The 72,089-nt window shown below is 36.8% G+C and overlaps 1 protein-coding gene, 1 long non-coding RNA gene and 1 other non-coding gene across 3 annotated transcripts in view; all 3 read right to left on the reverse strand.

Annotated features, from left to right (window-relative positions):
• Nucleotides 1-623, reverse strand: part of LOC121100696 — a 15,360-nt gene extending 14,737 nt beyond the window's left edge. The window contains exon 1 of the long non-coding RNA XR_005832449.1: nucleotides 1-623. This exon is cut by the window's left edge and continues 1,225 nt beyond it. This is a non-coding gene — a long non-coding RNA (uncharacterized LOC121100696).
• Nucleotides 624-29,448: 28,825 nt separating this feature from the next.
• LOC103672146 (cytochrome c oxidase subunit 7C, mitochondrial) lies at nucleotides 29,449-31,648 on the reverse strand. The gene is made up of 3 exons (XM_008700813.2): nucleotides 31,451-31,648; nucleotides 30,349-30,492; nucleotides 29,449-29,546 (listed from the first exon to the last, which is right to left on the reverse strand). Exons 1-2 carry the CDS (start codon nucleotides 31,523-31,525, stop codon nucleotides 30,376-30,378), a joined length of 192 nt encoding a protein of 63 aa, XP_008699035.1. The 5' UTR covers nucleotides 31,526-31,648; the 3' UTR covers nucleotides 29,449-29,546; nucleotides 30,349-30,375.
• On the reverse strand, nucleotides 29,648-29,710 carry LOC121100851. The gene has a single exon (XR_005832638.1). It is a non-coding gene; the product is annotated as a small nucleolar RNA Z39 (small nucleolar RNA).
• Nucleotides 31,649-72,089: the final 40,441 nt, after the last annotated feature.

Genomic DNA, 72,089 nt, shown 5'->3' on the forward strand with positions numbered 1-72,089 from the left:
TCTGAAAATACATGGTTTCAGTTGTACCTTAATTTAAGACTTCACTATTGGTATTTTATGACCACGCAGTATTTTCCAGGCATATCTTCACCTAATATTTTCTTTGTCCAAATGAAAGGGAAGACACAAGTTTTATCATCTAAATTTACTTTGATTGTATCCCTACCATTTAGTTTCTGATCTATCCAAAGCCAATTGATTTCCAATTAAGAACAAAGTTTTCTTTAATTTTAAATCCATTTAATTAATTGTTTTAATTCCAAACTTAACAGAGTTGCAGGAAAAGCCTGGTTTAAAGTTTATTCTTAATGAAGAAAACAGAAGATTGCAGAAACTGGAAACATAAGCTTCTATTGTTAACAATAAGTTCTTTCTCTTTTATAATAGAATCTTGAGTTGCACCCCTAATTCCCCCTTTTTGTTAGGATTCTAAGATAAACATTTAAGTCTGCTTTACATAAATGGTATGAAAGACAAAGGTTTAATTCCTTAATAGACAAAAGTCTTTATAAATCAATAAGTAAGTAAATAATGATGCATATCCCAACAACAATGAAAACTATACAAAGGATAGAATTAGGAAGTTTACATTAAAAAGATGCCTAACCTCGGGGCGCCTGGGTGGCACAGCGGTTAAGCGTCTGCCTTCGGCTCAGGGCGTGATCCCAGCGTTCTGGGATCGAGCCCCACATCAGGCTCCTCCTCTATGAGCCTGCTTCTTCCTCTCCCACTCCCCCTGCTTGTGTTCCCTCTCTCACTGGCTGTCTCTATCTCTGTCAAATAAATAAATAAAATCTTTAAAAAAAAAAAAAAAAAAGATGCCTAACCTCAATTTATGCCCATTGTACTTGGATCTTATTTTAGAATAATAGAGTCTAATTTTGAGAAATCTGCCACATAATTCTGTAACTTTCTGTAACTGATCATACATTTCACTTTCCTTAGCTCCCTCAACTATTAATCTGAGTCTGCGTTGTCCTCCTCATTCATCTCTGGTTTTAATCCTGCTCAGCAGAATCACTTTAGATCTAAGCTAAGGAAAGTGAGGCAGTAGAAGTAGGAAATATTGCTGGTCTTAATTATCAATCACCAATTCCGAGCTCTTTCCTGCATTTTGACTTTTTTTGGATACATTTTCTAAATCTTCATTTTGCTCTTATTTTCCCACTTTCTGATTAATCTACCTTTTGAAATTTGTTTTCAGTATTTATTCTTACAGTCCCTTCTGCATCACTTTATATAACAAAATGTTTAAGGCTTTCTTGAAATTTCCCAAAGGGATGGGGTGCCCGAGTGGCTCAGTTGGTTAAGCATCTGCCTTCAGCTTAGGTCATGATCTCAGGGTCCTGGGAGCGAGCCCTGAGTTGTGTTCCCTGCTCAGCAGGAAGCCTGCTTCTCCCTCCGGCGCCACCCCCCCCCACTTGTGCTCTCTCTCTCTCAAATAAATAAATGAAATCTTAAAAAAAAATTTCCTGAAGGGAAACCCAATTAAAGTTACCACTGAACATTAACTAATATGTAAACATTTCCTTGGAAGGTGGAACAGAAATGTTTTTGAAAATTCATGCCAAGGAAAGGACTCTCAACAATGACATTTTAGCGTTGAAAACTGGCAGTTGCATTTTATAGAGATATTGCTTCTAGCAGGTAACAGGAAAATTGCTCTTAGGATAAAAACATTTCTTTGAAGAATTTCTTAAATTGCCCTTAAATATCCAGAAGCTGGGTGTTAGAAGCTCAGAAGCTAAAAACTTATTTTTTCCTCAAAAGGGAATAAAAGATTGATCAGAGTGAGCCTGGCAGTCACGCCAAGTCTGGTTTGAAGAGGGAAGTGAGGCAGTTTCTCGGTAGAAGGCAAGGAGTTAAATGAAGCAATTCTTTCTCTCTCCTCTTTACAAAGGCACTTCCTTGATTTTTTTTTTTTAATTTTTTTAGTTAAATCCTCCTTTGATGCCATTCTACTCTATCACAGTATCATATCCAGTTTTGGCTATTTCTAACTTTTTACCTATGTGATGACTAACATATTTCTTTATTATCTTACCAACAGGATTTAACACTCTTGAACAGACACAGCAACCAATGGACAGAGACATGTGGCAAGAACAAAAGGTTTTAACAATAGCTGGTACAATATTAGGTCCAAGGATGGTCCTCATGTGAACAATAACATTAAAATGGACCACATACTGTTCTTCTTTTACATTAGAGTAACCAACATCTAAGACGGCTGATCAACCGTTACCGGGGACCCACTTACTGACAGTGGTGCGGCTCTGACTCAGGCCAGGATCCTGAATTGACCCCCTCACATGCAGTACAGGCAGGTGCACACCACAGTCCTCAGGTGAGTGCTCCACCTTGAAGCAGAAGCTACCTTCCCATCAACCCAGCATTTACCCAACTGACAAATCCAGACACTGGAAGCCAGTCTGCATCTCTTGGAGATGTTGTTTTTCTAAAAGGAGACAGAGACAGTTTGGCTTTAAAGGACCTACCCTATGTGTCTTCTGCTGAAACTCAGAGCCCAAACTCAGTGCTGAATTGGGTTCCCTTCTGGGCAGCAAACATTTTTTCCATTAAGCTCTCAATTTTTTGTCCCTTAGTCTTTATGTTTCATGTTTGAATTTCTTCCTTTCAGAGTCATAAATTAGTGACAGAATTAGCTAGGTTGATAATTATTGGTTAAAGAATAGACTTTGCAGGGGTGCCTGGGTGGCACAGCAGTTAAGCGTCTGCCTTCGGCTCAGGGCATGGTCCCGGCGTTATGGGATCGAGCCCCACATCAGGCTCCTCTGCTGGGAGCCTGCTTCTTCCTCTCCCACTCCCTCTGCTTCCCACTCCCCCTGCTTGTGTTCCCTCTCTCGCTGGCTGTCTCTATCTCTGTCAAATAAATTTTAAAAATCTTAAAAAAAAATAGACTTTGCAAACAAGGGGTTGATAAAGCATGTCTTGTTATAACAAACTTAAAAGCAACCAAAGCAGGGCTTTCTTTTAGTTTGAAAAGAAATTATTTTTGGAGTTAAGAAACTGTATTAAATTGAATCTCTACCAACCCACTCTCAGATAATAACCCATCAGAAACAGCATTAGAAAAAAATATAAAAGAATGTTGATGGACTATGTGGGCTGAGAAGACTTGGGTAAAACACAAAATGTATCCATTTGATGCAAAATAGAAATAACTATTAATTTGAACCATTTTTTTTTAAATCAAAAGCCAACTCTTCCATCAAAGTGCATTCTACAGCAGAGATGCAAAAATGAACTTCTTTGAAATACTTGAGAAATTGAAGAGACAACTCTGATTTCAATCAAAGCATGAAACTTTTTCTTATAACTTTTTTAGATATTATGCACTTCTGTACCCCAAAATTCATATTCTTAGAAAGATACTCATTGAGGAATGTGGTCCAAGATAGCAACATCGGAAGACACTGAATTCATCTCCTCCCACAGACACACTGAATCCACACCTACATACAGAACAATTCCTCCTGAAGAAGAATTGAAGGCTGACCAAACAGTTTCTGTACAACAAATGAGAGAGGGACCACACAGAGAAGGGTAGAAGAGATGGAGACACGATATTGATGGAAACCCCATCCCACACATACAACCTGACTTTTGATAAGAAGGGATATCACTAAGGGGCCCGTGCAAGGCTTACCCACTCTGGGGTACAGGGGAAAAAAACAATGGTATAAAGGGCAACTAAACTATAAGTGACGGAAATCCATTTACTAAACACAGATCATCTGCCAAATGGACAGGGAACTGCTGGAACTCACCAGGGTTGGAGGCAGTGGAAAGTGTCATCTTTTTTTACTTTCCCCTCTACCTTGATAAAATATATGGGAACAGGGTCCCAGAGCTCGAGCCAGCCTGCTAAGGCCAAATCAGTGCACCCCAGGCCCCTGGAACACACCAGCTCCAATCATCCCATCCAGGTGGTCCTGGCTTGGTGAGCTCCAGCCCTGCACTGCCCACACCTACTGCAGCTCTACCATCCCACTGAAGCTGCACTGGTATGGCATGCCCCATGACATCCTCAGCTCACACCCACCCCATCTCCAGCCATGCCACCAGAGTGGCCCCAACACAGAGCACCCTGGACTCCCCCACCCCAAACCCACTCAAGTTCCAGCCATCTGCCAGGGAGACCCTGGTGTAGAGGAACCGCAGGAACCCCCAGCCCACACCTACTCCAGCTCCAGCCATCCTGCCAAGGTGACCCTGGCATAGCACACGTTAGGATCCCCAGACTGTGCCTGCACTAACTCCTTGACCAGCCAAGGCAGCCTTAGTGAATGGCACCTGGGACCCTCTAGCCCATGCCCATTTCAGCTCCAGCTGGTCCTTCAGTGCAGTTCTAAAGAGAAAAAAAGTTTTTAGACCATGGCAACGGGACAAAAAAGAAACTTAGCTCATTTCTCCAAGGACACTTATTGGAAAGAACATGTTCAATTGATTATGTGAATTTAAATATAATCTAAGTGTTTAGTGTATAACCTGTAGGGGTTGTGTGTGTGTGTGTGTGTGTGTGTGTGTGTAAGTGTATCCCTTATCCAAGGACATTTTTTTTGAAGATCAAAACAATGCCTAGGACATTGCCAGAAGAGAGTATTTATTACATGAAAAAAATTATAATTATATGACGACTTAAAACCTTGTCTAATTATTAAAAATGTATTTTTAAAAATCTAAGGATATGGGCATTTTAGGTTTTGACATTCTGGAGTATAATCTGTACAAAACAAAGTCTTAAAATCTCAGTGTTCATAGTGTTAAAAAATCATCTAGTCCCCAAACTTCTATCATATTTGATCCATTCCACAAAATGTCTCATCAAGATTATCCAGTTTCTGCTTAAACAAGTCCAATGAAAGTTCAAAACATGGATACCTGTATCCAGCAATGTGGTACTTATTTCATTTTCAGTCTCTGAAAATGGTCAGTTCTCATTATTTGTGGATTCTGTACTTTAAAATGTGCCTATGCACAAAAATTAATCTGTAACCTCAAAATCAATACTTACAGCATTATCACAGCCATTCGTGGACATGCACAAAGCGGCATAAATTTCTTAATTACAGGACATGCTCCCTCCCAGCTGAGGAGAAAAATGACACTCTGCCTTCTTGTTTTACACCTCATTCTGTAAACAAAGGTTCTTTTTGGTAATCTATTTAGAGCTGTGTTTTGGGGGGGTTTGGTTTTGTTCTGCATTTCTGTGGGGTTTTGTTCATGATTTCATTTAAACTAGCCCCCAGTCTTAATGCTGAAGTGCTGTCCAGTATTCCTAGCACAGGCTGTGCTGTACTTTATAGGAGAAAATACAACTGTTAAGTAAGCTCCATTTAGGCAAAAGGTAGAATGCTGTTGGCCATGAGTTCAATGTTAATGACTCAACAATACATATTAAATATGGTAACTTTAAATAGAAACACACATAAGACAAAGTTATTATTGATCAGCTGACAAAAAGTTGTAAACAGTGGCTCACAGGAACCTAACCCTATATTTGTCATAGTAGCAAAGATTCAATATTCACTGTTCAACATTCAGTTTTTGTGGCAACGTTACAGAACATTCACATACTGTGAATCATGAGAATCAACTGCACAAAAAAGCATACCACAAACACCCGGTATAGGAATGAGTACTGAACTTTCCTTTCCTTTGTGTATCTTGGTAGTTTTAAATGACAGTTTGGAACTTTAGATTCTTTCTCACTGTTGAAAGAATGCATTTGATGGTGTCACTTCTAATTTCTAATGAGAAAAAATAATTACAAATCATATTACCTATGATTATTATGCCTACCAACAAGACTTCCGTTGAGCTTTTTTTCCTGTCAAGAATTCTTTTTTGCAAAAAGAGCCATAAAGTAAAGCCCACTGAAGTGAGTTTATAGTTAACCCCCATGGAAGTGACAGAGACACAGCAAAACCATATTAACCCTGGCTAGAAAACGAGTAGTGACATGATAGAGAAATATGATAGGAAGAAGATGTTTAAATCATCGTTGAAATTTGTAATTCCTTATGTTTTTCTAGCATTAGAATTCAATGGAAGTTCTTCAGAAATAACCTGTACAACCCTCTTTATTCATTTTATCCTGAATGCACATGTAAGGTATTCTGGGTCAGAGACAGATTTTTTAGTAAATTCCTCACAGTAAATAATAAGTACAATTGGGCGACATTTGCTCTAGTCCTTACCTTTAGAGTAGTAAAACGAAAGGCATGTCAATTGTCTTATGTGAGTAGCCAAACACCCATGTGAGTAGCCAAACACCAAATCCCCTCCCCTTTTGCAAGTAAAATCTCTCCAGGAGCCATATAGCCTCTGCATGTCTCAACTTGTAAGAACATCTACCTAGAGAAGTCAAGTTTCAAGTTTTGGAGATTCATCCCTTTTTGACATGTTAATCCCTACAGAGATACCCCTCCAGACTTCAGGCACTTTGGGGCTTAAACTAGGGACTTAGCCCAAGCTCTACTCAGTTGATCTTCTTGGAAGATAAAAGAAGTTTTATTATCTTTTCAAATTAGAGAGGTTAAATAGACAAATGACTACAGAACCAATTTTCATGATATGTGAGATGCTTTTTACAATCTAAAGAGAAGAGAAAATAAACACTCTCTGACTTATAGTTTTTAAGCTTCTGTGGCCCAAGAACTAGAGCAGGAGCATTGAGAAATCCACAGAAGTTTTCTTTCCCCACACTTATCATGGTCTAGCCTGATAATTCAGGGCTAACCTGAATAATAAAAGAGTTAAGAGACTAATTTGGCTAAAGAAGAGTTTACTTAAATGGAAATAGAAAAGACAAGTCTGAAAAGGTAGCCTGCATATATATGCTTTTGAGAACTAAGAATGTCAGATCAAGGATTGGGTATTATATTCATCCAAAAGCATCATGATGACTTTGGAGACTTTGTTATCCAAAGGTGTCTATACATCCACCAGAGAGTTCTAACAAGTGTCTGATATATTCAAATGTGAGGGAGGCTCAAAGCAGTAGTAAGTCTGCAGTAAAAAAAAAAAAAAAAAAAAAGAACTTCCCTGGAATAAATTCTGAGAAAGCCATGGTCTTTAGAAAAGGCTGGGGACTCTGACTCCTTGAAGTCTGATACAAATTTACTATAATAACTTAAAGTAACTTAACCACATAGACCTAACCCAGAATGTGCCTAAAGGGGACAAACATCTCCTCAGGCTTGGCTTCGGCTGTCATCTTCACCACACTTTTCTCTTGTGATGACCTCTAGTAGTTTTCATTCAAACTAACTGTAAATCGGACTTGGTATCAAAAGGACCAAGTGAAACTTCAAGTTTTTTTCCTTTAAAGGTTAAAATAAAACTCTCAAACTGAGGTTATGTTATTACTCCATTAAATGAAGTTAAATGGAGATCTAAATATCAGCTATAAAATCTTTCCAAATGTAAACTCTAATCAAATTTCAAGAGGGATGTGAGATTCTCTTGAGGGACCAGGGTTTTATGAATATAAATTTTTGGTATATCATGTGCCAAAGATTCCTCCTTCAGTAAATGGAAAGTCTAGCAGAACACAACATAAAATAACGTGAACTTTATCCGTGGCTTTAATCTTTTCTTCTTGAATTTAGTTCATCAACACAGAGCCACAGGGGTCTGCCTTTATAGCCCTAACATTCTGCTTTGAGATTAGACTTGTTGATGGAAAAAAAAAAAGTCACTCTCTCATAAAATCCATATCCTCAAAATATTGAGGTAAAGAGGGAAGTGGTCCAAGATGGTAGTGTAGGAAGAGCCTGAACTTACCTCCTCCCAGGACCACAGCAAATCTACAGCTACATCTATAGGTAATAATTCCTGGTGAAAAAGAACTGAACACTATCCACAACAAGGGATCCACAAAACAGTCCCGTTGAGAAAAGTAGGAGAGGCAAGGGATTTTCTCACCAAAAACCCCGCCCCCCAGGGCAGCAAACCACAACAGGGAGTGATCTCACAGGTCTAGAGCTTTTTCCTCTGGAGTAAGAGATTTTCACCCCAAATCTGGCAATCCCAACCCTTGGGACCTGCACTGGAGAGATGGGGCTTTAAAAATGTCTGACCTTAGAAACCAATGTGGCTTATATCCAGGGGATCCAGGGGGCTGTGGGAATCTGAAAGATTCCTTTTGAAGGGTCTACAAGAGGCCTCACTCATCCTGGGACCCAGTAGAACGGCAGCAGTTTGAGAAACGACTGGATTATATGTAGAGGAGATTGATTTGCTAATCTTAAGCCACTTGCTGACGGGCTTTCTTTAGGGACAGAGGTGCTGGCAAGTGCCATTTTTATACTCTTCCTTTACCTTACTAGCTCAGACAAGCACACATGGATATCCCCTCACTAAAGCCATGAGTGTGCCTTGTACCCAGTGCCCTTTCCAGGCTTCACTAAAGCCACAGAAGTAACCTGCCTAAGCACTCTTCTTTTGCATCACTAAAACTGGATGTGACCTGTCCCTAGCGCTCTTTCCCTGCCTCTCTAAAGCTGTGGACATGCCCCACTCACAACATTCTCTTGCAGCCTTGCTAATGCTGGTGGATAAATGCAGTCTACAAGGGAACATCCCTTGATCTCCTGGCTCTGGTGGCCAGAGGTGCTTGCATTTCTGAGCCCCCGTGTACTGCAACAATTGAAAAGATAGTTCTGGGCAGGCTACCATACCCAGGGCACTGCACAGATAGCACACAGAAACATACCCTCAGTTGGCCTATAAAAAAGACCCATTTGCTTATCCTGGAGCTTCACCCTGAGGGATAGGCTTCAGATTTGCTATAGAGACACCCTGAAGAGCATAGGCAGGGAGAGACCCCTCTCCTTGGCCTCACCACAGCTCACTAATATCTCCCAGAAAGAAGCTTGTATACTCATTTGAAACCCTGATTTTTCAACTGTCACTCAGAGGACACCTCAAGATTTCCTGGTCTGGAGGTCTGCAGGTTTACAACTCTGATCCTACAAGACTGTACATATTTGCATACTTTAAAAGCTGCTGCGGATCTGGGTTCCAATCAGCCAGATTGGATACTTTGAAGGAATTCAAAGATACTTTGAAAGAATTCACAGTAATGGTCATGAAGATAGTTCACTGAACTTGGGAGAAAAGTGGGTGAACATGGTGAGCATTTCAACAAAGATATAGAAAATGTAAGAAAGTACCAAACAGAATCACAGAGATGAAGGATACAATAATTGAACTGAAAAGTACAATAGAAGGGTTCAACAGCAGACTGGAAAAGTAGAAAGCTAGATCATCAGGCTACAAGGTAAAGTAATGGAACTCACCCACACATAGCAGCAAAAAGAAAAAAATAAATAAATGAAGATAAGGAACCTCTGGTCAACATCAAGCAGAACAACGTTAGTGTTATAGGGGTTCAAGAAGGAGAAGAGAGGAAAAGGGCTAAAAACTTATTCAAAGAAACAATGGCTGAAAATTTCCCTAACCTTCAGTAGGAAAGAGACATCCAGGCCCTGGAAGCCCAGAGAACTGCAAATACGATGAATCCAAAGGAGTCATGCCAGGACACGTTATAATTAAAATGTCAAAGTTAAAGATAAAGAGAGCATCTTAAAAGCAGCAAGAGAGAAAAAATTGCCATGAAGCTATAAGCAGATTTCTCACCAGAAACTTTTCAAGCCAGAAAAAAAATGGCATGACTAATTCAAAGTCCTTAAATGGAAAAACTTCCAACCAAGAATACTCTACCCAGCAAGGTTATCATTCAGATTTGAAGGAGAGATAGTTTTCCAGACAAGCAAAAGCTAAATTAGTTCATCACTATTAAACTGGCCTTATAAGAAATACTCAAAGGACTTCTTTAAGATGAAGAGAAATGGCACCAATTAATAACAAGAAGGTGTAAGAAATAAAAATCTCACTGGAAAAGGTAAATGTATTGCAAAGGTAATGGATTAACCAATTATAAAGTGAATATGAAGGTCAAAAGACCAAAGTAGTAAAAATAACTATAATTACAATAAGTAATAAAAAATGTAAAATCTGTAAAACATAGAGCGTGTGGAGGGGGATAAAAATGTGGAGTTTTTAGGATTTGTTGAAATTTAACTTACTACCAACTTAAAATGGACTGTTATACATATAGGCTCTTATACGTGAACCACAAAACAAAAAACTTACAGTAGATCCACAAAGATAACAAGAAAGGAATCTAAACACAACACTAAAGAAAATCATCAAACCACAAGAGAGCAAAAGAAGAAGAAAGAAACAAAGTGGAACTATTAAAAAAAAAAACCCAGAAAACAATTAACAAGATGGAAATAAAAACATACCATAACAAAAACATCAATAATTATTTTAAGTGTAAATAAACTAAATTCTCCAATAAAAAGACACAGAGTGGCTGAAAGGTTAAAAAAAATAAGGAACCATCTATATGCTGCCTACTATAAGACTGACTTCAGATTGAAAAACACATACAGACTGAAGGGATGGAAAAAGATATATTCCATGCAAATGTAAATGAGACAAAACCTGGAGTAGTTATATCAGACAGAATAGACTTTAAAACAAAGACTTTAATAAAAGACAAAGAAAAGGGATTACATGATGGTAAAGAGGTTAATATGATGATATATATGACAAGATGATACACATGACATGATATAACTTTTGTAGATATTTATGTACCCAACATACAAGCACCTAAATATATAAAGCATATTAAATATCTAAAGGGAGAAATAAATAGCAATACAATAATCGTAAGGGAGTTTAATACTCTGCCTACATCAATGGATAGGTCATACAAATAGAAAATCAGTAAGGAAACATCAGCCTTAAACAACACAAGACTAGATGAACTTAACAGATATATACAGAACATTCCATCCCAAAGCACTGAAACGCAGATTCTTTGCAAGTGCATATGGAACTTTCTCCAGGATAGATCGTGTGGTAGACCACAAAACTAGATTCATTGAATTTAAGAATATTGAAATCATAGCAAGCATCTTTTATGACAGCAATGGTATGAAACTAGAAATCAATTACAAGTAGAAAACGAAAAATCACAAATATGTGGCAATTACACAACACACTACTGGACAACTTATAGTCAATAAAGAAATAACAGGAAATAATGGGAAATAATAAATATCAGAGCTTAAAAAATGAAACGAACTGAAAAGAATAGACAAGATCAATGAATGAAGAGCTGATGTTTTGAAAAGATATAAAAAATTGAAAACCCTTTTGTTAGACTCACCAAGAAAAAGAGAGAAGGCTCACATAAATAAAATCAGAAATGAAAACAAAGAAGTCACAAATGATATCACAAAAATACAAAGGATTACGAGACTAATATGAGCAATTATATAGTAACAAATGAGAAAACATAGAAAAAATGGTAAATTCCTAGAAACATACAATTTTCTAAGACTGAATCTCAAAGAAATATGGGTGGCTCAGTTGGTTAAGCAACTGCCGTTTGGCTCAGATCATGATCCCAGGGTCCTGGGATCAAGTCTCACGTGCGGCTCTCTGCTCAGTGGGGAGCCTGCTTCTCCCTCTCTCTCTGCCTGCTCCGCCTGCTTGTGCTCTCTCTCTTTGTGTCAAATAAATAAATAAAACCTTAAAAAAAAAGAAAGAAAGAAAGAAAAGAAAAGAAAAGAAAAGAAAAGAAAAGAAAATCTAAATAGACTGCCTACTAGTTAGGACATTGAATCAGAATTCAAAAACCTCCCAAGAAACAAAAGTCCAGACCAGACGGCTTCACTGATTAATTCTATCAAATATTCAGATTTAATACTTATCCTTCTCCAATTATCCCAAAAACTGAAGAGGAGGAAATGCTGCTAAACTCTTTTTATAAAGCCAACATTACCCTGATACTAAAACCAGACAAGGACACCACACACACACACACACACACACACACACACAAAACAGGCCTTTATCTATCCAACATATATGCAAAAACTGTCAACAAAATATTAGCAAACTGAATTCAATAATACATTAAAAGGATCATGCGTCACAATCGAGTGGAATTTATTGCAGGGATGCAAAGATGGTTCAACATTTGCAAAACAATGTGACACACTACATTAACAAAATGAAAGATAAAAACCATATGATCATCTTAGTATGTACAGAAAAAGAATTTGACAGGGGCGCCTGGGTGGTACAGTGGTTAAGCATCTGCCTTCGGCTCAGGGCGTGTTCCCGGTGTTCTGGGATCGAGCCCCACATCAGGCTCCTCTGCTGTGAGCCTGCTTCTTCCTCTCCCACTCCCCCTGCTTGTGTTCCCTCTCTCACTGGCTGTCTCTATCTCTGTCAAATAAATAAATAAAATCTTTAAAAAAAAAAAAAAGAATTTGACAAAATTCAGCATCTGTTTATAATAAAACTCTTAACAAAATGGTATAGAGGGAATGTACTTCAACATAATAAGGCCCATATTGACAAACTCACAGCTAACATTGTACTCAGAAAGCTGAAAACATTTCCTCTAAGATCAGGAGCAAAAGAAGGATGCCCACTTTCACTACTTTGATTCTCCTTACTATTAGAAGTCCAGCCAGAGAAATTAGGCAAGAAAAATAAATAAAAGGCATCCAAATTGGAAACGATGATATGATACTACATATAGAAAACCCTAGAGACTTCACAGAAAAACTATTGGAACTAATAAATTAATTCAGTAAAGTTGCAGTATATAAAACCAATATACAGAAATCTGTTATGTATCAATACATTAATAATGAACTATCAGAAATAAATATGAAAACAACCATATTTATAATTGCCACCAAACAAATAAAATACCTAAGAATTAATTTAACCAAGGAGGTGAAAGACCTGAACTGAAAACTATAACATTGATGAAAAAAATTGAGTAAGACACAGATAAATGGAAAGATATTCTATATTTATGGATTGGAAGAATTAATATTGTTAAAATGTCCATACTACCCAAAGCAAGCTATAGATTAAATGCAATCCCTATCAAAATTCCATGGCATTTTTTATAGAACTAGAACAAATAATTTTAAAATTTTATGGAACCACAAAGGACACCAAATAGTCAAAGCAATCTTAAGAAAGAAGAGCAAAGCTGGAGATATCCTATTCCCTGATTTCAAATTATACTACAAAGCTATACTAATCAAAATAGCATGGTGTTAGCATTAAAGTAGATACATAGATCAATGGAATAGAATGGAGAGCCCCTCCCTCCCAAAAAACCCATACACATATGGCCAATTAATTTACAATAAAGGAGCCAAGAATATACAATGGGGAAAGGACAGTCTTTTTAATAAATAGTGCTGAGAAAACTAGACAGCCATATAAAAAAGAATGAAACTAGGCCATGATCTTATACCACACACAAAAATCAACTCAAAATGGATTAAAGACATGAATGTAAAACCTGAAACCATTTAACTCCTAGAAGAAAACTTAGAAGTAAGGTCCTTGACATTGCACTTTGCTTTCAATTTTTGACTCCAAAAGCAGAGGCAACAAAAGCAAAAATAAACAAATGGGAATATGTGAAATTAAAAGCAGTGGAAACAGCGAAGGAAATAATAAACAAAATGAAAAGGTAACCTACTGAATAAGAGAACATATTTGCAAATCATATATCTAATAAAAGGTTAATACCCAAAACACATAAAGAATTCAAACAACTTAATTGCAACAAGGAAACAAGCAATCTGATTTAAAATGGGTAGAGGATCTAAACAGACATTTTTCCAAAGACATCCAAAGATGGTCAACAGGCACATGAAATAATGTTCAGCATCACTTATCATCACAGATGGCAACTCAAAACCAAAATGAGATATCACCTCACATCTGTTAGAATGGTTATTATCAAAAAGGCAAGAAATAACAAGCATTGGAGAGGATGTCGAGCAAAGGGAATCCTTGTACACTGTTGGTGGGAATGTAAATTGCTGTAGCCACCATGGTAAACAGTATGGAGGTTCCTAAAAAAATTAAAAATAAGAGGCTCCTGGGTGGCTCAGTAGGTTGAGTGTCCAACTCTTGGTTTCGACTCAGGTCATGATCTCAGGATCCTGGGATCGAGCCCCACGTTGGGCTCTGTTCTCAGCACAGAATCTGCTTGTCCCTTTCCCTCTCCCTCTGCTCCTCCCGCTTTTCTCTCTCTCTCTCTCAAATAAATGGATAAAAATCTTTAAAAATAAAAAATAAATATAACTACCATATGATTCAGCTATATTACTTTGGATATTTACCAGAACAAAATGAAAACACTAACTTGAAATGATACATGCACCCCTATGTTAATTGCAGCATTATTTACAATAGCCAAGACCTGGAAAGAACCTTTTCCATCAATGGATGAGTAGTTAGAGAAGATATCACACACACACACACACACACACACACACACACACACACACAGGGGAATACTAGCCATAAAAAAGAAGAAAATCTTGCCATTTGTGGCAACATGGATGGACCTTGCTAATTACCATACTAAGGGAAGTAAGTCAGACAAAGACAAATACTATATGATTTCACTTTTATGTCAATCTAAAAAACAAGCAAACAAAGAAAACAAAATTTATGGAGACAGAGAATAGACTGGTGGTTATGAGGGGGGAGAGGATTGGAGGGTGAACAAAAAGTGTGAAGGGGGTTAAATGTATGGTGATGGATGATAACTAGACTTACTGTGATGATCACAAATATCAATATTATATTGTACACTGGAAATTAATATGTTACATACCATTTTTACTGCAATAAAAAATTGAGGTAAATAAATAGTGACTGTATTTGTTACATCAGTTGCTCATATGGTTATGGCAGTTCACATGATACTTGCTTTATCCTCACCTGTAATTTAGTTTGACATCTGGGAATGAATACCTGAAGCATGCCTAGCTATAATTTTCTAGCTCTTAATAGTATATAATTAAAGTGTTTATAGGCATTGTGAATTTAATTGACGAGTAAACAATATGCTTGTAGATGATAAGCACATACTAATTTTCATATCAAAAATTGAAAGTAAATAAGAAACTTTTTTCCTTGTAATTCTTTTGACAGGGCCTCTTTCAATGGCTTAACTTATTCTTTTCTCATAATTATGTTTTCGAGTAGTTTTGGCTCAAAATTAGAGAATTTATTTTAGCCTTGATAAGGATCCAAATGCTAAGGGACACGTTGAAAACTGAATTAAAGGCAAACTTAAATAATTTAGAAGACGAAAGCATAGAGGAATGAGTAAGAATTGGAGGGTGGAGAGGCACAAAAAAGAAATTATTTACAAAAGAAATACTTACTTTGGAGGGGAAAATAAGTGACTCTATAATGTCCTTCCTCTCCTCCCCAACCCTATGTAGTGGTTTAGACCTTCTGTGACATGAGCTAGACATGAATTTAAATGTCCATATGTCTGTCATTTAATAGGTACATGTCCTTGGACATACTACTCTCTCAGCCATAGGTTCTTAATATGTAAAGAGAGCATCTTCTCCCTTTCTCTCACTCCTCAACAGTTAATTTAACAGCTAGGAAATCTTTGTTAAGAAATCCTACTGGCTCTACCTTGAAATATGTCCATGTTGCGCCAAGTCCCATCATCCCTCATCTGAATATTGTATTATGCTTCTCCTTTGCTTCCTGCTTCCAGCCTTGCTCCTTTCTGTCCTTAATGCAGCAGCCACAATGAACCTTTGAAAATTGAAGCCAGATTGTGTCACTCTGCTCCTCTAAACCTTTAGTGACTTCCCTTCTCATCCAGAGTAAAACCATGGTTCTTATAAAGGCCTACAAGGCCTGGCTCACTCTGGTCCTCAGCAACCTCTAACTAGGCTCTCTCACTGCTATGCTCCTGCCACTCCGACTTTTTTGCTATTCTTTGAATCCAACAGGTACCTGCCTTAGGAATTCTCTTCCCCCAGATATCTCAAGTTTTTGCTTGAATATTAACTCCTCAATGAGACTTTCTTTGACTACCTTAAAATTATGACTTACCCCTCCCTGCCCTACCTACTCACTATCCCTCTTTCTCAGTTCAGTTTTTTCCCATAGCACTCTAATTTCTAAGATACTATATAATTTGCTTATTATGCTTATTGTTTATTATCTCTCTTCCCCCTTTAGGATGTAAACTTAACAAAGGAAGGATTTTGCTGTTTTGTTCGCTGATGTATATCAAGCTCCTGGAACAGGGCATTGAAACTGGTAGGTGCTCAAAAAACACTTGTTACATGAATGAATGAATAAGTGCCTATGCCAATAAGTGTTGTTTTGAAGATTAAATAGTTTAACAGTGTTACTATATTCTTGCCTAGATATTTCTAAGCTTTTCTGTTTATAAAATGTCATCAGTTATCCTCATATTCTCAACTGGAAAAGAAGTAAACATAAAAAGACACCATGTAACAACAGTTTTAAAAAGATTACAATGAGCTATATATTTTTTTGCTTCATTAATATGCTTGCTTGCTTTGAGGCCTAGGGCCCTGGGCCACAGACACATTCATAGCTTTATTAGATGCATTTTAGCTAATCCTACTGCTAACAGAACATCCTGAAGAGATTAAGCCTCTGTGGAAACAGTAGATACACACACACACAATCCAGAATAATAGGCAGTTTTAAGATCAAGTGAATGAACGAAGATCCCAGCAATAGCACTAACAAGTGACAAGATATACTGACATCTAAATAGTGTTTCCATCTCAGTTAACACATTACCAGCTTAGTTAACTGCATGGTAAGTACAGAAAGAAAAGAAATATTAATCCCTCCTTGAATTGTGGTGAAACATGTATTATATAATGTGCGAAGGTTCCCAAATGCTGCTCTCGTTCCTCAATAAACAGCTGATTTTGAATATTAAAAAGCAGGTATACTGTACTATACAGTTTGATATCAAAATTGTTTCATGTTTTTAAATTTTATCTTCTCTGATTGTAACAAGCAAAGCATACTTTTTATATTAAGTTAATTTCCCCAATAAATTTCCCTCTCGGGAAGTTCTGTGCAGATTATTATGCATACACCAATATACAGTCATTCTCAATCTTCTGTGATTTTGGTTACTCCACACTAATAAAATAACAAAATTAAATGTTTAAACCTGATGTCTAGTCTCTGGACCCATGCAAACCCCTCATGAAACACAGCCTGAAATGTCCCACTAGTCTGTCGCTACCATATCCTAAGGGTAATTACAATTTTCGGTAAGTTTCAGGACATAGTCTCTATTGTTTAGGAGACTCTCCATGTACTCAAGAGATAAAAAATCAATTAATTTTCTTATTCATTCTCTTAAAATGATTGTTATATATATATATATATGTGTGTGTGTGTGTGTGTGTGTGTGCGTATGTATGTGACACACACACATACACAAATTAAAAGGTTAGGGGTGCCTAGGTGGCTCAGTTGGTTGAGTACCTGATTCTTGATTTCAGCTCAGGTCATGATCTTGGGTTTGAGGGATCAAGGCCCACGGCGGGCTCCATGCGCAGTGGGGAGTCTGTTTCTCTCCCTCTTTCTCTGCCCCTCTTGGCAATCATGCTCTCTCTCTCTTTCTCAAATAAACAAATACATCTTTTTTTTTTTTAAGGCAAATTAAAAGGTTAAAAATTTGAAGTATCTGCCTAAACTATCCTAGAGGGCAACTCAAAGATATATGCAAATGAATATATAGAGAGAGTTCTATGAACATAGAAATTAAATGAAAACTTTAACAAATGCTGTCAAAAACTGTTTCTAAATCTGCCAACCCTTACTTCCATCCTTCTTAACAATCATTTTTGTGTCTCATAGGTTACATTTTAACAGCTGAATTTTAGCCTTTTTAAGTTCTCTTAACATGTTATTTTAGTTTGTTGCTTGGGAAGTTTTTTCACATTTGCAAAGTGATGATTGATTTGGCTCCAGGGCATTGAGATCCAAGGTTTGTCTTAGTGAAGATTCCTCTTAACATTGTGATATTTTGGAGTCTATCATGATTACTTACAAACTATACAAAAGAGGTTGTCATAACAACCAAAGCTCAGTAGCTCAGTGTTCCAGATTTTCAGATTTTTCATATTTAAGTAATATCATCTCTCTGCAGTGCTTGAAGTACTTATAAAATAAATGAAATGTTTGCCGTAAGTATTAAAAAGGAATGCTTAAGGAATTTCCTATAAATAAATATATCTGTGCAATTCGTCAATGTATATCTCTATATAAACATATGTGTGTATATGTTTTCTCTGTAATATATATGTAAATATGTGTTTTATATCAGTATGAGTTTCTGCACTCCTGAAAGATGAGTAATACCATCTTAAACTTCTCACTGTGTTTCTCGCAAAGACCACTACAGTACCTTAAAATGTAGGACTTAAATAGATATTGAATGAAATGAATATATGTCTTTGTCAAGCAACGTCTTGGGCAGGGCACGCAGTGTTCTGCTTGGTGGAGTAGTGACATCCTACGTACATATGCAAATGGGGCTGCCTTCAACTCTAGAGTTCACATTCATCTTATTAAATATTAAAATGAGCTCTCTGTAGAGTACTACCTCTTACTGTCACTTGATTAACTGCACTATAAAGTTATTTTATAATGTCAGAGAAAGTGCTAAGTATTCAAGACATCAAAAGACTTTACCACGGGTCTTAGAATTTAGGGGCCTTAAGATTTTAAGACCAGAATTAAATTAACAGTAGAGACAAAAAAGCCAAAATACTTTTCACATTGGCTGGCCTCTTAGAGAATTTTCTATTCTCATTTCTTTTTTGAGTCACAGCAAAGATACAGTTTTTGCATTTTGCACAATTTAATACAATTGCTAAACAATCGAATAAAGTGCACAGACATTACAAGCCTGTTATGGAAACAAGACTATTAGGGGCAACAAGAAACATTATTTTCCTGCATTTCATTTCCAAATATCTCTTACAGTGAATATTCTACCCTTCCACTTTTAATGTTCTAACCCTGACTGGCCCTCATATTCCCATTCTCAGGTTACCTCTTCCTGGTTATTCTTCTTTCCCAGTTTCTTTTCTTACTAGGCTATCAGGCAGGCAGTTGCAAATTAATATTTCTCTTGTCACCCACATGTTCAGAATTGTAAAGGATTGTAGCCCACCATCAATCCTAGAACTTAAGTCGTCACATTGGCCCGCCCGACCTGCCCTGTCCCACCATGACCTTTCCTCTACCACACTTACCTGTCTAGTCTCATCTTAAGGTAGTCAGTAAGGCCAAGAGTCTCTTCATACTTCCAGAAGTCTTACTTATTCTCATATGTTCAACTATGTTCGTATTCTTCTGTATACTTGAAATACTCTTCAGTTTAATTCACTTGCACAAACATTAACTGATTGCTTACTGTTTACCAGAGACTGGGCTAGATGCTAGGGACACAAAACTGTAAGGATATTTCATTCTTTTTATCTTTCTTTGTCAATCCTTTTGGCCTTTTCTGTACCTGTTTCTTAAGATACTTCTGAGAAAAAAAAAGTTTTGATTTGTCTGCTCATTCTTTTACTCCATAGATTCTCTTACTCCATATTCCATAGCTCTTCTTCAGCTGTGTTATGCCATCTGTAACTTCTTTGGCCAGATTTTCCCTAGGAAATACTTTGAAAATACTAGAACTTATAATAATATTCATATTTCGTAAGATAATTCAATAGGTCATTTAATAGGTATATCTAAAGCATGCTTATGCTCTGAAACTTTTATACATAAAAATTATATACCCTGTGGAGTTCTAGAAGAGACTAATCTATGGTGAAAATAATCACAAGAGTTGTTGCTTCTGGGAAATGGGGACAGGGATTGATGGGGAAGGGGCATGAGGGAACTTTTTAGGCTTAAGCTTTGCATTAAATAGGGGTATGTATTCATCTAAATTCATCAAATAGCCACTAAGATTTTGTCCTTTTTGCTGTACATAAATTTTACTTTTTTGTGTCTTTGTTTTGTATTTATGTCTTAGCTGTTTTATGGCTTTCCTTCGGTTCCCTTATTAAATTTCGGGCAAATCTATCCTTCTTTAGGCATATTGTAACTTTAAAGATCATTGTTGGTTTTTTCCCCCTAATTTTTCCTGTTTGGGCAGCTATTGCTTCACATCCCCCAGCCCCAACTCCTATTTCAAGTTTTTGAATTTTTAATTTAAAGTGTCTTTTTTCCCTTCAGTATTTGTAAATGTTTAAGGATATTTTATTCAGATTGGATGTGTTAAGATTTCTTCTGCTTCAATGATGGGGTTTATTGTGGAATTGTCATCAGTTGAAATGAAATTATATGAATCTAAATTTCTTATAGTAACTTTGTATGAATGTGTCCTATGCAATTCACTTTGAAATATTATTTTCCTGTACTAGTAACACAATTTCATGTAGCCAGAGAGAATTTGAGGAGGCTAACTAGGTTTCTTAATTCAAAGGCATTCTTTTCTTTTGATGTGGTGAAATATTACTGTCTCTTTAACCAAGATTGCACTTATTTCAATGAGAGAGGGCTTGGGGTGTCTACTGTTTTTGTGACTCTCTCTCTCTCTCTTTTTTTTTTTTTTACAAGAACTTTAATTTCCTCCTTATGACTCTCTCTTTTTTTCTCTTCCAAGAAACTTAATTTCCTCTTCCTGATTTCTTTTCCTCATTCACCAGCAAGCCTTTAAAGGTGCATCTCCCTGCCACTTGCATTTACTCAGAAGTGAGGCCATTCCAAAATTCCTACCTTGGGTTCTGCTCATTCTCAAGTTCCTTCCTTTCATTTGCACAATATCCAGCCCTGCAATCTACAAGATCTCAAGCTGATATTCAATGTTTTCCTACTCTGAGTGCACTTGGTTTTTGAGAGTGATTTTATCTGTCTCCTAACATCCCCAGTACTCCTACCTCCACTCCTTGTCCATATTCTCTCTGTCCCTGCCCCATCTCTATTTAAGTCTTCCCTGGGGTACAGGCTCTAGACACAATGTTGCTGGTCATAATGCTTATTTTTCTACTTACAACTAACTTAAAATCTGTGTCTTAGTCTTTTGGTTCCTGTACCCAATTCCTGTGGGTGTGTGTAGGCTTCTCCACATCAACAAGCAAAGCTCAGAATTCAACTCAACTTGGCTGAATTCCGACACTATCTACCTGAAGATAGTATCCAATTCCACAGATAAAGGGCTCACTTAGTCCCACAAGATCACCCACCAGTTCAGAGGTCAATTGCAAGCCCAGGTTGTTACCTGTGCTGTGACTCACTGGCTATAAACCAGAGGTTCCCACAAACCCCTCCTTAAGTTCAAATTATTTGCTAGAAAGACTCACAAAACTCAGGAAACTCAAGTATTCACTAGGTTACTGACATACTGCAAAAGATATTAAAAGATCCAAATCGACAGCCAGATGAAGAGAACACTGGGCAATGTCCCAAACAAAGGAGCTTCTGTCCTCATGGAACTTGGGGACTGGCACTGTGGCACATGGAAGCATTCTGATGAAGCTCTCTGAAGCCCCTCCCTCTGGGTTTTTATGAAGGCTTTATTACATAAGCATGATTGATTAACTCGTTGGCTATTGGTGATTGACTCAACTCCTAGCCCTCTCCTCTCCCTGCACGGCAGGGAATGGGACAGAAATTTCCAACCCTCTTACTTAAGGTTGTTTCTCCTGGCAACCAGCCCGCATCCTTAGGTGCTTTCCAAAAGTCATCTTCTTTAACATAAACTCTATTGTGATGGAAAGTGGCTTGTTATGAATAACAAGACACCCATTTCACCTTTATGGCTCTGAAACATTTTTGGGAACTGACGGCAAGAGACCAAATATTATAACAAAAGATGCTCCCATTGCTCTTATCTCAGGAAATTCCAAGAGTTTTGGAATCTGTGAGCCTGGAACTGTGAATGAAGGCTAAATATACAGGGGGAACATATTTTGGTAAGTTAAATGACCAAATATATACATTTCTTATAAATCACTATATCAAACTTAGGTACATTAAAGTCATAGATTGTGGGTGAATTTACCTTCCTTGCTGATCAGTAAGGGCTTTTGGAGGACATGAAGGGGAACTTAGGTTTAGAAGGTGTCTTAATCCCTTCAGGCTGCTATATGAGAATATCATCGGTGTTTTATAAATAACAGAGGTTTATTTCTCACAGTTTTGTTGGCTGCGAAGTCCAAGATCAAAGTGCTGGCAGATTCAAGGTCTGGTGAGAGCCTTCTTCCTGGTTTACAGATCGCTGTCTTCTTGCTGTGTCTTTACATGGCAGAAAGAGGTGAGGGAGCTCTTATGTGTCTCTTTTAAAAGGGAGCTAACCCCATTCATGACTGCTCCAATATCATGATCTAATCCCTTCCATTGGCCCCACCTGCAAATATTATCACAGGGGATTAGGTTTCAACATATGAATTCTGGGGGGACACATACATTCAGTCCATAGCAGGAAGTTCCCTTTTTTTTTCTATGACAACAGAAATATTTAGAATTCTCTAAAATCCAGAGAATTTTTTTCAGACAATTCATATTAAATCCCATAAGGGAAAAAATTGCAAGCCAGATTCTTGCTGTAAACTCGTCCTACTGATGAGGAGAAAAAAGGCAAAAGAAATGTAGATAAAATTAAATTTCCTTACTACTTGCGGCCCATTGATAAACACCTGAGACAGGCAGAGTGTGACATTACTCAAGGAACTCACAACTGCCTTACTGCTAATTCTTTGCTAGAGGCAAAAAGCAACCTTAACTTGACAGTAGCTAGATCCCCAGGATCCTGTTAAGTCTTTCTAACTTAAGAAAATTCCTTTAGAAATTTCCTTTATCTCTAGCCCCAACTTAAAAGTATATAATCAATCACTACTCACAATCACAGTGCCGTTCTTTCTGCCCATGGGTCCTGTCCCTGTGCTTTAATAAAAACTTACCTTTTTGTACCAAAAATGTCTCAAGAATTCTTTCTTGATGGTTCACTCCTCACATCACTACTGTGTGCCTGAGAAAGTATTTTTTGTACTGTAATTGGGAGCAGTGTCCCCAAAAGCTCAGACTGTTAGGGAAAAAGCAACATTTGAGAATTCTAGATTATCCTGTTTTTTAATTGGTAATAAAATAATGATAGTATGATATATATAACATATATATTATATATTATATAATGGGGATAAAATACCCAGGTTAAACAGTTTCAGTTCTGCTATACTGCACGCAGACAAACCATTTACTCTCTGGTTGTGGGAAAATCCATTGGCTTCCCTGTTAACATGTATGGAGGGAAGAAACTCCATGAGTGGTCCAGTAGCTGAAAAGGGAAACCATGAGCACTGAACCATCAGAAATTGCCATCTTCTAGGTCAAAATGTGAAACACTGGTAATTTTATATGGTTCAACTTAACATATACTGTCTGGGGAACATGTGATGGATTTTGGTAGTTAGCAAGAGAGTTTGAGCATGAACAGAGATTTCTCACTACAGTTTATAGGTAGAACTGCAGTGAGAAAAGCTCTTAGAACATAATGTATGGGAAATTTTTATAATATTAATTAGAGCAAATTAGGGTTAAGATATTTAACTGACCATCTCCTATTAGTAGGCATCAGGAGAGAATTTCCTAGACTGGCTCCTCATATACTTGGAAATGTTGTTAAATCCAATTAAGTTCATCTTACTCCACCTATCTAAATATATCATTCTGGCCCCTGTCCACATATGGGAAGTGCTAAGAAGATTTTTTCCTTACTAACCTAGTCAGGCTTTTGTGTAGTACTCATATTTGTAATTGTAGATACAATTCATTTTATAAAGATGTATTTATTTAAGAAAGAGAGAGAGAGAGTGGACTAGCGTGGGCACCTGAGAGTCGGGGGGTGGGGGGTGGAGGGAGGAGCAGAGGGAGAGAGAGAATCTCAAGCAGACTCCCTACTGAGCAGGGAGCCCTGCACTGGGCTCAATCTTAAAATCCTGAGATCATGACCTGAGCTGAAATCAAGAGTTAGATGCTTAACTGACTAAGCCACCCAGTCACCCCAATTGAGTTGACATGGAATTCTACAATGGAAGAATCAGAGACACAGAGAGGTCATCTTTTTCAAGGTCATATGAAGTACACAAATATTCCATTGAAGGTAGGCCGAGTTTTGCTGCAGTAACAATCCTAACCCCAGAGGCTTAACGCAATGCAAGTTTCTTTCACATTCTATACATTTGACAAATGCTGTACTCACTAGTCTCTCAGGAACCCAGGCTAATGGAGGCTCTATCCTTGTAGCATGAGAAGGGAACTTGATGAATTGTTCACTGTCTTTTTTAAGCTTCCATGAAGAAGTAACAGATGACTTCTGCTCATATTTTCATTTGTCAAAGCGAACGAGAGAGAGTTCAATCCTGCCAATGCACACAGAAGAATTGGCGTGCTTGTGAAAAATCCTAACGACTACTATACCAGGTTANNGAAAGACCAAACAGCTTGTACCCATATTCAAATATGAGTTCAAGAAGTCGTCCAAAATCAACTATAAATTAAATTATATGTTCACTAAAAAAAATCTTCATTGTATTAATGTTAAATATATAAAAAGTGGCTATCTTCCTTTTGATCTATAAAATTTCAATAGCTGGGAGAACAAAATATTATTTCATAATGGATAAAATTTTTCTTAAATAATTTATTTATTTATTTGAGAAAGAGAGCAAGCGAGCAAATGAGTGAGAGAGCACAAGCCGGAGGAGAGGCAGAGGGAGAGAGAGAGAAGTAGACTTCCGGCTGAGTAGGGACCTGATGAGGGGCTCAGTCGCAGGACCCTGGGATCATGACCTGAGCCAAAGACAGATGCTTAACTAACTGAGCCACACAGGCACCCCCAAATTTTTTTTAGAAGTTTTGATGAGGCAGAGTATGAGTCATGTAAAAGCTTCCACTATTTACCATAGAGAAATTATTTTCTATTCAAAAGAGATAGAAAAAAAAAAAAAAACCCACAATACTATTTCTCCTCTTTCCTATAATCACCTTATCTGGTTATAATCTAAAGACCTTTATTTATTGGATACACCAAAATAAAAAGTTTGTTACATTTTGACATTTGGGTCCTCTTCTCAGTATACAGATTTTCCTTATGATGGGGTTACATCCTGATAAATGCATTTTAAGTAGAAAATATCTTTAAGTTGAAAATGCATTTAACTTAAAGAAAATCATAGCTTAGCCTAGCGTACCTCAAACACGCTCAGAACACTCGCATTAGCCTATACTGGGCAAAATCATCTAACATAAAGCCTTTTTTATAATTGTTGAATATTTCATGTAGTTTATTGACTACTGTACTGAAAGTGAAAAACAGTACGGTTGTTATAAGTTTATTGGTTGTTTACCCTGGTGATTGCGTGGCTGACTGGGAACTGTGGCTCTCTGCTGCTGCCCAGCATCACAAGATAGTATCCTACCGCCTATTGCTAGCCTGGGAAAAGATCAAAATTCAAAACCTGTAAGTATTCTAGTTTCTAACAAATTCCTATCGCTCTTCACGATCACAGTAAAAAAAATCTTAAGTCAAACCATCGTAAGTTGGAAGCTGTATTATACAGCCTAGTTGCAGTAGACACTGTCTTTCACACATCAATAGCCACTTTCTTTTCCCTTTCCGGTAGAAAACAGATGTGTTTCAGTGTCCACTCTTCCCATGGAAGACTTGGGAGAAAATCCTAATTACTCAAACCTAGTAGCTATGGTGTCAGCCATTCCCCTTGCTAGTGTTGTATTTAGGAATGAATACATGACCCTTGTGCCCAGTGAGTGGTGGGTTTCTAGGCAATCTTTCTTCACTCTTAAAAATAACTTGAAACTGCAATTTTTCTTGCTGGATATTGTCAAATCTGTATGGGATGCCTGAAATTATGGCGGCCATCATATGACAAAGGGCGAGGTTAGGAACAACAGGCTGAGTAAGATAGAGGGCCCTTAAATCCACTGAGATTTATTTCTTGTGTGAGGTAAAACAAGATCCATAGCTAGAACATAAGTCAACACACTTATTTTCATCAGTTTTGTCTTAGAGCACTGCCTACGTTGCTTAGATGGACTAAGCAGTGCGGGTAGTGGCACAGTTTAGTTACATTTTGGTACAAACTCCTCTTACTTAGTCTGCAATAATTGGATTACTTTAATATACATTTGGTTGACAAAACCAGCTCAGCAAGTTATTTGGGAAAAATTCATTTTTATCCAGAAAACACTGAGACATAAACCATTTTGGTGTGTAGATTAGGCCTAGGATTTGCTCTCTTTAAGTAGTTTTATCATTCTTGGCTTCCATTCGATAAATGTTCATTGACCACTCACTAAATTATACATGCAGGCAGGATACATGAATAAGTAATAGTCTCCCTGGTCTCGGAAAGAGCATAGGCTGGTGAGAGATAGGGAAGGAAATCAGTAATTACAGTACATGCTGAGGTAATTATAAAGCTGTTTACAAGGTATTAGAGACTTACGTGTAATGTGTTTGGTCTAATGGGGAGGAACCAGCAGGAGAAAGCTTTACAGAAAACGTGGCACCTGAACTCAGACTTGGACGTGCTATATAAAACTAGAGCTGTATGTTCAGGGTGAGGCTGAAATTGGAGGGAAATGACTAAATGACATGCTAAGGACCTGGAATTTTACTGATGGCGACAGTTTACTATATGCATCCAGGCATTCCTGGACATGGTAAGGCTGAAGTACCTGCTGGACAGCTGTTTAGAACTGTAGCTGGAATAACTGAAAACACCAACCTGTAACTGCAGGATGGCTTTGGGACCAACGTGAACAATTTTAACAATGTCCACTTGATTTCTTCCACCTCACTTGTTTATAGTGTTGTACAGCAGGAGCCTAAAGAAATTTGCCTAAATTTAGACCTACTTTCACTTTTAATTTTACAACTAGATACTCTGAAACAGGAACTGAGGCAGGCTATTGTTGAAGAAAGTGATCAAAGCCTGTCTTAGAATCCAAACAAGTCTTAGTCCTGTACCCATAACTGTTCTGCCTCTGTAGCAAGATATGGGTATTTTTCTTTCCTTCAGGGTGGCCAAATCTTGATTATGGAATAATTGTGGTTTTCTTTAAAAACCACATGCCTGTCTGAAACTGTCATAGCTGTTAATTTTAAGATTTTGTCAGAAAGAGAGCACAAGCAGGGGGAGTGGCAGGCAGAGAAGCAGGCTGCCTGCTGAGCAAGGGGCCAGACGCAGCATTCCATCCAAGGACCCTGGGATCATGACCCGAGCCAAAGGCAGGCGCTTAACCAGCTGAGCCACCCAGGCATCCCTGTCATGGTTAATGTCAACTTGACTGAGCCATGTGTCCATATATTTGGTCAAATATTTTTCTGGATATTTCTGTGAAGGTGTTTTTTGGAGATTAACATTTAAATTGAAGGAGTTTCAGTACAGGTGATTATTCTCCATATGTGGGTTAGCCTCATGCAATCAGTTGAAGACCTTAACAGAAAAAGACTGACTTCCCTGAAAGAGGACTTTTAAGATTTTAAGTAATTTCTACACCCAACATGGGGCTCTAATTTACAATCCCAAGATCAGGAGTTGCATACATACTGTAGTGACTGAGCTAGGCAGTCGCCCCTGGAAGAGGAAATTCTGCTGACAGACAGCTTTGGACTGGAATAGCAATTCTTCCCTGGGTCTCCAGCCTTCAGCACTATCCCCATCACATTTTGGATGTCACAGCTCCACTATCACATGAGCTAACTCCTTAAAACAAATGTGTGTATACATATCTAGTTGGTTGTTTCTCTGGAGAACCCAAATACAGAAACTGAACCATTACCTGGCCTCTACCACTCAATATACTTATGCATGCGTAAGACCCAGCTAGCTGAAGCCTTATGATGGGGCGATTTGTGCACCTCTCCCAGGACAGGCGAGCATTTTTTTCCCTCATTCACGGAAAATCCTCAAATACTTTAACTGAGGAAGACAAATTTAATAAATCAGATGTTTTCTCTACCTAGACCTTGCTGGTAATAGCAACATCTGATACATGATGTATTTTACTTCAGAAAAAAAAATCATTTAAGACTTGCCAGAAACTAAAATGTTTTTATGTCTTACTGATTCTGAAAACAATACAAGATAGGTTCTATTCCCATTTCCTCGAAAAAAAACGAGGACAGCTAAAATTGTAATTTAAAAGCAGAGATTTGAACCAAGAATTTGAAATCATTTTATGAACACTAAACTCTGGTTTTTACCTTCCCAAAAGTAGAAAACACCTTAATGTTCCATAAACACGGAATGACATCTGATTCATCAGTGGATAATCAAAAAAACAGTGACATGCAAGTATAGGGAATAAGCTGGTCAGTCATAAAAATTTAATTATATATCCATATTTAAGTAGTTATTGCACAGTTATTGAAGAGTGTCAAGATAGGTCCAGTCACAAACTGAGAGAAAAAAAAAGTTTTTAAGGTTCCAGCAAATCAGCAGTTTTTAACACTGGGGGTATACAGGAAATCTAATGTTATGGTGAGGACTAATTTAGGCAGCGGTTTTGTTCTATTAAAGGATGTAGAACCACCTAGAGTGATTTTTCAAGAATCCACTTTCTTGTAACTACTCTAGTTTTTAAATATTGATTTAAAAACTACAGCACCCCTAACCACCAAAAAGTTGAGAGCTCAAATGGACCACCAGTTTACCTCTGCTTTACAGCAGCGTTCTTTTAACACCAGTGTGACTGAACTAGGACTAAAACATTCAGCAACTACCTTTTTTCTGCCCCCTACAAAGCCCTAGGAACTAAGTCATTCTATTTTATGCAACTAGCAGCATTTCACTACCCATAATATAAATTTGAGTCACTGATACCATTACTAATCAGAGCCATCTTTCAGTCCATTTCTACTAAAATTTCAGAATATACTTGGAATATTTCCATATTCTGTCTTACATGCTATTACATTTCATTTCAAATATTCTACTTTTATTTAGTCTAAACAAGACTAATATTGGTCAGTAGCAAATTTATCAAGGCAAAATTTTAGTTTTAGATCACAGGTCTGGAGAAAAAACAACTCTTGGGACTTCACTCTGTATACACTACTGGTTTTCCTCAGGATTAATTATCACTCATAAAGAAAAACTATTTTACTGCTTCAAAGTAAAGAAAACTAAAAGTACACTTCTTCCATGTTTTCAAATAAAAAAATTACTATGGGTCAACAAAGTCAAGTTTGCATTTTATATAACATAAATTACCGAAAAGGTCCTGACCTAGTAATCAAAAATTAAATAAAACCTCAAAATCTAAAAACAAGAAACAGGCTAAATCAGACACATATTTTGACAAAATAAACTGACCCTGGAATATTTCCCAAATAAAAAAGCAAGCACAATTATTACATTCCACTTTTCAGAGAAAAGGCATTAAGGATTCATGCCATAAGTTTATTTACAAACATATTGAGTATGTTCAAGATTTTGATCCATTTTTCAAAGAGACTGCATCTCTTAAAATGTTCCTTTCGACATCTGCAAATAAAGACAAAAAGTTAGTGGCATTTAAAACGTCTCATTCATTAAAAAGAGATCATGTAGTTTCACTAACATATTGTTTATCAGTTTACGACTGGTACATCAGAAAGCGTTTACAGTATCACGACTTTATTCATACTGATTTGCTTCATCATATGTACCGAAGTCTTTCCACTGTGGATCACTTGGATAAATCATTTCCCTTATAAATTAAGACAAAGTATTTTCTTTCCAAACGTATTTTTGGAATTTATCCTCATCAGCCCACAGAGCTTCCCATAATGTTGCTTTGAGGAAAATTCTGATTACAATTAAGCTAAATCAATCTTTTCTTCTCACACAAAGTTATCTGCTACCGTTCCCACACACAAGATTGGTTCCCGCATATACAGACATATATTGCCCTCAAGACAGTCTAACCAGAACTCTACCTGGTTAGGAGTGTGAACTGTGGAACAAGACTGGGTAAAAATGCTGGTTCACCATCACTAGCTACTGGGCAACTTAACATCTTTGTGTCTTAGATCGCGTTAAGTCACCCACCTCACAGGCTTGCTAGGTAATGAAATGAGATTAATGTAGTGTGTCTGACAACAGTAGTATCCAATAAAAAACTGGTTTTCAGACAAAGAAACATCTGTCTATAGGTTTATCAACCTGCCTGCACCAATGCCACATCTACACTAACTTCAGAAATAGCCCTACACTGTGTGTGTGAGACTGGGGGTGGAGGGAGGGGAGGAAGAAAGAAATATAAGTGAAAACTTTGCTTAGGGAAGATTAGAAATCTATTAATTACCTGTTTAATGGATTAATCAAAACATCCTTATTTCTTAAGCAGTTGGTGTCTTACTATAAAAAAAGGTGCAGCAAATCCAGATCCAAAGAACAAAGTCATCATAAGTAGTAGCCGCCACTTGTTTTCCACTGAAAATGGCAAATTCTGTTGGGGAAAAAAAGAGCAAGCAACAAAAACGGAACTTCAAATCATCTGATTTTATAGACTATGTAAGTACACCGGGAATGCTAATATTTTTTTACATAATCAGGTTATGTATGCCATATACCATCTTTTAAAACATCATTATGCTTGACATCCCATGATCTTCACACGTAACACTACACGGTAAAAAAATAACTGGGGTTTACTGAGCACCAGGCAGTGGTCCTAGCAAGTCAGGTGTAAGACGGTGCTAAGTTTTCTTTATTTTAGAAAATCGAAAAATTTTAATCTCCAGGAGAGTTATTTTATAAATAGAATGCATTGTTCTAGTTTACGACTGGTTAGAAACTAGCCACCTAATAAAGGCACACGGCAATGTTAAATGCACTACGAAGTTTGACTTTTTCATAACCAAGAAGCCTTACCATGTAAAACCCTTTCTCAGCCCTTTACTACTAGGCCTCGATCATTGGAGTACTTACTACTAATTACTCGATTTAATCTATTTATACCTGAAGCTAAACACAACCTAAAGAGGTTTAATACTTCGAATTTAGTCAACTAGTTAGAGAAGGCTGGACTCACAGCTACAGGCCTCACATCTTGTTTCCAACGACCTTCACTCCGAGTCCGGTGACCTCTAGTACAGCGTAAGGCACAAATACCTGCAGCCTTGGCCTCAAGGACCCTCCAGATCCTGGAGGACGCAGAGGGGAGCACTAGGGCGGGGTAGTGCCTACGGCTCTTCCTACTCATTCCTCTCCACCGCGACGGCGCGCAGCCAGGGTCCTGAGCTTTGGCCCTAGTTCAATGGGAAACTGGAATGCTACTCGACGAAACCGCTCACATTTTCGGCTTCCTATCTCCCTCTCCACGGCCTCCTTTGAGGCCTTGGAATTCAGCGAGTCGCAGCCAAGTGCCCCCTCCCCCAACGAAGCTGGGCCCCTTACATACTAACCTTCCCTGGGCCCTCCTCATAGTGGCTCCTACGCACCACAGAGGTTGTGAACCTCCGGATGCTCTGTCCCAACATAGCGCTGTTGGAAGTTCTGCGAAAGGCGCAGAGCCCTAAAACGGTAGAAATCGGAGGACCACACCGACACCTCCTCTTTTCGCGACCTTGTTCCTTGGTGTGTAGGAGTCGAAAGGGAAGATGGGAAATGCGGACAGACCGCGGAAAATGAGACGAGATGGTGGGACCCAAGGATTGTGGGAATTGTAGTTTATAACATCGCACCGCCTTGTCAGCTCTGAAGGATTATGGGAAATGTAGTCTGACGGGCGAGCCGGCCAGTGGAGGCGGGTGCGAGCGGAGCGGTGGCGGGAGGTTAGGGGACCGGAAGGACGAGAACCTACCGCGTTTCTTTCCGGTAATGATTTATTCAAACCTGAATTCTTGTCAGGATTTTTGGGACCGGATTCCAGAACGATTTTTCTGAATTTAGTAACGCAGTTTCCCCGAATTTATGAAACACAAAAATAAACCTTTCCCTTTCCTTTTTTTGGTGATTGATATATATATAATATATACATAATATATATATTATATATATATCATATATATATATGATATATATATGATATATATATTATATATATATATGATATATATATATCATATATATATATCTCATAGGTACCTGTAATTTGCAGTACTCTGCCAGCACTGAGAGGGAGGTAGGCTGTGATCGTATCCGAGGAAACAAAGCATAAACGCAAGTAACCAAACATAAGCAGTACAAAGGATGTCAGAAAACCGAGTTGAAGGGCTAAGGGAAGGATGCTTGAAAATATAGGTCACTGAATGGATCAGAATTAGAAGAGCAGAGCAAAGTCAAGGCCGGTATGGGTATGACATATTCGGAGTGTGAAAGAGAAAAGCAGCCTCTTACATCTGGAGTTAGCCTGGACTGGGAATTGGTGTTGTGAATGTTAACAATTTGAAAGAACATCAGCATTACACAAAGTTACTCTGTGTCAGTGATGGATCAAGAGAAGAGTAAGCTCACTCCTTTATCATATCTGAACATAGACAAAACATGAACATTGTTCAAGTAACAAAAATGACCAAACATCACCATATCCAGTCTAATATGATGAGTTCCCACGTCTTTACCAATTACTACCTTAACCTTGGATTAGTCTTTCTTCCAAGTGAAATTTAGTAAGATAGAAAAGTAAGAGAAAATAAGCCCAAATTTTGTAACTCTTGACATCTTTTTTTTTGCTGAGATGCCCATGGTTCCTCAGGGTATTCGGTCTCCCTTAATGCAGTGAGTAATAAGCCTAGCTTGTTTAATTATAAGTATGTTCCTGGTGATCTTTGACTAGTGGGAATCAGGAAGAAACCACTGATACATGAGGCTGGGAAAGTGGTATTAGAATAGATTGTGAAGGGTCCTACCAACCTAAGTTTTATGTTATTCATCTGTGGGAGAGCATATATTGTCTCAGATGGCTCATTTATACAGCAGTAGTAAATGAAATCTTGCTTTGAAAACTGGTATAAAATATATGCTTTAATCTTACATAGCTTTTTTTTTTTAAGATTTTATTTATTTATTCAACAGAGATAGAGATAGCCAGCAAGAGAGGGAACACAAGCAGGGGGAGTGGGAGAGGAAGAAGCAGGCTCATAGCAGAGGAGCCTGATGTGGGGCTCGATCCCAGAACGCCGGGATCACGCCCTGAGCTGAAGGCAGACCCTTAACCGCTGTGCCACCCAGGCGCCCTAATTTCCATCTCTTAACATTTGCTATGGAGCAAAGAAAAACTTTAAAGAAATTTGGCAATCTTCCATTTTTGAACAGGTATTGAGGTAAATTAAAGATGGCCACAGTATCTTTGTAACTCTTCCCCTTTGAGAGGTGGGATTTAAGTCCCCTCCTCTTGACTTTAGTGACCTGCTTGACCAATAGAATGCAACAGAGTAACCTTCTGAGACTTCTGAGTCTGGCTTATCAAAAGCCTTGCAGTTTCCATTCAGGCAACTTGGAATGTTTTCTTGAGAGAAGTCAGCCACCATGTAAGAAGTCTAACTACCCCAAGAATACCGGGACTATAAGGGAGTCCAAGCTAACCATTTAGAGAAGCCACATGGGGGAAAGGCGGGGAACATTTAGGGGCAAAAATAGACCAGATCCTCCCCTGGCTCTTCTTGCCATCCCCCAGCCTGGGCGCCAGATATATGAGTAAAGAACCCTTTCGGTGATACCAGCTACGGTCATGATTTGCCTACAGTTTTATGAGTTACATTAAACAAGAATTACCCAGCTGAACCCATCAGCCTCCAGAACTATAAAAGAAAATAATAAATGACTGTTTTAAGTTGCTAAGTTTTGGGGTAGTTTGTAATACAGGAGTACAAACCTGTAACTAGTATCATGCACAGTTTCTTATACATGTAGCCTAACAATCTAAATCCGGTCATAATAGTTGGCAAGAAAAATGTGAATCGCCCTAGAGAAACTTTTGATTCAGTATGATACTCTTTTGCTATAAAATGAATTTCAAGAGAAATGAGACATTTCACATATTGGTACAAAATAGGAAACATCTTTAGGGACATGAGGTTTACTCCAAAGTTATATTTTAAAAATAAAATCCAATTATTTTAAGTAGTGAGTAGGGTGTATATCATAGAGTGAGCAGTGTACTTTCTAGACTCATAGGAGTCTTTGGAGACTGAAATTACATTATATAGAACAGTATTTCTAAAAATTAAAGTATAATATTTGTCATTTCTCTCAACAGCTACTATATAGGATTTTAAGAACTAGGTTAGAGTTTATTTAGAAATAGATTGTTTAGTGAAGAAATTATGTTTCTGTCCTATGTTGAAAAACTCAAGTTAATATGTTTCTTTTGGTCTTAAGTTTTCAGAATTTCTCATACTGCAGAATTAAAGTCAGAACTCGGTGTTAGCTTTTATTTGAAATTTTACATTTGTAGGGGAAAAATAACACCTGGTTTTAGGAAAAGACAAAATGTAATTCCACTGTGGCAATGAGGGTTGGAAAATATTCTGCCAGCCTTCTGAATGATTTGGTGATGACCAACTGGATGAAAAAGTTCTGCCAAAAAAATGCTTACTTGATCAAGCTGTATATTTTACTCTTCCTTTTGTTTCACTGCTTTTGAATACCACTTTTTTCCTTAAAAGTATTTCATGTTTCTTATTGCAATTTTATTGTAGGTTTAAAAACGATCCATTTTTTGGATAGTGAGTAAGAGACAGCCAAAGGCTAGGTAGGGAGAGACGGGTAGGGGGCGATGTGACTAGGGTCACACAGTGGGCTCCATAATCAGGCTCACAGAAATCCTGGATGTGGAGAAATGTTACAAACAAGATGTTAACCAGAGAGAAGGGAACATAACAAATCCACCTTGTTTGTTCTAAATATAGACAAGATATTTTCATAATATTTACAAATCCACCTTGTTTGTCCTAATGTTAGGGACAAGATATTTACCAAGTTCCCTGGTCAGTTTTCTATAAAAGACTGAGCTTAAAAGCCCTCAGTGGCAACCCATTTGGGACCCCTTTCATCTAGAGAGCTCCTTTTCTTTCCTTTCTGTTCTCACCTTTACTTAGTAAACTTTCACTTCACCCTTTTTTCAGCGAGATTTATTCTTTGACTCTGTGAGACAAGAACCCTGCAACCCTGCAACAGTAATATAATTATTTGTCATTGAGAATTGCCAAGTATAGGTAGATATATTTTTACAAAATGAATACAGAAACTAACATTTCTTAATTTGAAAATCACTGATTCTAGTTATATTCATGTTTCATCTCCATCCTGACTTAACTTGCATGGAACTTGTTGTTACTGCTTTGAGCAGGTTTCTTTACATTCCCCACGGCATCTCCTGGTTGTTTCTATAACTGGGATACTAAGTGATTAAATAGTTTTATTTACTTATTTTAGGGAAACATAATTTAAACGAGGAAGGGGATTTTGAAAACCAACTTGATGCATCATTCTAAAAAATCCTTTTTTGTTAGAGTAGAAGAAAAACAGAGGAGATACATGAGAGTAGAACCAGCTTTGTTACGTTACATGTGATGATTGTAAAGAATTGTGCAGATAAGGAGCATCTGGAAATCTTGATTTATAACCAGGCCCATTACTGCTGATCAGTGCATATAAGCTGCTGCTATATTTTGATCTTTCAGGTGAGATCGCAGGAATCAGGTCACAGGCACTCTGTTCCTCTAGACAGTGGGCTGGCAACTATATGGTTAATACAGTCCATCAAGATGTGTCTGTTTATGCTGTAAGAGTTTTTGTATTTGGCTTTTCAGCTTGAACTTACAATTACGAAAAATGTGTATTTCTTGAGAATATTTCTGCAGTTGAGTAAATTATTACCGAACTCACCAAACAGTTCTTTTAAACGTTTCAAGTAATTATAAAATTATTACACAAAGTGGGTTAGGCTTCATTTCCAGTTCTCTTCACATCTCTCAATTTAAGTTAGACCCTCACTGAACAGTCTTCTAAAACTGTGTCACTGAACGTGAGTTGTGCTCAGCATCTTCTCACTACTTTGTACTAAGGGATATTATAAATATCAGGCTTACGAATCTCATTGCAGGGTTTACTGCAATTTTTTTTTTCCTTTGAGGATGTGTTTCAATATATTTCACATCGTCATTTTTATGAGGACCCACAGGACAAATTTTTCTCTGGTCTTAGAACTAGAATAAACATGCTTTTCCTGGGTAGCTGACTTGCTTTTGCCTTATGAGTACTGTGAATAACAGTCTTCATTGTAATTTTCTCCTTGTACTGGTTCCTAGGATCCTTAGAGCCAAATGTGTGACCCACCTTTAGTGGAGACGATGGATCTATTATGTTTACTTCACTCCCAGCTCCATCTTCTTTTTTCAATTTATTTTCTCTTGTTTCACTTTCCTCCCCAATTTTAAATTTATTTTATCTTGTTATATAGTATGTGTCTTTGTTCTATACCTCAAATGTTTTCTGGAACAATATCAGCCATGTAAATAAACTAATAAATCATACATTTTTCTCACATAGCAAGTTGTTGTAGTATTACTTACTTTGTCAGTTTTTCTCTTTGCTCTTTGGAGCCTGGGCTTGATAAGGTAACTAAAGCTAGCTAACATAACAAATGATCCCCCAAATTTTAATGGTTTATTACAATGAAGTTTTTTTTTTCTAAGTCACAGTCTGATTCAGATGTTCAGCATATGATCTTCCACATGGTAATTCAAGTGTCGTCATCCTCTTGTGCTCTGCTCAAACCTCTGGACTGACCGTGCCTGCCACCATGCTAAGAAAGAGAAAGAGGCTCACACAGGATTGTTCAGGGACCAGGTCAGTAGGTGGCATGCACTGCTTTTACCCAAATTCTATTATCTGAATCAATCATGTGCTACCATCCAGATGCAGGGGGTCTGAGGAGTTGAGATTTCTGTGTGTCCTAGAGGAAACTGGAAATGCTTTGGTTGAACATATAGCATCCCCTCTCCAGAGACCTAGTTTCTTGCTGAAATCTTATAGAGTGCCTCTATAAGAATTCGATTTCCAGGGGTTATATATATTCTTGGAACTTGGCTAAAGTGGTTGTAAATTGTCATAATTGTTCTATAATCTCTTGTTCTTGCACATTTCCCCAGAGTTGCACACTCCAGGCAATATATTATCACCTGGAATCAGACTAACACCGATTCAAATTCACAATCTACCCTAATTATTTAGCTTTGGGCAAGTTGCATGATCTTTTTTCATCTTTCAAGTAGGGCAATAATGTTACCTACTTTATAGCGTTACAAGAAGGATTAATTGAAATATATGCTGCTTCAAAGTGTTACGTTAGCAAATTCCCTGTGACATATGTCACTTTTTAATTAACTTTCTTCCTCAATGGTCTGAAGTATACAGGTCTGAAATACAAAGAAGTTCATGTTCTATTAGAGTGTAAGCTCTCTAAGTGCAGCAAGTTTTGTTTTTTTCTTATCCCTTATGTATCCATCCTAAGAATCCTCCATAGAGAAACTCCTTGAAATGTTTGCTGAAAACAATGAACAAATTATGTGGCAGTTTCAATTTAAATACAACTACTTTGTTTTGAGTGTGAGATTATGATTTAGTTTTTCAAATCCACATTATTGAGGCATTAGTAATGTGCAATAAAACATGTCAATTTTGAGCAGGCTGTTCAGTGAGTTTGACAACTGTATACACTTGTTAACCAATGCCACAATTAAAATAGAGAACATTTCAATCACCCATAATTTACTTTTAACAATGAAATAATACTTTAAGAGGACTGACTTGTTAATTGCTTCTGAGCACCCTAATCTTTGATGCCTGGATATTCTTAATTAAAGCCCAAACTGCACACAGTCCTATATAATTTGACTCTACTGCAAAGTTTTTTCAACAGGGGACAATTTACAGTATGGGCTAGATAATTCTTTCTTGAGGGTAATGTCCTGCACATTTACAGGATGCTTAGCTACATTTTTGGCATCTACCCACTAGATGCTAGTAGCATTTCCCCTCTGAAGTTGTGACAACCAAATTTGTCTCCAGATGTTACCAAAAGTCCTCTCTGCTCGCAAAATTGTTCTGGGTTGAAAACCACTGCCCTATGGCTATCTCTTCACAGCAGCATGAGTCAACAGAACATACACTTGGTCTAATCCAGTCCTTCTGCACTTGCTGAGATCCATCTGGAGAGCTGCAATGACTCACCCTTCTCAACGAGAGAAGGGCCAACTGTTTAGCATCGTGCAGTCTGCTGGCAGAGTGCCCACTCCCTTTTCTGTCAGCAGTGTGTGCTATCCACTGCCTGCAGTGCTGAACATTTATAAGCTTCCATTGATCCTCCCCTCTGTTCCACACTGTATCAAGGGCAGATGGGAAGTGATAGTAAAGCTCGCTTTTGTTTTATTCCTATCTTGTGAATCTGTGTTCTCTGAGAGCCACTCATTTAGAAGGTAATGAACCTATCCTTAGTTCTACCTTTAAAATAGACAATTAGTTTTTAATTAAATGAACATGTGTGCTTAGCACTCTATCTGGCAAGTAGCAATGCTCAATACATAGCAGCTGTTATTATTACTTCCATACCACTGATTGTGCTGCTGTTTTTCCCTCTTGTGGGATCACTCCTACTTTCCTCATACTTGCTATCATCAGCTTTTGTATTAAGGTTGCAAAATCTATGCTCATATGTCCCAAAGATACCTTGTCAAGCCACCCAGGCCATCAAGGCACTCCTACCCTCCTGGCCTCGTGGGTCACTGATCACACATTTCCCAGCTTTTCATGTAAGGTATTTTTAAAATCAGTTCCCTTAGGAAATTCTATCATCATTTGACTGGGAAGGAACTTCTTCCTTGACTGGGGCCATGAGGAAGACCATCCTTAGAAGGAAAAACCCCAGACATTCTGTCTCTGATAGTTTCCTAGTTTTCTCACTGTCCTTGTCTGGAAGAGCTATGACGGAGCTCCGTACTCAGACCTCATGCACTTTTTGACTAACAAAGTTAAACAGAGCATTGGATTAAAAACATCTACTACAGTTCATTAAAGATAAATAGCAAATTGTTAAAAAGAGAATATAAAAATGTGAGACAGAACACCTCTCTTACTTAACGAGGACATTAGAATATCGTTCATTGTTGTGAGAAGAACCCGAATGATGCAAGAAACCTTGAATGTGAGGACTATTGAAGTGTAGGTTATTTTTATTATTACTGTGTTATTTGTAGATGTATAGGTTATTATCAACTTGGAAAAGTTTTGAAGTCGTTGCTGAACAAGTCTGAATTTTGTATTCTTATTCCACAGCTATCAGCATTAACGTAGCTTTTGACACTCAGTATTCAGGGAAGCAAGATCCAAAATCCCTAGAGCTCAAACTATTGTGTCACTTGGTATTTTCCAAAGTCTTTTCAGAAACTCATAAGCAGAAATTGGAGGTGTTTTTTCCCCCCTCTTTCTCTTTGCATTCCTGCTGTAGAAATCCTATCCTGAAGGAAGGAAATGATAGGAGAGGGTAGAGTTAAAGGTAATTTATGGTGAATAAAAAACAGGTGATGAATTAAAAGTTATAATAAAAAATTATTATAAAACAAAGTTCTTTTCCCAGGACACGGGTTTTTACTGTGTGAAGTAAAATAACTGATGTGAATTACATTCACTTCTCAGAGCTGTCTTGTGCATATACTGGGGAAGTAGACAAACGTGACTACAGCGGAATAAAAAAATCCCGGTACTTCCTACCATTCTCAAAAGGAAAGTAAAATCTTTGATTCTAAACTTAGAGACAAAGGCTTAGATATACAGAAGAATTTGACTTAAATTCACAATCCAGGAACTTTCTAGAAGGCAAGATTACCTAGGAAAGGTTGGCAGGGGCGGGGGGGATTGATTCCTGGAAGCACCAATTGGATTAAAGAGAGTGGTTAGATCAACAGGCAAGATGACAAATGATAAACATATGCATAATTGCATAATTTTGTTCTGGAAAAGATTTTTCCCTTTCTCTCTCTCTTTCTCATGTGAACCATGAGAATTTGTTGAAAATATACAGATCCAATGTTCAAATCACTTTGCAACTTCAAATGATTTGTAATTCTAGGAAAGAAATGACAGAAACAGGGGTTAAAGATTAAGGATGCCAAATTAAAATATATCAGGAAAATAATATGCTAGATTCCAAAGTTTGAATCATAAAAACTTAAAAGGTCTGACAAGGTGATTTGATAATGATAATAGGAAGAAAAGTTCTTATTCCTTTCCCTCTTAGATGCCAAACTGGTCATCTTCTTTTTGAAAGCAATGCCCTCTACCTTCTGTACTTAACCTGACTTCTGTAATGCCGCCATCATTGAAGAGTTTTAATAAACTCCCCTATGAAGTCATAATAGCACTACAGACAGTGTGTGTAAAAGTGAACGTGTTATGTTGGTGCAACTCCATCCTGCACCACAAATCTACTCTTCCTCCCAATTTTCTTTTCATTAATGTCGTTTCATTTTCTGGTCATCCCAGTCCAGAATCTGAGAATTGTCTTTGAACTTCTTTTTCTCTCTTTTCAAGGGACTCAGCATTTAACAGGATAGGGTAGAAAGAAAAAAAAAAAAAAGACCAGAATGTTTTAAATATGTAGAAGCAGGAAGGGTCTAGACACCAGGCTGAATACTCTTTTCCTCATCCATGCACAGAGAGCTGCTCAGTGTTGCAGTGCTGACTGTTTTGAGTATCTCAGGGCAGACAATAGCTGGTTATTTCTCTCTGAGTCCAACTGGAAGGAAGAAAGGAAAACATTCCCTCTGCATTGCTCTAAGAAAGTTAAAAACTTTATACTTGATTTTCTAGCCTCTGATTTCAAGGTCACACCTGGTTCTACAGGAGCACAGTACCTACATTAAACACAATTCTTAGGTAGAAAAATGGTGCCCTTAGTCTTTCAGCTCTTTTTTTCTTTTTTAAGGTTTTATTCATTTATTTATTGAAGAGAGAGAGAATGAATGAGAGAGAAAGAGAGAGGGAACAAGAGACAGGGTGGGGGGTGCAGAGGGAGAGGGAGCCGACACCCCACTGAGCAGGGAGCCCCACGCAGGGCTGGATCCTGGGACTCCTCCTCGATCCTGGGACCCCAGGATCATGACATGAGTCAAAGGCAGACAGTTAACCTCCTGAGCCACTCAGGCACCCCAGTCTTTTAGTTTCAGAGCTCTACTCCTGTTCCTACGACACAGTGACTCTTCTCTTCTGCATGTTCCTCTCCAAGACTCAAGAAACTCACAACACACTCTCTCTGGGAAAACGGGCTTTTATGAGATCTAAAATTAGTATCTTTTAAATATGTAAACAGTTGACATTATATTGGAGTGCTAATGTCTCGGAAGACTTTGCAAGTTAGCAAGAATCAAAGTCTAAGTAAAAGAAATGATGCTTCTACAGAGAATTTCAGACAACATGAAGAAGAGGAAGATTCTTTGTTTTGTTCAATTAGGACAGACTATTATGGACAAAATTTAAAATATTCGAGTGATTTCTGTACCATGTACATTTTATGAAGTCATGGAAGTTTCTAGATAAATTTCTTTCCTGGGCATGTGTGCAACTATATAGTTTACATATTATATCTTAGATTATAATTTTTTTTGGGTATTTGAAATTAACATATTCAATAATAATTTCTAAATAACAGTTTCAATTCTTCCATATTAGTAGAAAGGTATGTTCAACTTGAAAATACAAGAAAACATGCTCTATTTTATTACTTTTTCACAAAATTTTATTGTTTCTGGCATTATTAAATCATTTTTACCCCTTTCAAACATACTACTGTACAAATATAATTTCAAAGAGAAATTTAAGGCATCCATGCTAAAATTTTACAATTTTAGCACCTTTTTTGTATTAGTGATTCTATTTGTGCATGTAGTAGATAATGTTAGATATAGTAGTATAATGGTATGTGATTTTATTAATGTGGCAGTTACGCTCATAATAATGTAAGGAAAATTTGGATATGTCAGAAAAAACAAATGTAAACATTTAAAGTCAAATTTTCAAGAAAATGCTATATATATCTTTAATAATGTGTAGCATATTAAGCTTGGTTATAGTATACAAGATGACTTTAAGGAAATAATGGAATAATCTTCAAATATCAAAAAGTAACCACAACGAAATATGGGATTTAGGTCAAATCTTTTGCTTGTGAAATATACAGATAACTGACACAAGGAAATAGATTGTGGCACAAGCCTTAATGCTCCATTTCACTTCACTTTGGTGCCTGTAGCAATAAGCACATTATGAATTTTTAAAACATAATTTACAAAATAATGAACAAAAATTAAATCTAAAAATTCGTTTTGAAAGAGGAAGTGATCAAACAATAAGAAACAGTTAATTTTTCTTAAATAGGATACGATAATTTTAGATATTTACTAATAACTAGCTATTTGTAAAATGGGAGTACATAGAAGGTTTCTAGCTTTACCTAAAATTTCATAACAATGTATAGCTTTTCTTTGAATAACAATTAGTCTATAAGAGACCAATGCTACGGTTTCTGTTTGTTGATTTTCAGTTGCTAAGAAAAAAAGGATGATGTTGCTTAAACTTGTTTGCCCCTTCTTAGATTTTATTAACAAAATCTGTGATGTGTTTTGTGTACTTGAAAATAAGATAGGCTGACAGGTGCTTCAGTACCGAAACAGAAAGAATAAAGTGTGAAATTTCATTATCTTATTTATTAGCCTCATATTTTGTTTATTTAAAACAAACATTTATTTCCTTAAGTATGAGTGACTTTTTTTTTAACAAAGAGATGGATTAAGTAATTAAAACATGAATGGACTAAAGAAAAATTTTCCAAATTGTACAACTTTAAAAACTTAATTCCATTGTGTAAAGCTGACGAATCACAGACCTGTACCCTTGAAACGAATACGTTATATGTTAATAAAAATAAATTATAAAAACTCAATTCCATTATATTCGTAAATGTATACTGGCTTTAGGCAGCCCAGTGAAAACAGAGGTAATTTCAGTGCTTCTTTGAAGTTTATTCTTTTGTGGCCAGAAGGTAGAAGAGAATATTTTGGAAGATGTTCAACACTTGATTACCTAAATTGTGATTTTTACTAATCAATATCAATACTTTTAACCAATTGAATTAAAATGCTTATTTTATATTGTATAGTACACAGAAAATGTCAGAACTAATAAAAAATGTAAATGAAGGAAAGAAAATGGCTAATATTACCTTAGCATTCTCTTTCTTTTTACTAGCACATTAAAAAATGCCCAGTCTGCTGTCTGTGAATATTCTTGCCTATGTGTGCATAAGTGGTACCAGAAATCATAAAGAATGATTGATGTTTTACTGGATTTTAATTACAACTGTGTGTAACTTTGAACTATAAAATAATCTAGAGAGATTAAGCAAAAAATTAACTATAGGAAGAAAAGCAGAATTTTTGTAGTAGGAATATGTGTTCTCTGCCAGCAATGCAGATTTCAGGTTTTCTTGCTGATTATTAAATTCTGTCTTCTAAGGGTAAAAGAGAAATAGATGTAGAGATACAAGCTACAGCCAAAAAGAACTTTCAAATTGGTGGGACCACTAGTCCACCCAGCCCAGTAGTCTGTCCCTGATAATGAAACCCAGTCACTTTGTAGGAAGGCACAAATGTGGTTCTTAAACATCAGGGTCTGCAGGGATGTCATAACGAAACTTTATTCTGGAGTGCATCTAACTTCTATGGGCATAATAAAATGGTTGTTTACACCACTAAATTTGGGGCTGTTTTTTATGCATCGGTACATCACTGGAACAGAATTCGGTATCTGGAAGTGGGGTGCTGCCACTGCTTTTGGGATCAGTCATATCTTCCTGTGTGTGGGTTTCTGTTGTCACATGACATTCTTCCTGTGTGTGCTACCCAAATTTCCCTCTTTTTTTTTTTTTTTTAAGATTTTATTTATTTATTCTACAGAGAGAGACAGCCAGCGAGAGAGGGAACACAAGCAGGGGGAGTGGGAGAGGAAGGAGCAGGCTCCCAGCAGAGGAGCGTGATGCGGGGCTCGATCCCAGAACGCCAGGATCACGCCCTGAGCCAAAGGCAGACGCTTAACGACTGAGCCACCCAGGCGCCCCCCAAATTTCCCTCTTTTAAAAAGGAAATCAGTTGTAGTAGGCTCAGCCTAATGGCCTCATTTAACTTGATTGCATCTGCAAAGACCTTATTTCCAAATAAGGTCATTTTCACAGATACTGGGACATCAACCTATTTTCTGTGAGGCACAGTTTAAGCCGTAACAGTGGAACACCAGAAAAGTGGAGGGGATCTGGCCAGGGCACCAACAGCATTGATTGCAAGATGTGTCTAAGTTACCCGTTGCCTCCTGCATTTGGTTTTTAGATATACTGAATTACTGACATACTGAACAATTTTCAGATTCCAGTGTTCATGTCTTTGCCTATGGTTGCCTAAACCATGTCCCTGGTATCCACTGCTTGGTGAAAGTTTCCTCACTTTAAGAAAGACTGCTGTATCCTGAGAGCAGCTTTCCTTGACCCTCCCAGTGTCTATACCAAGTCACTCATTCCATTCCTGATGAGCTTGTTCATTAACTCATTCAAAACATTTTAATGCATATAATGTGGTACAATGCCAGATATTAGGCATAGTGCTCAGTTACTAGGAATACTCTTGGCTCTAAGGTAGGTTACAGCCTGGTAGAATACACAAAATATAAATAATTATAACAAAGTTCAGTAAGTGATAAGGTAATCATAACATGCTGTGGTCGCTGATAGAAAGAATGTCAAGCCTCGGCAGCCATTCCCCATAAAAGAGATGACACTAGGCAGAAAGATTTTGACACAATAAAGATTTACATTTTAAATGAAAAACTATAAGCGACTGCCTTCGGCTTAGCTCATGATCCTGGAGTCCCTGGATCGAGTCCTGTGTCAGGCTCCCTGCTCTGTGGGGATTCTGCTTCTCCCTCTGACCCTCCCCCCTCTCATGCTCTCTCTCTCTCTCTCACTCTCTCAAATAAATAAATTAACAAAAAAATTAACCGAAAAAATAGTTCTAAATCAGTCCTTTAATAAACTACCTATGTTTGACTCTATAAATGTTCTCTACTAGTTGTTTAACTATTTTGTAAATTCATTCATTGAATCATTCCTTCATTAAATTGTGCAGTTATTTCTGGAATGAGGCACTGAGTTAAGTTCTGTCACACATATATCTGAGCTGTTTTAAAACAAACATTAAGCACAGGTAATGGAATAATATATACTTACTGTCTTTAAAGTTAGTGTAGCTACTTTGTATTTTGAATTGTTGATCGAGCTGTATTTATCTACAATTGATTAGTTCCCTAGAAAAAATTTCGTAAATCTGTAATTTATATATCTCAAAGTAGTCCAGAAATATACCAGAGGTAATTTTCCTAAACAGACATTTTAGAATGCCTGCAATTAGAGTTACAAGTGATGACTGTCTGAAATAGCAATTTTCTTGTCTTAATGGCAAATAAGCTGCTCATTATTTTTTAAAAAGTGTGCCAACCATTATTCCTGTTTAGAATGCTGCCTTTTCTTCAGAAGCCAATAAAACACTCTACTTCCCACTGACAGTGCAGTAAAGTGTGAGGGAAGATGCCAACCTTCAAAGACTGACATAGTAAAAATCCACACTGAATTTTGATGGATTTTTTTTTTTTTAAGATTTTATTTACTTATTTGACAGAGAGAGAGCGTGCACAAGCAGGGGGAGCTGCAGAGGGAGAGGGAGAAGCAGGCTCCGTACTGAGCAGAAAGCCTGATGCAGGGCTCGATCCCAGGACCCTGAGATCATGATCTGAGCTGAAGGCAGATGCTTAACCGACTGAGCCACCCAGGTGCCCTGATGGATTTGTTCTAATATTATTATCCTTAAAATAGCAATTTTCAGAGGTAAAATGCTTTACTTTTATATTTGTCAGTCAAATGTTTATATCCATTCATATTATTATTGTTTTAATATTGTTTTTAAGTAATCTCTATGTCCAATGTGGGGCTTGAACTCACAACCCCAAGATCAAGAATCACAAGTTCTGTCAACTGAACTAGCCAGGCACCCCTGCATTCATATTATTAATACAAGTGGAGACACAGTATTTTACCAGTACATCCAATTTCTTGTATCCATAATATTATAAACAGTAACATCAGTTGAATTCTTCTTATTATACCCCTGCCTTATATTTACAGAATACAATAGTAAGGATGAAGCAGAAATATCACATTGTTTAACAGGATTCTTAGCTTTTTCTTTTTGAATATATCTAGAATGAGGTTTGGTCAAATTTTTTTTTTTTTTGGTCAAGTATCTTTATAGCCACATTAAATAAAAGAAACTGATACACATTATTTTTTTCTTTTTTTTTAAAGATGACTTTAAAGAACCCTGAAGTGCATATAGGTGAGGCAATAGAAATGAAAAGATTTTCAGCTAGTCTTTTCTGAAAAAGTTATTCTGCTAAAAATGGTTTTTGTTTTTTGATAGTCCATTAAACTTCTTCATGACAGTATCAACACTGGCTTCTCCTTGTTCATTTTGGACATGTGGGAAGTCAGTGGTAACTGCTGCGGGGCCTGTACATTAGTGGTTAACTGCTTAAAAAACAGTAACAAAGACAGTAAGACTAGTCTGCTGCCCTGCTTCAACAATGTATCCTACTAACAAGCCTTAGCTATCTAATACGGTATGTTTTCACTTGAAATCTCATTGCTTTCCTCTTTCTCAACCTTTTTTTCTTTCTTTGTCCTTTTCCTTTTATTGTCCTTAAAATTTTTTTGTGTGTGTTGTTGACAGGAATTCATTTGTGGTATGGCTTAACTGTATTTCAGGTCATCAGATTATGAGACTGCTCCCTCGAAACATTTTTGTGCTATTGTTTTAAAAAATAATAATTAAAAAAAAACAGTTGACATTAATTTAAAAAAATCAATGTGAAATTGGAAAAAAAATGGTTCCACTGTTCAAAGAAAACTGATCTTTCCAGAACACTGGTTGCTTAAAATTATTCTGCTCCTAAGTGGCAGAGTCTACATGAGTTTTGAACTCAGTTTAACTCCAGAGTCTGGGCTTTTAAATAAAAACCTATGGAACTTGCAATTTTACGGGTAGAGAAACTTTAGTCCTTCTTTCGTTGTTTTATTATAGTAATTTCATTATTTCATCTCTTTATCCACCCTTTGGAGATGCCTCTAGGACTCTAATGCTTTTACTTTCATATTCCGGTATAATTTTATGGCAGAAACTTGTGGATATTAGGAACACGACCCTTGGGGAGCCTAGGTGGCTCAGTCAGTTAAGTGTCTGCCTTTGGCTTAGGTCATGATTCCAGGGTCCTGGAACAGAGCCCTGTGTCAGTCTCACTGCTCATCAGGGAGTCTGCTTCTTCCTCTGCACTTCTTCCTCCACTTCTGCTTGCTCTCTTTCTCTCTCTCACAAAAATAAATAAAATCTTAAAAAAAAAAAGGAATACAACTCTTTTGCCCAGAAATCTGAGAAAATTTGGTCACTGGACACTCCATTAGGCTAATATGAATTGTCTCGCCCTTTAATTTGATATTTATATAGTAGGTAAGGATGAATACAGTTGGGTATGAATTAGTGCTCAAATGATACAGGAAGGAGAAGTTGCAGCAGTCAACAATCTGGCAGAGTTCTACAATGACCACTCCCTAATGCTTTTCATTTAGACTTCTTCTTCTTTTTTTTTTTTTTTTTAAGATTTTATTTATTTCATTAGGGAGAAAAAGAGGGAGAGTGGGGGAGGGGCAGAGGGCGAGAAGAGAGACTCTCAAGCAGACTCAGTGCTGAGCACAGAGTTCAACATGGGGCTTGATCTCACAATCCTGTGATCATGACCTGAGCCTTAATTGCTTTTTTGATCCCAATCTTGTTTATAGGGCCAAAGTTTTTGGATGAAGACATGTTCTGTGAGCCACAGATTTTATCAAAAAATGTTTTCCCCTCAAAAAACAGAAACCTACCTTTTTTGGTTCTTCTTGGTTTTGTCCTACTGAGGCATGATGGATCCACCAGCACACAAATATTTTCTGTGACCTTGCATCCTAGGAAATTCCTCCCTTGATTCAATATTTCAGTGTTACAACTGCCCTCTTCTCTCTGCTTCGGCCATCAGTTCCTTAAAACCATTATCTTCACACAGTATCTCTACTTCCTCATCTCACTGCAGTCTGGCCTCAATCTCTACTATGCCACTGAATCTGATCTCTCTTGTCAACATCACCAGGGTCCTACATTTTGTTAACTCCTCTGTTCATTTTTCTCTAGTCATTTATCATTTTATTTGAAAGTAGTACAAGATATATTTGATGATTCCCTTTGACCCAAGGTCATTTTTTTGGTCTTAAAAATAATGTTTCTGGCTGTTGAGTGAAGAATGACTAGGATAGGGCCAAAATGATTTCTGGGAGACTGGTGGAAAGGCTGTTAGTGATAGTAGAATTTGATGACAGATAATAATAGATTGGACTGAAAAACTCTCAATGGAGATAAAGATAAATGAATAAGAGAACAACACTTAGAAGGTAGAAATGGAAACTGACAAATTTTGGTTCATTTTGGATACGCTGAAATTGAGGCACTCTTGATATGTCCAAATAGAGAAATTGAGTAGACATTATCCATGGTGGATATGGACCTCAGAGAAGAATTCTGAGATAAAACTAATTTAGAACATCATCAATTTAGAATTGATTTGAGGCCATGGGCTTGGAGGTGATCACTTAAGGACAGAAGAGTAAACCGAAAGAGAGGTCTTAGAAAGAAACATGCTGTTGACTGTAATGTATTCTGGCTCTTCATTCACTTAAAAGAATGGCTATAGAGTAAGTCTCTATATATAGGAAGTGACAAGATAATAACCCTTGGAGTTGTTCTTTTTATTCTTTATCCCATGAGATACATTTTTCTTTCAGATTGTGATGAGACTTAATGTAGTTGAAGGCACACAAGCAGTAGATTTTGTCACACCTGTCACTCTACTTTTAATAATACATTTCAGTCATAGCAAAGTCTTGCATGATGTATAAAGTCAATATTCAGTATACCTATATTTGATTATGATGATGAAATTTCATATAAATATCTTTTTCCTATTTTAAGAGAAAAGTTTTGCTACCGCTATGAAATGCATTGAGTGATTTGTTATTGCCTGGAAATATCATATCCATTTTTTTTTTCTTTAGCTGCCTTTGAAATCCTGTAGTTTTAATAGTTGAGGTTGCAGTAAATAATAGTGTTTCTTTGTACCCTAATCAAACAGATGTTTAAAAAAATGTCTCAGTAAACATATAAATCCAAGGTGAAAAACTAAATAACAAATGTATACCTCTACATTGGGAAAATGCAATATATATATGGCGTGCTAGCTTTAATACACTTATAAGAGAATTAGAAAATGAAAAGTATTCATTTGTCATAAAAGCTGTTATATGCATTACTGTCTTTTCACTAGTCTAATGGTGCTAATTTATGTGGATTATTAAACTGTATAACTTCCTTTGGAATATTTTTTCTTTTTTAAAAAGAATTTATTCATTTGAGAGACAGAGAGATATATATTTGATGATTCCCCTTGACCCAAGCTCATTTTTTTGGTGGTGTATACTGCTACAGAAAATTCATATTTATTTCAGATGTGTTACACAACTAGACTAAAATCAAACTGACTAAGTTTGTTGTATGGTATGTTTCTCTCCTTTTGGTTTATCTGAGATTATTTTTGCATTAATCTTGAGCTCTGAGAGATATCTGTGTATAATAGAAAGTAACTTTGATACCTTAGTAGAAGGCTTACTTCCCTTCAGGTCAGAACTAGATGAACATGGTAATTTAGTTGAACGGAGGCAGAAATCATGGCATTGTTGTTCGAAAATGACTACCTGAAATCAATAAAAAAAAAAAAAAAATCCTGTCAGTCTGAGTTACTAAACTCTATATATCCTGGCTAGATTGCAGTTTTGTTTAGCTCTGTAAACTGCATTCCTCCCCACCCTCAGCATTTCCATGTCCCTATTTCTCTTAACACCTACTCCACCATCTACATACACTATTTATGCAACAAATTAAATAAAGTGTTCTTATTTCATTTCATGGTATTTTTAACTAGTTGGAAATCAGGAGATCCTGACTTCTAAACAAAGAGTTTAGGAATGGTGTTGTACACTAATGTTTAGTATTTCAAAGAATTTCTTTCTTTTTTTTTTTTTTTCTTAAAGAGGAGATTTTCAGACTTCACATTTCTTTCTTTTTTTTTTTTAAATTTATTTATTCAACAGAGATAGAGACAGCCAGCGAGAGAGGGAACACAAGCAGGGGGAGTGGGAGAGGAAGAAGCAGGCTCCCAGCAGAGGAGCCTGATGTGGGGCTCGATCCCATAATGCCAGGATCATGCCCTGAGCCGAAGGCAGACGCTTAACCACTGTGCCACCCAGGCGCCCCTCAAAGAATTTCTGATTGAAATAGTTTTTATTCTTAAGTCTGAATATTTTATAAAATAGAAGAAAAGACAAACTCAAATGGTAATTGAATGGACAAATCTGTGTGTCCAGTCTTCCATTTATAACTTGGGGAAAATTCATGTTTTTATTAATGGAATATTCCAAATATACAGGAAACAGAGTACAGCATAATGAACAGGGTGAATTAATGAGGTCTATTAGCACCTTTTCTTCCTCTAAGAATTTCCTTCCAGCTTTTGCACATTCTTCTAATTGGTTATTTACTTCTTATTATTGATTTTTAGATTCTTCATAAATCTCATGCAATAATTCTTTGTCACTCATAGTAATAGCAAATATCTTCTTCTAGCCTGTGGCTTTCTTTTTTCTTTTAAAGTTTATTTTGAAATAATTGTAGTTTCATAGGAAGTTGCAAAAATAATATAGGGAGGTCCCGTGTACCCTTTACCTAGTTTCCTTGGCACGTAACTGTAATACAATATCAAAACTTGGAAAAAGTGACAATGGTACAATGTTATGCGCAGTTTGATATCATTTATGAGATGTGTAGATTTATATAATCACTGCCACAATCAAGAGGCAGAACGATTTCATTAACACAAACATCTCCAGCGTGCCATCTCTCTATAGGCACACCTCCCTCCCTTCTTCTCCATCATCCTGTAATCCTGGCAACTACTAATCTATTATTCATCCCTATACTTTCATTATTTTCAGAAAGTTATATAAATGGCACACACAATACAAAACCTTTTGAGATCAACTTTTGTCACTCAACATCATCCTCTATATAGACCAGCATATTTTCTGCCAACGGGCGGTTTTGTTTCTTCCTTTCCCATCTCTATGCCTTGTATTGTTTTTCTTGCTTTATGTCACTGGCTTAAAGTTCTTATACTATGTTTAATGGCAATAGTGAGGGGATATCATGCCTTTTTCTGATTTTAGGGTTAAGTATTAAGTCTTTCATCATTATGTATGATTCCGGCTACAAACTAAATTCGTAGATGTTCTTTATTAAGTTGAAGTCCTCTAATCCCAGTTTTCTGAGATTTTCTTTTTAAATCATGAATGAATGTTGCATTTTGTCAACTGTGTTTTCTGCATCAGTTGATATGATCACGTGATCTTCTTTTTAAGCTTGTTAATATGGTGAATTATATTATTTGATTTCCAAATATTAAGCCAGTCTTGTACCTTGACCATTTGATCATGGAACATAATTCTTTTCATATATTGTTGAATTCTATGTGCTAATATCTTGTTAAGGATTTTTACATCTATATTCATGAGGAATAATGGGCTGTAGTTTTGTGTGTGTGTGAGTGTGCTGTTTTTGTCTGGGTTTGGTATCAGGATAATACTAACTTCATAAAAGGTAAGGTGAGAGTGTAGATTACCGATTTGAAAATTTACCTTTCTTCTAATGTAGATGTTCAGTGCTGTAAAATTCTCTCTCAGCCCTGATTTAGCTGGGTGCCATAATTTTTTCTTTTTAATACATAAAATTATCAAATATAATAATTACATTTACCAACATATTTTAACCAATTTCTGTGTTCTATTTAGTTTATTATGTTACATGTCTCTGTCTCTGTCTTTTCTTGTTGGTGAAGTACATATTTAAGTGTTATCCGAATGCTTACTATCTTGTAAATACAGGCAAAGAGTTATTTTGGGAATGTAAGCAAACTAAAACCATAGGAGAAATAACCCATGAACATCTATTTAAAATTTAAAAACTGGAAATCTGATAGTCAATAATTTCATTTGAAGGATTAGATAACAGTCTTTTGCCTTTTTTATCTACATGTGATTACTTTTTAAATATCTTTAATGTCTTTATAATGCGTAATTTGGGAAATGTGTCATTTTGTATAATTATAGTTTTGCCATGCTATCACTGCAGATAAAAAAATTGGGGAATGGCCTTAATTATAGTCATTGTCTCTCGAGAACTGTGTATCATTGACATTCAAATTGCAAGTAAAAATTCATTAGATTTATTTAGCCTTATTCCTACTTAACCATATTGTCAAGCCTGCACATAGATGATCTCAGCTTAAAAAAAAAAAAAAAATCAGGACTGGTGAAAAGAAAAAAAAAAAGAGAGAGTACGCATAAAAGGAATGATGTTTTTAGAGTTGGTCTAACTTCTTCCTGAATCAGATAAGCAATTTTCTTTTATGTTCACAAACAGCAGGGCTTATATGGCTTTTGTCCTATCCAAAATAATAGACATGAGATTTTCATCTTTGTTAGTTTTTATTGTGTGTGTTTATGCCAAAACAAGGTAGGAAGCAAATAGTTCACTTAGTCTAAATATATTTACATTTTTTTAAACTCAATTTGTGTGTTTAGATGCCACATCACTTTCTTCAATTAAATTTAACAAGTGTTTACTTTCTTACTATGTATAAAAAACTCTGAAAGACACTGGGGTATAAAGACACAACACTATCCTCAGCCATTTTTAGTCCTCTCTAATAATTCCAGTTGCTCAAGAAAAAAAGGAAGTAAACCTGGCTTCTTGGTTACCATAAACAATTTAAGCACTGACAAGAAATTTCATTGATTCTGAAAGAGGGAAATGAAGATTCCATAGTTTTTCCTAAATGCAAATCAGCCTTCTTTCTAACAAAATGATATTTTTCTGCTACTCAGCTACTCAGTGAGAATGATACAATGGTTTCTACAATGATTGTTCACAAGATAATGATTCTTATATTCTTTCGATAGGCAGTAACTGTAAACAGATGGTACTCTGTGCAGACAGATTGTTTCTTACAAATGTCAATTAAGCCTTAAGGCTCCATGTTTTCTCATGTATGAAGACAACTCGTATATAACATGAAGAAATGCTTTTCACACTTCAGAGTGCTGACTGATCAGTAAATACATATATTTTAGAATGTCTTGGAATGATTGTATATTTAACCTTGTCTCCAGCACTGTAAGAGCATTTATGTAGATTTGGCATACGAGTCTATAACAACAAAAATAAACCATCACTCTTGAGAGTGGGTGTCTTTTATTTTATTTTATTTATCTTACCTCTCTTGGGGTACGACAAAACTGCAAGACAAATGCCATTTCCAAAATTCGTTACCTGTGTCAGTAAGAAAAATCAGACAGTTTTAAAAAATTAGGATTGGCATTCAATGTTTTACCTAATATTTTGTCTACTATACCGTGGTACTGAGACTGGAATATAACGTGAGGCTTGGCTTTTCATCTGAAACCAGAATATCTTTTCTTTAAAAGAAACTCATCTACAGATCACTTAAAAATCAGAATGCTGCAAACCATAGTTCCCAGATGAGAGTTTCAATTTTTGTATGACATAATACCTTTATCTTTACCAGGCAGATCCAATTTTATTGTCATGACAACCTTTAAAATGCACATACTTAGGTGCGCTCACACACATACTCACACATTCACAAAAAATACAGTGCCGCTGATAATTTAGTCACCTTAATGGATATCTATGTGGCATTTCACGTGGCAAATGTTTGAGAAAAGAAATTCTAAATGGGGAGAAAATGATGGATATATTCTCAGATTATTCAGATCATGTAAATTATCTAGTTCAGTTAATTCTGACTCTGGTCTTAAGCATGAGGTCTGTGAAAGGGAGAAATTTACATTAGAACAGTTAGTTGGAAGGATGTCTTAGAAAATCACTCTAAAGTATTTAGTTTCTATTCTGTAGACACTGGGGAAATGTTCGAGATTAGACAGACTAGACTAACCTATTTAATCAGATTAAGCTATCTACTCTTAACTGGTTATCACCAAAATTTCAGTGGCTTCACAAATAAACACTTTCCTCCTGCTCACATCATAGTATACTGGGTCAGTGGGAGGCTCTACTTCATAGTCATTCAGGGACCCAGGGATCCTTCCACCAGCTCCTAGGACCTCAGCGTTTTCCACTGAGTCCTCTGCACCTAATTTAATGTATGGGAAGGTGGGTTTTTTTTTTTGTTTGTTTTTTTGTTTTGTTCTGTTCTGTTTTGTTTTGTTTTGGTGGGGACAGGACTGAAAGAGCATTTCTATTCTGCCCACATGGTCTCAGAATTGATCTACATGACCCCATGTAATCTCAGAGAATGTAGAATAGATAGTCTGGAAGAAATTGGGAATGGAGGAAAGAGATATGTTGAAGGTGGAGAGGCCAATTAAAAGAGCAATTTGATGGTCCAGTGTAGCATAGTTAGGACCTGGCTATAGAGAGGGCTAGGGTAAAAACTCTCAACTCATATTTCTATACTATTTATTTATTTATTTATTTATTTTGGGGGGGGGCAGGGGAGGGGCAGAGAGCCAGGGAGAGAGGGAATCTTAAGCCGGCTCCATGCCCAGTGTGGAACCTGACGCAGGGCTCAATCCCAGGACCCTGAGATCATGACCTGAGCTGAAATCAAGAGTTGGATGCTTAACCAACTGAGCCATCCAGGCTTCCCTACATATAACATTTAAAAGTGACCACATTTCTAATACAGAGGTACTCTAATAATATTGTTTAAAATAGGGTTTGTGAAAATTATAAAGTAAGGCATTCTTTGTATTAGTAAGAATATATATATTTAATATTTATAGCCTAAGTTTACTTCTATTAACTTGAGAAGATAATGACAGAGAAGAGAAAAGGCTAAAAATATTAAGCAGCCAGTGGCAACAAGAGAGAAATTTTCAATAATACTAAGAACCATCTGTCAAGCCAGGGGGCTTTGAGTATAGAAAATAAATAAAAGAGATATGCCATGTACAGATGTGGGGTAAAGAATCCCTATCTGAGCAGGGCAGTCCAATAGGTGGGATGAATAGTCTATTTTAATTTTATCACAATTACATGCATTTGAAAGAATGAAAACACTGAGCAAGGAGCAAGTTTACAGATGTCTTTTATCTCCCAATGAGATGAGGAGCACCACAATGTGAGCTTATTTGCCTACAAGCTCAAGAAGTTGTTTGGATCAGTCCCACCACTGATACCAGTTTCAATTCTTAGAAAAGGCTAAGAAATCCATAAACCAGAGTTGGGGTCCTTTACTACTCAATTACTTTTGCCTTTGGCTAATGTTATAGACACGAAGAAAATTATGTGAGGTCTTCCACTCTTGCTTTTGTCTAAGAACCTAAGAACTGGAGGTGGATATCGATAATAGTATTGTCTGAGATTATTCACTTAATTATTTATTTACCACGTGACTTCTCTCTGAGAAGACTGACCACAGGTGACCCAGAATTCTGGCTCTTAGATCCAAGTAGATCCACTGATTTCCAGCTGAGCTTCTGGTAAGTGCTCTGAAGTTTCCCCTTTGTATTGTTAATCTAATCAGTGGATCTCTGGTTTCCTGAAGAAACTATACATTTCCCAACTCACAGATAAAGGAGGTTCCCTGGACCTGAACAGAAGGGTAGTGAAGCTAAGCTTTGGGAAATTCTAAGTTTGGAATGACAGTCTTTGTGAATGGGAAAAAGTATTTATACAAAGGTGGTAATAGGTTACTTGGCTAAACTCTGGTTTTACGGTGAAGGCAGAATAAGAATCCAGGCTGGTGCTCTTCCTCTACTATTTATTAATCAATTTAACACATGCTTGCTGAGTGCCTACCGTGCACTATTACAGTGGAGAATCTGAACACATAGCTCCTATATTCAAAGTGTTCAGTTTTGTGGGGAAGACAGGCTCTGTGGTAATTATGAAGGGAAAGGCAAATTATTCTTTATGCAGTATTTTGTGTTCTTTTTTCTCTACTAGACTGTGAGCTACTTTAAGGCGGTAAGGCTGGCTACCATATATGCTAGTCTTGGAAAGAACATTTTTTATTCATCTTGATATCTTGGGCACCTACTGCATAATAGGTTCCTAAGGATATGCTGAACCGGGCTATTTTACTTAACCTTCCCCTAACACACATCTCAATCTTTATTATTATTATTATTATTATTATTATTATTATTATTTCAGAGCAAGCTTACAACCCACAGTTATCTTAGAATTCTTTTTTTTAACTTTTAACAGCTCTTTAATAAAATATGTCCCATCTGGTTTTATTAACTTCACATAAAGTGCATACTGCTTTGCATTTAATAAGTCTAATGAGTTTTGTTTGTTAGTTTATTGGAATGATGTTTTATTTCCTTTTCACACAATTTTAAAGCTGTTATTATTTTTCCCTCCCTCCTCCCAACACTGAGAGCATTTGTATTTTATGTAGTTACTATATTCATGGTTCACGGTGATATCTGTAGAGTCTGTAAATGTAACATCAATAATATGTATTTCAATTGACTTTCTTTCCCTGACAGCAATGCCAGAATGACTCTAAGAAAATAAGAAGCAGAAGAATAAAAATAAGAATAAGAGAGGAGAAAATAATTAAAATTTCCTCTGAAAAGCATGACAATAATCGATTCTTTTGGCAATTTTACACAAGTTAAAATAATTTAATGTAATTAAACACATTAAAATATGCACTTATAATTGGTAAAAATGCTTAAGTAGTAATTTTTCCTGTAAAGTGTTTGTGTTTGCTTGAATTGTTTTCACCAAGGGGAAATAAATATTCGCTCCTCCTTGTTCATGCTCATTTATGGCAATTATAGTTCGGCAATTTCATTGTTGAATATCACGGATATCAATGTGAAATAGTGTCAGTACATATATATATGTGTGTATATACCTATATTTCTTGTACTATAATTGTTATACAAAAGAGCCAAAGATGGCCATCGTGTATTGATCCCTAGGTTGTTTATTTCTTCACTATTAAGTTGAGACATGTTGGCTCAAAAGTCCACCGGTAAGAAACTCTAATTTTTACACATCCAATTATTTTTACAATAGCTCAAACAAATAGATTTTTAGCATTTAGAGTCTGCTTTTCATACCTTGAGAAATCTTACCCACTTCTGCCGGCCATTGATACGACAGAGCCTTGTCGTTATGTCAAGCAGCTACGGCCCTTTGGAGTGCTCTGACCCAGATACTCCCACCCATACTGTTCAGTAGCATCACCTAGACATGTTAGTCCCCTCTGTCATACCCTTCTCCCCCAAATGTTCCCTTGTCCTCCTTGCCATATGCCTCTGGATAATCTCATGCTGTGAGGGACTTCTCTCTTATGCAACTCTGTCCCAGCGCAGTCCCATAAACCTTGCGTGTGCTACCTTACATCTTTTTCCTTGATCTTCCACCAAATTCTTCCATCCCCTACAGTACTTTTAACTACAACCCTTATATTTAAATATAAAGATTATGCAGCCTACTCAGTCATCCTGATAACTTTATTTTAATGGAAATTAAGGATATAAACCCTGTTATTATATATAATTTTTAAAAATAAAATGATTTATAATCAGCTTTGTACAGTTATTTATTTACATTTTTAAAAAGATTTTATTGGGGCACCTGGGTGGCACAGCGGTTAAGCGTCTGCCTTCGGCTCAGGGCGTGATCCCGGCATTATGGGATCGAGCCCCACATCAGGCTCCTCCACTATGAGCCTGCTTCTTCCTCTCCCACTCCCCCTGCTTGTGTTCCCTCTCTCGCTGGCTGTCTCTATCTCTGTTAAATAAATAAATAAAATCTTTAAAAAATAAAAATAAAAAAAATTAAAAAAAATAAAAAGATTTTATTTATTTATTTGAGAGTGAGACAGAAAAAGCACGAGTGGGGGGAGGGGCAGAGACAGAGGGAGAAGCAGAGCCCCCCGCTTCAGGCTCCATGCTTAGTGTGCTCAACTGACTGAGCCACCCAAGTGCCCCTGTACTATTATCTAAATAAATACAGAAGAATCCTTTTTATATGACATGATCCATAATTGCTTGAGTAACCAAAAAAGTTTACTCTTCTATTAAAATAATACACACACAATTAAATATTTTAATTTAAAACATTTAAATATACTTTTTTCATTTACATTTACATAGAGAGCTGAGACATCTTTTTGAGTACATTTCTACTAACTGCAGTTCATTTTGTATTTCTTATGCCACAGTCTTAAAACATAATCAATAATTTTCTGTTTCGGTTTCATTCAAGTGGAGCAAGAACTTGGACACTAACGAGGTAATCATTTGTAGAGTCCTTCTGGGTGTTTTTAAGTTTTACTCTCATCCTTCTGTAGTTGCCTCAGCTACAAACCATTAATTTAAAATCAATTTTTTTATATGACTTCACTCTTTCCAAATATTATAATTGGTCTTAGATAGAATGACTCTGAACTTTTCAAACTCCTATTTCATTGATCTATATAATATCTGAGTAAATTACTTACTAAGAAACTATAGCTAGATAAAAAGATTTGGAAATTTTCATAGCTGACTCACGGTTGGTCAATTTAAATGGTGGAATTTGGTAATTTAAATGTGGAACCAAAATTAGAGGTAGCCTGTTGCCCTGGGAGTAACCCTTACTCAGAGTTAGCATGTTTCATACAATGGATTGAGACTAGACTGTTAGTTATGAAGACCATTAAATAGTGAATTGTATCTCCCTAAAATTGAAGCTGTAACGCTTAATGTGACTGTATTTGGAGACAGACCCTGTCAAAGCGCTATTAAAAGTTAAATGAGATTGTAAGGGTGGGGGCCTAATCCACTAGGGCTGGGGTCATTAAAAGAAGAAGAGATGGGGCACCTGGCTGGCTCAGTTGGAGAGTGGGAGATTGTGGACCTCAAAGTTGTGAGTTCAAGCCCCATGCTGGGTGTGGAGATTACTTAAAAAAAAAAAAAAAAGAGGAGACACTAGCTGTTCAGATACATGGGCAGCTGTCTTCAAGTCAAGAAGGGAGGCTTCACGAGAAACCAACCCGCCAGCACCTTGATCTTGAACTTCCAGCCCCCAGAACTGTGACAAAATAAATCTCTGTTGTTTAAGCCATCCGACTGTGGTATTTTGTTATGGGAGCCCTAGAAAACAAATACAGACACTGAGAATAACTATGATTTACATGGGAATGGAGGTTCTTGTTAAGCAGTTGAGTTCAAATAAGAGAGTTTCTATTATATTAGTAAGTATCTCGATATGGTTAACTGGTTGTCAGTGCTCACAGCCACTCCTTTTTCGGCATGACATTCTCATTTCTGCATTTTTATTCTTATCCTTCAGAATGTCTTCAATTCATATGGTCAGGAAATATATCTGAGAAATGTTATCTGCACACTTGCATATCCACTATCTTTCTGCTGCCTTCACACAAGAATTGACAGTATTCCTGGAAATAGAATTCATGGATAACTTCTTCAAAGTTTGATAAATATTGTCTCACAGTCCCTTGACATTTAGTGTTGCAGAGCAATCTGGGCCAATTGTACCTTATTTCTGTGCACATTATTATTTTTTTCCCTAGATGGCTGTAGGATTATTTCTTTACCTTTTAACTGTGACAATTCCACTTGCTATGTTTTGATATTGTTTTCTTTTTATTGATTTCCTGAAATATAGCAGTTACTCTCAGATTTCAGAATGATGTTTTATTAGGTGAAGAAAGTTCCCCATTCTTTATTTGATTATTGATTTTCCTTCACTATTCTCACGTACTTTGATTAAACTTTGCCAATTTGTTTTCTGTATAGCTTGTTTTCTTCTCATTTAATTCTTTTATTCCTTCTATGTTTTAGAAGAATTTCTCACATTTTTCAACATCTTTAATTTGATTTTCTGTAGTATCTAATATGCCTTGCACTTCATTATATGTAAAATTCACAGATCATTATTTAGAAATGAATAAAATGTGTGCAGTTATTCTTTTTCATAACTTTCCATTTTACTGGTAATTTATTCTGGATTTAAATGTGCAGTGCCTCTGTGTGAACATAAAGGAGATTATCTAAATTTTTTTGTTGTTCTTATAGTTTATTTATTTCAAAGAAAAGCAACTCATAATCTTTACAGAAGTAAAGATTGCATCCTTTGAAATTCAGAATTTCTCCATAGCCTATGATGTTTCTGTTTTTACTTATTCCTATAGGGAACGATGTATCCCAGCTCTGCCACTCACTAGCTGAGTGATCTTTGACAAATTATCTCAACTCTTTGTACTTAAATGCCCTTACCTATAAATCAGTAATGATAGTGTTCATCTCAGAGAGTTATTTTAAAAATTGTTTATCGATATATTTTTTACTAATCTTAGTTATGAAAAGTGCTGGCATACAGTAGAAATTCAGTAACCATCGCAATGAAATGAAAGAAGATAAGTTGGTTTCCAGGAGAAAACATTATTCTTTCTATCCATCACTCTAACTTGCTCTGTAGGGGTAGTGGTTTTCCACCAGTGCAGGTTCTGTGACTTTTCTGGTCCCTCTATGATAGTTAAAACAATTCTCTGGCAATCTTCATCACAGAATCTCATTGTCAGATCTAAGATGTTTATAAACGCATTGAGAGTTAAAGCTTCTCCCTTCTCCCAGTTTGAGCCTGCTTCAGGATTGATGTTCATTGTGGGAAAGGTAGTATTGTCAGCATCTTTCATATTTCCTGAGCCTTGTGCTCTTCCTCCTCCCTCCCTATTCACCGGCTCAATTTCTAATCCTTCCAGCTTGGGGCTATGGAGGGTGAGTGAGGAGAACTAACATGCAGAAGAGATCTCTACTCACTAGTTGATTTTAACATGACCTGGTATTGGAGTTTTCTGGGCAGACAGATGTTCAAAGCTAACTTAATTTTTTGCCAAGCATTTTGGGGTCCTTTAAAGGCTTCCCATGGGGACTGCTGTACTGCAGGTCTCACCGGTTTGGATGTGGAACACACTCTAACTCTCTCTGGGCCTCCCACCCCTCCTTGGAACCTGGGGCTGGCTAGCATCCCTGTACTTTGTCAATTCAGAACCATTTAGAGTTAGTGGTCCTTTAAGACAATTCAAGGTGTGTGACCTTCCAATACCTCCTGGAACTTCCCCATCCTTGTCTTGCCAAAGAGGGCAGGAGAGAAGGTTTCAGGGTCTATAGTGAGGGCATTATAACAATATGCCTCCACCCTCCAGTGTTTATCTTGTCTGAGTTCCTGGAAGAGAGAGGGTTTTAATAACTGACATATCTACTATGACAGGCAGCACCTGCTTGGGACCCATAATAGTCCAAAACACCAAAAACAAAGCGAAGTATTCTTTTCCTCTTTTTCAGGGCCATTGTGCAGCTTTGGCATCTTCTGCTCTCTGGTGCTTCAATGGTAGCGCCTTACAGGAGAAGGTGTTGTCTGGAAGAAGACGGTGAAGGTTCTGGTACTCCATCCTGAAATCATCGGCCCTTAGCAGACAGGAGAAAAACAGCAGTAATGCTGGAAAAATGGAGTGTGCAGGGTTGAAGCAGCAGTATTCAGCTGCTGTGGTCATCAGAGAGACAATGACATGTGAAAAATGCAGGGGTGCCAGAGGGTAGTAATGGCACTATGACTGAAAGGCTACAATGCCCAACAAAGGCAGAGCATTAAATGGATACTACATGAGTTCTGGGAATAGTTTAGTTACCCTCAGGGACTTCTATGTTTTATTTTGCAAGACTGTGAAATAGCTATATATTCACATTTGTTCAGCTGACCCAGCTACCCCAAGTGAGTCATTATTATTATTATTATTTTTTAAAGATTTTATTTATTTATTTGTCAGACAGAGAGAGAGAGAGAGCACAAGCAGGAGGAGCAGCAGGCAGAGGGAGAGAGAGAAGCAGGCTCCCTGCTGAGCAAGGAGCCCAATGCGGGACTGGATCCCAGGACCCTGGGATCATGACCTGAGCCGAAGGCAGATGCTAAACCGACTGAGCCACCCAGGTGTCCCGAGTCATTAATATTATTATTATTTATTTTGTTCCTGTAGCTAATAAGGCTCTTCAGAAACATGGGTTATATGTGTATTTTAATAACCCTTGAATAATACACAGAGTAGATAATGGTATGCTAAAAAGTCAAATAACTATCACAATTCAGGTTGAATCAGAGATTCTAGCTAATTTCAAGTTAGATGTTTTAGGAAGTTGTCTTAGTTTTCAGAATTTCAAGCTACTGCTTGGTAATTTTAGTATTACTGAAGGAGATAAAATATTAGTATAAATTCCAGATTTTCCTAATTTTCAAAATATTATAGCTTAAGAAATTGCTTAGTGATTGCTACAATTTTAAATTCTAAACACAATTTCTCTGCATTTAACAAGAAGCATAACATTTTTTAAAAACTACAATTAGAAGGCATTTGCATTCTTCTAACTTCTCTTTTTAGAACTTGAAATTATATATTATATTGTTACAATAAGAAATTTTACTAAAAATTAAGAGGTTGGTTCTTAGGTCAATTCTTCTGGTATTTGAATTACTCATTTGTTTTTAAAAATCTGTTATTTCTCCTATGTGGATTGCTCTCTTCTGACATAATACTCACCAAAATCATACCAAGCCATTAAAGCCAGATTCATATTCTCTTCCCTGATAAATTTCTCTTGACCATGTTAGCCAGAAATACATTCTCCTTCTTGGCTCCAATAATGTTATTGGAGTCTCCAATTGTGCGATACATTTTATTTTGAAGTATTTATTGCAGACTGCTTGGTAGTATAGATGTGTCCATACCTACCTTAGCTCTATTACCAACTTCGAGTATTTTCTGTTTCCATGGTGTCTCCCTAGCACTGGGCATCGTAGACAGCTACAATATCAGCAACACTACTCAATACAGAACTTTACTAAATATTAAACGTCTGCAAGTAAAAGTTTAGATTTTTTTCATTTGTTCGAAGAAAGGCAACACAACAGGGAAATAGACAAAGGCTGGAAATAAGAATTTCATTAAAGAAAAAAATCCAAATGACCATTAACAAAAGGATACCAAACCCACTGAGAGTTTTGAAAAATAAGAATGAAAGTCACAAGGAGAGATTACTGCGGTGGGAAAACTAAAACAGGGATAGCACCACCTCTGGCAGTGATGGGCAAAATGGTACTTCCCGACCTCGCTGTGGGAAAGGTGAGCTCGAATGCCTTCTTGACAACATAGTAAGAATAAAAAAATACCTATACCTTTTGACTCAGCAATTCCACTTCTGGAAATGTATCCTACAGAAAAAGAGCAAAAATACTTCAAGATTGATTATTACAGTATCTCTGTAGTGGGAAAAACTGAACGTAAAGTCAATGTTCATTAATAGGGGAATGGCTAAATATATTTTAATATATCACTTGAAATTATCCTGCCATAGGTCTATAACATTTGGCTTGCGAAATAATGTTCAAAATTACACGAAGAAAGTCTCCCTAGGGCCAGAGATGAGACTGTAAAGGTTACCCCTGGCCATCTGACAGCGCTGAGCTCTCACCTCCCCTAACCTCTTCAAGTACATGTCTGTATCATCTAGAGTTTGATGACACGCTTCCATATATCTCCAGCTAGCTATTTTAATGTATATGTCTTGTCTCCTTAGTCCTTTGATGTTTATGTTTTCACTTTACAGTGTAAGGGCTTTCTCTGGTGCATAGTAGGCAGACAGGAAATCTTTTTTTACTTGATCAGTTGTTTTCCTGAGTGAAACTTGTGAATGGATGACAGGCTCCTAGGCCTTGGTGTTGGTCAGCAAAACCGTTTCCTATTCTCGTCCATTGTGTACTCAGGGATATAGCTACTCTATTCAATTATTCAATCATTTTGCTGAAAACTTGGAGAGTCTATTTGTTACAGAACATAATAAAAATGTAAAGCCACTGCCATTAATAAATAACATAACATACGTGTCTGCTTCCCAGCAGCAAGGAGACTTTAAGTGAGTACTCATGTTGTTCAAGATTAAGTAAATCACCCCAGACAAGGAAAATTACGCCATAGCTTATGTGATCAGATCAAAACAACAGTCATTTTCTCCACCAGTGATTCCTATTAAATGAATGGTATGCTAACAGTTTCCAATAATGAGTTGGGTTTAATAAATTATGTACTCTTCATAACTTTTTAATGTACATTCTTCCAAGACTGGCCTGTCCCCAGAAGGGAATTTATCAAACGGCTTCTGCACATCAGAAATAAAAGCAAAATGAATGAAATTGGAGTGGCTGAAGCATAACTCGTGGTAATGGGATTGGTTTTGCTTCACTTTCTCTGTCACCCACCAGACATGAAAAATCTCCCACGGGTGGTTCAGTGTTATCTTTTCTCCCTGTTTTTCCCATAAGTATCAGATATTGGCTACAGACAACAACAGGATAGTGTTTGTGATTGATCTGTGTACTGCTCTGTTGCACCAAAAACTTTATTTCTAAAATATGGTATGTAAAATGAGGCCGCTGAGAATATCCAAACAGACACACACACACACACACACACACTCTCTCACACACACACACATCCCTAAAGATATATAGAAGAAACCATAGCTTATTCAGCAATTCCTTTTAATTTTTAATCTTCATCGTATAGTAAAGAAACATTAAAAGTAAAACAAATCAAAAGTGATATTAAAGATACTGCTTAGGTTTTGACAAACCATTCAAAGAAAGTAAGTTCCAATGGCTAGGAGTCACTGAATAAACAAACATAACATTCACTTTTGCATTCTAAATCAAATTTTGAAAGCCAACCTTTTTTACTATCCACTTTATCAAATACTCAGTCTGATTGAACAGACTTCTTTCCATTCAAAAATAAACTTGATCTTTGGGAAGATACTGTATATTAACCCCATCTATTTTTATCACTTTGCAGTATGTAGACAGGATATCCCTAATTTTATAAGAGTAGGAAGAAGGATTCTTTGTGGACTATATGTAAGTGGAAAATTTATCTTTCAAAGCATGATACTTTTTTTTCTTTAAGTAAGCTCTAATGCCTAATGTGGGGCTTGAACTCAAGACCCTGCGATCAAGAGTCACATGCTCCACTAACTGAGCCAGCAGGCACCCCATCAAAGCATGATACTCTAAAGGTACAGCACTTTTTAGTGGAGTAGGTGGGATAGCAGATGATTTTTGTGCTTACTACCCCACATGATTAAGCCAACACTGATTAAAAAAAATTATCATATCATAATTGTTACAGAAAAATTAGAGATAATACTATGTATATGCCAAATCTATTTCTTCTTCCTCCTGACACATGGATTGACTATATTTCCCAGATGATTAGTTGGGGTTACATGACAGAGGTCCAAGTACTGGAATGTGTCTCTTTGTTTCCTCATTACCTCGGTTTTCCCCCATTATGTGCCTGCATATAACAGAGGTGGAATCACACTGGACTGTGGATGGCTGCATGGAGCACAGACCTCTGCTGACTCAAATTTGATTATAAGGTGAGCAAGAAATGAATTTCTATTGGCTTGAGCCCCTGAAATCTTGGATGTTTGTTATTGCAGCCAGCTTTTCTGAGAAATATATTATGTACCATATGTTATGTTTCAGAGGTAACACAAAGCCCAACTTAAAGTGACCTAAGCAATAAGGACATTTACAATATCACAAAACAAGAAGTCTACAGTTGATTAAATTCCAGTGGGATAAATTCAGTGACTCAATAAAATCATGAAGGATCCAGATTTTTCCATTTTTCAGTCTGCAGCTTCTTAGGCTGGCTCACCTTTTGGTCACAAAACAGCTCCTGCAGTTCCAGACATCACACAGAGATGATAATGGCCAGAAGTGGTATAAAGACATTTCCCCTCTTGTCTCTTTTTAAAGAACAAAGAAACCTTTCCTACAAGCCCTTCTGCAGACTTTTTCTTATGTCTCATTTCCCAGAATTGAGTCAGTCACATGTTTCTTTCTAAACCAATCACTTGAAAGGGCAATGGCGTAGACTAATCAAGACACAGTCCTCGAGAACTTGTTTTTTCTGAAATACATGGTCGGTAATACCTGAATGAAAGCAGGATTCTTTTAGAAAGAAGAAAGGAGGGACAGCTTTTAGGCAACCAACAGTATATATTCAGATCATTTAAGATTTATTAGAGTCAAATACTGCGGCTATTCTCACTCTATTCTTGTTAGATTGGTAATATAACAATGTACTAGGTTAAGGGAGGTGTTTAAATAATAAAAAATAAAATTGACCATCTATACATTTCACATATTCAAAGGCAGGTGGGATTCAACATCTATAGTACTAAAGGTACATATTTAATCTTATCAGAGGTTGTAGGTGCTATTGCTAGCAACTTTGAAACTGTGTAAAGACATGATAGCTAAGCATTTTTTAAAATTGTGGATAGATGTGGAAAACATGAAAGCTGTGTTTGTTCAAATCTTATTGAGAAAGCCAGATGGATGAATACATTTACTCATTTTTGGTTATGACTGCATAAACAACATATTACATATTTTAATTGTAGAAATTAAATGAACCTGGAGATAGAGAAGGCAATTTAGAACTGTTGAGCCCAGGGGCGCCTGGGTGGCACAGCGGTTAAGCGTTTGCCTTCGGCTCAGGGCGTGATCCCGGCGTTATGGGATCGAGCCCCACATCAGGCTCCTCCGCTGGGAGCCTGCTTCTTCCTCTCCCACTCCCCTGCTGTATTCCCTCTCTCGCTGGCTGTCTCTATCTCTGTCGAATAAATAAATAAAATCTTAAAAAAAAAAAAAAAAGAACTGTTGAGCCCAATACATATCACAGACAAGGAAACTGAATTCTGTCATGATGAAGTGACTTGTACCAGGTCATATAAAAAAGTCCAGTCCTTGGCAACACAGAAACCACAACAGATATTTACCTACGTTCAGTCTGGGGTTCTAACGCACGATAGTACTCTTAATGCACAAGCATCACTTAGGAGAGTGGTACTTAAAAGAGGAATGCATTACACACGTGCAAAGCAGCATACTACACAATTATTAAAATAATGATGATAGTTAAATGTATTGAGCTTTCCCTGGGCTCTCCACTAAATTTTCTACATTGCATTAGTTCATTTATTTGTAACGACAACCCTATGATGGGAGTATTATTAATGTCCCATTTCTTATGTAAGACGAGCTTTCAGAGAAGGTAAATTTATTTTATCATTCAGGATCCATCTCCCATTTTTTGTTGATGTGGACCTTTGAGTTAACAACTACTGGGGTAATTTGAAAAAAGCCAAAGACTAATCAGGCAGATGTCACCTGACTTTTTATCTTTGTGTGGAACAGGAGCCAGAGAGACAGGCAGCCCAGCACTCAATCCAGTCTTTTTCTTTTTTAAATTGATTAAAAAAAAATATATATATATATATATATATATATTTTTTTTTTTTTTAAAGTGAGCTCTATGTCCAATATGGGGCTTGAACTCACGACCCTGAGATCAAGAGTCACATACTCTACCGACTGAGCCAGCAAGGTAACCCCCAAGCCAGTCTTCATAACAGGTATTTTATTGACAGTCTCACAAAAAGCACCTTTTATCAATACAAAATTACACAGTCTTTCAATATGACTCCTTTTCAACCCTGAACCCACCCATATAAACCAGTTGGAGGAAACATTTTTAGGGGATTCAGGATTAAATAGCTTGGCCTTGCAATCTTAAATATTTGTTTAAGAAGGTCCTCTTTCATTGTTTCCTTACGAATACTTGGATTTTTTAATCATTAGCATCCACAAAGGATCTAGGATTGAGTCCCATCTGCCATGTTTAGTATCAATACTGATCAGCAGGACAACACCTAGTTCATGTCCAGCAAGGCTAAGATTATATGCAATCTAAGGTAACGCAACAGGGAAGGAGTGTACCTTCTTGGTGGCTCATTCTAAGAAATAAGACCAATGTCTAGCTGTTGGTTAAGCTACACTTAACACATCAATCACTTGCTTTAATCACATCTAGTTTCATTAGGTTTGTTTAATGAACGAGCACTGCTTTCCTCTCCTTCCTTACCTTTTGTGACTGATAGAAAAGAACAAGTCAAACTTTTTGTCCTGCTGGTTGTATCACCCTAACACCTATGAGAAGTGTTAGATTGAAGGCTGAATGGAACTTTAGAGTTGTTTAATTTTCCCAGGTGGTCCAGAATATATGCCTCAGTGGAAATGTAAACAATCTCAAATTTCTCCCATGCTGGTGCAACATATTCTAAAGAATGTTTCAATTTCCATTTATATGGGAAAATCTTTTTTTTTTTTAAGATTTTGTTTATTTGAGAGAGGGTGTGAGAGAGTGTGAGTGAGGGGAGGGGCGGAAGAGTTGGGAGGGAGAGAGAATCTCAAGCTGACTCTGTGCTGAGTGCAGAGCCCAACACAGGGCTCGATCTCATGACCCTGAGATCATGACTTGAGCCAAAACCAAGAGTCAGATGCTTAACTGACTGAGCCAACCAGGTGCTCCTGGCATAATCTTTTTTAATAAAATAGACTTGAACATGACCCATTCCAAAAAAGTTCTGTTTTGTTCTGGGAGTAGCCATCATTTTTCTACAAGAATAACTCTATCCTAGAATCTTTAGGGGGTGTCTTTTGGAAAGATGACTCCTGGTATGCCAGACTGCCCTAGCAAGGGGCTGCATGATGGTAGGATTCCAGCTTTGGTCATTAAATCTCAACAAAGAAAATCCAATTTTTATTTGTTCATCAAATGTAGGTATATATAAATATGTTGGCCAAAGTGTGTATGTGTGAAAAACAGCTACTCAAAGGCCTGTTTGGTTTAATCTTTTGTGTGCGCATGGCTACACAAAATGATCATTACTGAACGTAAAAGGAGAAATAAACTAGAAAAATCTAGAATCACTATTACATATACTAATACTTAATAAATGGTACATACTGAGTCACTGAAAATCTTAGTGAGGGCAATGATATTTCTAGAAGAAGGATTTAACATAGAGAAATGTCTTTTCCATATAAGCAACAGTGCTGTAGGGGCTTATATTTTTGGCTTCCTGAGTCACTGAGGATATAAAATACTAACAACAAAGTCCTTGGTATTATGTTTCAAATGATAACGATTACTTTATTTCCATTTTTCATAAAATTCTTAATTGAAAATGAGAAAAATCAGAACGAACATATTGGGTTTTTCATGAACCAGTTTATATTTATTTTGAGTCACTTTAGATAACCAAAATTTAATTGGATTTTTATTGATTTATGCACATCAAATCTCTACTCGTGGCTATTTAGATTTGTGTGTATGTGCGTGTGTGCAAAATAATTATTTCTATAAACATATAAACATATAGACTCTGGTATTGTGAAAAATTATTAAATTATAAGACTTAATCAGGGAAGAGCTCAGGAAATTAATATTGAATTATAGTGTGTTGGCTAACAAGAGGCTTTAAGAAGCTATATTGTTGATTCTGTTGTCTCCAAATAATCCAAAACAGATGGTTCATCTTTCAAGATTTCCAGAGAACAGGGGACTCCATAAGCTTCTTAGATAACCTTTTCCTGTATTAAATAACCCTAGAGGGGCGCCTGAGTGGCTCTGTCGTTAAGCGTCTGCCTTCGACTCAGGGCGTGATCCCGGCGTTCTGGGATCGAGCCCCACATCAGGCTCCTCCGCTATGAGCCTGCTTCTTCCTCTCCCACTCCCCCTGCTTGTGTTCCCTCTCTCGCTGGCTGTCTCTCTCTCTGTCAAATTAAAAAAAAAAAATCTTTAAATAACCCTAGAAATGGGAAGTATTTTTCCTTATTTTACTTAATTTCTATGAGGTGCAGTTAAAATGTTTGCTTCCTTTTCTGATTTCACTGGAGATGAAGAAAGCTGGTCATAAAACAACATTTAAATATAGGACCACATTTGTCTTGTTCATCACTGTGTCACCTGTCATAGTAACTGGCATGTAGTAGGTGCTTGATAAATATTTGTTCAAAATTCAAGTTAAAAAATAAAGCCCTTATTTAGGTTAATTTCCAAATATTTTCCTTCAAGCCAAATAAACCCAGTTCTTGTACAAACCCATGGTACCATATTGCAATTCAGAAGTTCCAAAATCTTGTATAACAGAAAATTTTAAAAACAAAAACCTCACACAGCTCATTTTTTCGATGGCAAACTTTGATCTGAAGTGACATAGGGATATTTATAGTCTTTCTTTATTGTAGTTGGTGTGCATATTCCTGTATTTTGTTGTAGAAATATTAATGTAATGCTGCCCCTTACCCTACTGGGGTGTTATACAACATAAGGTATATGTACCATCCCTCCACACCTCTCCGAAATTCTATACATATCCACCTATAGCCCCAAAATCTTCAAGTAAGAAATGATGGAAATGAATTACTATTATCTCACCTTTTAAATCATTTTAGACAACTGTTCATAAGTTTCCTCCTATATAATGCTCAACCAAGATGTCAAACAATCAATACACACAGATCAACATTAACGTCTCTTGTTTTTCTTATAATAAAGGTACATGTCAGACTTTTTCTAAGGTTTCCACATCTCTGCTCTTCAACCCAGAGGAACCACTTATAAGAAGGGGCAATTCAGCTTCTATGAACCTCCAGTTTTGACCTCTCTTTTCAGAGTGCTAACAAGGATGCCAATTAGTGTCAGTTTTGATAGCAAAGTTTTTTGATTTTGACATAGTATTATTTTTAAAGAAATGTAGTGTCTCACTTACTCATCTCACATAGAATTGTGATGAGGAAGCTTTAATGATTTTGTATTCACCTCCAATACAGACAAAGCAAACTAATGATCTTAAACTCAAAATCTCTTAAGTTCTGTATGTGATGCCTTGATTTATTGTTCTTGGTCAGCGGATACTTTCTAAATGCTGGTATACCTCCCTACTATGTATTTATCATAGTAACACTTGGAAAAACATATAGCACATTCATGCAATTAAAATAAAGTTGCTCTATTGCAAACAGGATGGTAAAAACCAAAGGCTATATAGAAAATGTACTACAAAATCAGAGCGGAAAAAGATGATGGAAGTGTAAGTTCAGTGACAGTTTCTATGTATTTGAATTGAGTTAGCCTTACATGTAGACCAAAAAGTTTTTTTTACGGTAACTTAAGAAATACACATATTTTACTCCCACCCCCACCACACACAAACACACACACATATGCAGAGAGAAATAATTTAAGAACCATATAGCTTTCTCCACTTTTTGTGTGAGCTTGGATGAGTCACTTAAAATCTTTAGCTTTCATTTGTAAAATGAAAGTAATAGCACCTGCTACTTTGAGCTGCTGCAATATTTAATGTTTAGTAGGCACAGAGCAAGCATTAAGTGATGGGAGATAGATAATAATGCTAATAGTAGTTACTTGGATTTCCACTGTACTTGTAATTATTATAAAATAAAGATCTTCTTTGAGGATAATTTTTGGATTATTATCTTATGTACTCTTCAGTCTATATCTCTGATTCCTTGGATATATGTTTTCAAATGAAGCATTTGAGTTGAGCACATCTGGTATCTGAGGAGATTTAGAAGGATAGAATACTTCAGGTAGGAAAAAGGAGAAACCCTGGAACAGATGGGCAGACTAAAAAGCTTACCCACTAAATGTTACCAAATTTAGCTATGCTATTATTGCCACATAATAAGAATGTTATCAATGCTAGAAATGCTGTTATTTTCTTCTTATTAATAGATTTTCATGAATGATATT

The sequence above is a fragment of the Ursus maritimus genome, unplaced genomic scaffold (assembly GCF_017311325.1).
Source record: "Ursus maritimus isolate PB19 unplaced genomic scaffold, ASM1731132v1 scaffold_5, whole genome shotgun sequence".
NCBI lineage: Eukaryota > Metazoa > Chordata > Mammalia > Carnivora > Ursidae > Ursus > Ursus maritimus.

What these genes read in the sequence shown, in the direction of transcription:
- LOC103672146 (XM_008700813.2), bottom strand. Translation starts at nt 31,525, where the DNA reads ATGTTGGGACAGAGCATCCGGAGGTTCACAACCTCTGTGGTGCGTAGG. An exon ending in ATGAGGAGGGCCCAGGGAAG is followed by an intron (nt 30,493 to 31,450) that starts GTTAGTATGTAA and finishes TTTCCCCAACAG; the next exon opens with AATTTGCCATTTTCAGTGGA.